We start from the raw sequence: 72,089 nt of genomic DNA, 5'->3' as shown, positions 1-72,089 counted from the left end.
TGAATAACGCTGATAAGCAAACCACGCATAAACCAAAAGTAATAGTACAGGAGCAAGTGTCCTCCAGGGTCGGGCCCTTAGCCTCCAGGGGTACACCGCTTGAAGTTATTCCAGACTCAGAGATGAAATAGCAACCGAGTTTGTATTAATGCATAAGACAGAATTACAGTAGATCAGTTCTCAATGAGACTCCTCGGGCTAACAATGCTGCCCCTTTTTATAATGGTAAAGGCGGAGATGTCTAGGTGAAAAAATAGTTAGAGCAGCGATCCCTCAGGATCAAAGGATCCTGAGGGATTCGCCGAACCGTTAGCCCTCATTTATCTCTTTTCTTTCTTGCACCGAACCGATATCTCCATTTCTTTTCCAGGGCTGATACGCTTTGATTTGGTTTGCCTTGTTTGCATACGGTTCCCCGTCAAAGGGACAGCGGTTAACCCAGCCTTGTTATTTCCTTTGGAACAACAATTTTTCGTTTTTCCTTCTTCTTGCATAAGAAAATGGCAATTGTCAGTGTTTTCGTTTTGCACATTAATCTCATAGGTTTTATTACAATTCCTTATCATTTACCTAGTTCATGATGCAAAAGGTTTGTAAGCTCTAATGAAAAGATGCTGAAATAATTACCAAAAACATACCTTCTTTAGTACTCCACAATCAACGTATACCTTTTTCGTAAATAATCTATCCCAGCCTGAAAAAGGGGTAAATGTATACTGGGTAGATGACGCTTCACAGCCTTTAACGAGTTCAAAGCGACAAGAGCTCGATGACCTTTTCATGTTTCGAGAGTCAAAAAAGAGCTTAAAGATGACTCCAAGAGGGACTTTTTCGTGTTTTTACTAAGTTCGAAAAAGTATAAAATATAACTCGCAAGGTAGTCACCAGGGTTCGCGAAACCTGTTGCTGCACAAAAACAAGCATAAGATCCATCTTTGATATAAAAATACGTGAAATAGACAAAAACCCTAATTTACAAACCCTAATTTGACCAAAAAGGCTTATAAAAGAGTCATTTGGTAAAAATCAAATTACTTTTCACCATTTTACCTCAGAGTGAAAAATTTACCCTTGTGCATTCGAAATTTCAATGGTCGACTGGAGAAAGATCAGCAGCCTGTCAACAAACTCGTCCGGTCAAGGTAGGCTCTAATCTATTTCTTGCATATTTACATAGATAATACAACATTTTTTGATGGTATTAGCTGCCTCCAAGGAAGGATTTACGGCCGGCATATTCGCGATGGTCATCGCGAGTCGCTAGCTCGGGACTACGATGACCCAAAATCTTCCACAGGAGAAAACAGGGTCTTCGCGACTGTACACGGAAACATCGTGAACATCCTGATTTTTCCAAACAATTGATTTTGGCTCGGCACACCTATTTGAAAAACAAGCGCATCGAGTGCTGATTCTTAATATTTCTCAAAATTGAAGCCATTTATTTGGATTTTAAATACAAGCAAAGTACTTATAATCCTTTATGTGTATGTGTAGGAAGAAAAATGGTGATTGAGTGGAAAGAACGAGAGCATAGTGGCGATGATGAATTAGCCATGGGAGACCAAAATTGCCTGGACGTGCTCCAGAACTGTGGCCTGCTGAAATTTTTCATGGTGCCTAGTATGAGGGCACAACTGGACTTACTCCAATATCTGGTTGGATCGTGGGATCCGAATGAGGCTAAGTTCAACATCTGAGGGTAAGAGCTAGAGATTGAGGAAGCAAACATCTACTTCTTGACAGGTTTTTCATGGAGGGGGGAAAGGCCCCACATGATCGGGACTCGTATCACTGGAGAAACTATGGACATGATGATGGGAAGACTATGTCCAGAGGCAAAGAAGTCAGATAAGGGCAGAAAGTTCAAGCTTGCTACTATCAAAGACTTGTCTCTCTGTATCCTCCTCTCGACCATCACTAGAGTAGTTGGCTCACAGGCCCCACATGAGGCCACCAAAACCCAACTTCGGCTGGAAGCCGACTGCATGGATCCCACCGTCTTCAACTGGGCTGAGGCCGTGGTTGATAACATGAAACGATAATTAACAAAGTTCCGTCGAGGGGACGTAAAACAATTTGGGTATGGGTCCATCCTGGTATCATTCATCCTTGAGCGCCTTCCTATCTTTCAAAGACAGGAAGCAGTCGTAGCATGCTCAACTCTGCGGGAGCCGCATATGACTCGGTGGGTGCTACTAATGCCCTGAGGAGGCGGGGGTCAACATATGTCATGGAGACCCGAGTTTTTCCAATGGTTGGATCACCAGCTTGTCGTTGTTGAGGATTGGGCATATGCTGAGATATATTTCAGGGGTGATCCAGAGTTAGTACTCCCCCTTAGGAAACATTGGGACAACAGAGGTAACAAATTTCGGTTTTTAAAGATTTTGTAATTTTTTTTATAATTTTTTATATATGTTTTGATCACTATGTTTCAATCTTGCAGATGTCGGGCTGGAAAGGCCTGCAGGTTTGTCCTCGATTGCTCAGAGAGTTGAGCGGGAGTTTGAGGTTCCTCCTCCTGGTGGAGATGTAGAGGATGAGATCGCTCGTGACTTGGATGGATTGATGGAGGGGATCCCTGACTGTGCGAGATTCGAGGGTGTCCCTCGATAGTACCAATAACACACAGCAAGGGTGTCGGGCAGGATTCATCAACTTCTCAGACGTGTGGTCCGTGCAGTCATCTGCTATAGAGAGCACCATGCAGATTTGACTCCTAGGTTTAATTTCCGCCATTGTTGAAAGACATGTTGCCTTGTGATGTAACCAAACACATATTTTTTGAGTGATGTGCAACACTAATATACATACATACATACATACATATATATATATATATATATATATATATATATATATATATATATATATATAGATATATATAGATATACATATATATATACCTATGTTTTTTGCTATATTGACTTATTATGTCTTTAATGATTTTCTTTCATAAATGTCGCAAATGTCTATCTAATACATGATTTGCCAATGCATCAGTTAATGTATTTAGTCTTCTAGGAATGTGTCGATATGTAATATAATCAAAATTCCTTTCAAGTAAACGAACACATAAATACAACCTTAAAATTTGAGGGTTTCTGATGGAATAACATCTGTTGAGTTGAAGAACAATAAGCTGGGAATCTAGGTTCACGATCAATGCGTGAATATTGAGGACAACAACCTCAGCCAGTAATTCAATGATTGCACTATATTCAACGACATTGTTTGTGGTACATCCTAGAAAAACACCTTGAATATCTACCAACTCACCTTGAGGATCGTAGACAACCCATGCCGCAGAGGAAAGATTCCGGGTATTGCGACAGGCACTATCAGCGAAATCGACATAAGGTGCGATAGACATCTGGATAAGAAGTAAAAAGGACACAATAAGCAGCAAATGCTTACACACCAAGCCAAACATGTAAAAAAATGAAGAAAAAACTTATGTACATAACAATGCACGGAATATTCATGCATAGTATTTCTTAAGATAATGCCCATTCCGGGGCTTATCTAAAGGGTTTCCTTCATAATCAATTAGCTCATAAGCCCCTTTTTGCAACACACATTTGACAATGTAGGGCCCATGCCACATGGGTTCAAATTTTCTTTCCCCTAGCTTGTCATTAGCTTGAGCATACAACAGGACTAAATCTCTCTCCGTGAGGGAACGTGGGTTGACTGTCTGATCGAAGTGAGTTTTGAATCTCTTCTTTTGTGATTCAATGACTAAAGAAGCAAGTCGACGAGTCTCTTCAAGCCGTTCTAGATAAAGAAGGCGTTCTTCCACCAGAGTAGTATTCGTGAGCAATTCAATAGCTAATTTGAGAGAAGGGATTTCACATTCAATCGGAAGGGTAGCTTCTAGACCATAAACAAGTTGAAAAGGTGTGAATCTGGTCGCATCCTTAACCGAGGTATGATAGGCCCATAGGGAAAAAAACAACATCAAATGCCGGTTGGACTTGTGCATTCCAATGGTATACTGAAGCATAGTAACCAACACTTTGTTTACTGCCTTGACTTGGCCATTGGCCCGAGGGTAATAAGGCATCGAACTATCGTGACACAAGCCTAACTGGGTTGTCATCTCAGTCATCATATAACCATGGAAATGGGAACCATGATCAGTGACTATAGCCTGAGGGAATCCGAACCGAGTAATCACATGATTGAATAGGAATTGCATAGTTGTCTTACCATCATTAGACAATGTAGGCATTGCTTTGACCCATTTTGTAAAAATAATCGACGAAAATGATGATATACCCATGCCCACGGACCGAGCGAGGGTTATAGGTCATAAAATCAATGCCCCATTTAACAAAAGGGCTGACGGTAATGACAAAATGCAAAAGGAAAGGGGGCGCACGCATCTTCTGTTGGTAAATTTGACACGTGTGATAGGAGTAGACAGCTAGAATGCAATCCTTGAAGATGGAGGGCCAAAAGTAACTAGCACAAAGCATAGTTTGGGTAGTAGCATAACTAGACATATGACTGCCACAGGCACCAGAGTGGTAGTCATTTAAGACTTTTTCAGCTTCCTCGAAAGTCAGACAACGACGGAGAATTGAATCAACACCGAGATGGTATAAAGTGTCTCCAACAATACGATAGGGTTGAGAATGGTGGTGAATGCATCACCGAGCATCCTTAGACAAATCAAGGCGGAATGAAGATGTCTGGAGGTAAACAATAATGTCACCGTACCAGGGATCAAGGGTACTGATCAAGAAAAGCGTGTCGTCCAGAATGTGGTCCTCTATCCGAGAGGGAGCGGAAGCAGATGGTAATGAGAAAATCAACTCAGTGAAGACCAGTGACTTCTTAGAATTGGCAGTGGTAAACTCCAAATCAAACTCTTAAAGGACAACAATCCATTTTGAGTATTTTCCCCCCAGAAATTGACGTGATAGAATGTATGTCATCGGGTTGCAATCGAGAATCACAGTCGTCGTGCACAACAAAATATAATGACGAAAGTGTTGAACAACCTGAACAGCTACCAAGGCTAGCTTCTCGACATAAGCATAGTGAGACTCAGTGTCAAGAAGGTTGCAGCTAGGATAATATATGATGTGCTTAGGACCATCGTCATCGTCTTGGACCAAAACCATACCAATGGTACTATCAACAGTAGCGAGATAAAGCGAATAATCACAATCATAGTTGGGTGGATGCAACAAGGGAGAAGAAACAAGAAGTGTCTTGAGTTGCTCGAATGACCTTTGGGCGATGTCATCCCAAATAAATGGAATGTCACGCTTAAGGAGACGTGTGTAACCTTTAGCAATCTTGGCATAGTTAGGGATAAAATGACGTAGGAAATTAGCCTTCCCCTGCAAACTCTACAACTGATGCAAAAAAATAGGAGGCAGGAGATTCAGAATATCTTCGACCTTGAGGGGGTTGAGATGAATACCCTCCTTAGAAACGAAAAACCCAAGAAGTCTGCCAGATTCGACGCAGAAGACACACTTATGCAAATTGAGACGAATACGGTAATGTCTACAGTGAAGAAAAATCTGGCGGAGGTGGTTTAGATGGTTTATGCATTTAGCTAAATGAGTCAAAAGATCATCCAGATAAGACTGAACAATGTGTCGGATGTCATGAAAAGCATAGGACATTGCTCGTTGGAAAGTTGCACCGGAATTTTTCAGGCCAAAAGGGAGCTTTTTGTAAGAAAAAGTACCCCACAGACATATGAAGGCAGTTTTGTACTGATCGGTAGGCGAAATATTGATCTGGTTGTAACCAGAAAAGCCATCATTAAAAGAGAATATCTCACTCCCAGAACAGTTGTCGATAAGCTGGTCAATAAAGGGAGTAGGATAGTTATATTTCAAACATGCACGATTGATGTCACGATAATCAACACAAACGCTAATAGTGCCTTGATTTTTGGTCATAGGAACAATGTTAGATACCCAATCTGTCATTGGGATAGGGTAAATAAACCCTGCCTTGAGAAGTTTCTCAACCTCTCCTTTAATGGTAGCGGCCTTTCTCGGGTGCATGGGACGTAAACATTGACGAAAGAGTTTTTCACCAGGATACGTAGGTATCTCATGTACCACAATACTCAGATCAATACCGGGCATTTCCTCATACGACCAGGCGAACACATCGCGAAACTCTCTGAAAAGGTCGGTGTAAAGCTGGATCTCCTCAGGAGAACAAGTAACTCCAATGTGAATATTTTCAACAATCCCTGGTTTAACAAAGATGTCGATGGGCATGGTTTGCGTAATATTCCCCATATTCCCCTCAGAAAAAACCTCATGAGTCAAGATGGGCATCTGAAGCAGCTGAGAAGGAACATAGGAAGCAAACTTATCTAGACAGGCAGTCATGGCCCCATGGCTTGGGAGAAACGAGGAACGATGATGATTATCGAGCCAAGGAGGATCTTCAAAAGACATAGTCTCAAGAATCGCATCATTAGAAGGAAATGTCTCTTGTAACGGATTCGGAGAAGCAATATCTCTAAGCCAAGGGGATTGACATACATGTCGAGAGATCTACATGAAGGAGTAGAATCAGAAGATGAAACCGAAACCGAAACGATTTCAACATACTTGAGCTCTGCAGGGCTCAACGAGATAACCTTACTCCATGAATCCACCTGATAGAAAGGGGGAATCACCTAGGGATCAGGATTGATAGAGATCATATTAACCGAGGCGACATTAGGAGGTGGGAGTGAAAAAACACCCATAAGGGCAGGATCTTTAAAGAGTCCAGCACCCACACTCTCATAGGGAATACTGGTATGCTCCACAAATGGAACATTTCCATCCGAGGAAGAGGAAGCGAAGAAGGACAACTGATTGACCATAAAAATTTTCCCTTGATGAGGAAAACAGAGTACATGGAATAATGACAAAGCCACGGCACGCATAGCGTACGTCCAACTTCGACCCAACAAAAGGTTGTACATCAAATTAGCATCAACAACTTTGACTTCAACGTCGACTGTCTTCCCTTCCAAGGTGATAGGCAAGTGCGAGAGAATACCAAATGGACGAGAATCTCTTCCATCAAAGGCTTCCAAGGTATTAGGAGATTGACTCAAAGATGGGAACCGATGGCCTTCCAACAAGCAATAAACATGATGCAAGTTGAGGCGCCTTCATCAATAACAATACGATGAATATTCTTCGAGTTAATGATGACTTGAATGAGAAAAGCGATTTGATGAGGCAATCGCGGCACATGGTTTTCAAGATCAAATGTAATTAACTCTGAATTGGTCGGATCAATGCCACCAATGGCGGATAGCAGAGACTTCCGTTGGGGGGGACAACTCTGGAGAACTTCCAAGGCAGACATAACCAAAGGAGCTTGGGCTAAGTCTTTGACAATAATATAGTGCTGCACGGCACGAGAATTGGGGTTATAGGAAGATTTCTGGAGAACTCCCTTAGTAGGAGGTCTAATGATAGACTCGGTGCTGGGCCGTTCAATATGAAGAGGGCCAGAACTGGACGAAGGAATGTTAGAAGGTACTTCAGGTTCCTTGCCGGCAGATGGAGCATATTATTTTGATCAAGTACTCACATGAATAGGGATAGTCCCAGCCGTAAAAACTTGGGAGCCAAAAGTGGAAGAGGACTGAAGTTGATCGACCACCATTTGAGTTTTCTGGGAGGGAAAAGGCTCTTTAAGTACATCAGGAGTTCCCGAAGTCCCCTTAAGCAAACGACTAACCTCAGACCATCTAGGATAGTCTTCAGTCTAGTGATCCTTGTCACAAATAAGACAAGGATACTTAGGTTTGTGTTTAGAACCATCATCGGTAGGAGTCTTAGGACTGAGAAACATTTTCACTAGGAGTAGTATGTTTTTGCTTCGTAGGAGTCGTGGAAGACTTTCAAGAAGATTGAGCAACAGAACCAATAACACCATCAACAGGGCTTTAGAAGTTCCAGGTCACGGAGCATCAGGTATGACATCATAAAGTGTGCCAGATTGGGAATAAACCAAATCAAGATACTAAGCACAGGTGATAGCTTGCTCTTCAGTAACACATGCCCCCATAACAATATTTCCAGCTATCAGAACGACAAAATAGGTACTAAACCAGTCAGTCAGAAGCTGATTAGGAATTCATAACTTAATCAAATAGCGCAGCCTTCTCCATTCATGAATATGATCGGAGATGTGGGTAGCCGTGTCCTATTTCAGAGAAGTAAGGAGATTTGTTCCCATTTCATAACGAATCAGTAACTGAAAATGGGCAAGAAATGCCATCACAAGAGAATTGAAGTCTTGGAAAGTTCCACGAGTGAGTTCAATATACCATTTCGTAGCGGAACCAGTAAGAGTCCTTTGAAAAAGACAGAGGTAGATAGAATCGTCAAGCCATGAGTTATATGAGCATCAAAGGTGATAAGTCATAACATGCGCTTAGGGATCCTCTCCAGATTTACTGTCAAATTTAGAACAATCACCGGGTATCTTGGTCAGAACTGTTGGCCAATATGGATTATGAAGTATAGGGTCATTCGTCAGCTTGGACACATCAGGCAGTTCCAAAGTCACAAGAAAACGTAATTGAGGGTTAAAGGACATCATGGGCCTTTGATAAGGGCCAACGTTAGGGTTCCAACTAGAGCCTTGTTGCCTCCATGGGTTTTTTCCATAAGGATTTTGTCCATAAGGGTTATAGTTGGGTAGATGAATGCCATAACCTGGTTGTTGACCTGGATTTTGACCGCCAACAAACCATTGGTTACCAGCTTGACCAACAGGGGTAGCATATGGCTGCTGAAAATTCTGATAAGGATTAACCTGAGGTTGCTGATAATTCTGATACGGAGCACCCTAAGGTTGCCCTTGGGGTTATTGAGGTACTTGGGCCCAGGTTGCATTTGATAAACAGGTTGGGCTTGGAATCCAACCTGAGTTTGGGGACCAGGTTAAGCTTGGAGTCCAGCCTGAGTCCGGAGATCGGGTTGAGCTTGGGAACCAACTTGCATATGAGTGCCCGGTTGATTAATAATTGGATTGACTTGACCATACTGATGTCCTTATTAGAATTGGGGTTGACCCAACTGACCAGAAGGTTTGCCTTGTTGGAACTGAGGTTGACCTATCTTCCCAGAAGGTTGACCTTGCTAGGCGATAGGTTGACCTTGCTGAAACTGAGGCTATCCTACTTGACTAGAGGGTTGTCCTTACTGGGCAACAGGTTGGCCTTGCTGAAACTGAGGCTGACCTAGCTGACCAGAAGGTTGACCTTGCTAGGCAACAGGTTGGCCTTGCTGAAATTGACGCTGACTTGGCTAACCAGAAGGTTGCCCTGAATAAACAAAGGAGGAACCTGTGGAGGCCAAAGGTTGTCCTTGCAAGCCTGAAGATTGTCCTTGAAAAGGTTGCCCTTGCAAACCCGAAGGTTTCCCTTGAAAATGTTGTCCTTTCGGGCCATGGTAGGTAGTGTGATTCCAGGCAACCGAAAGAGGAATATAATTCTCAACTGGGACCCCTGGTGGAAGAGACCCAGTGTAATAGATATGAGCTCCACGGTGATCATAGTAGTGCAGAGGGTTATGCAAAACAGACAGTGGTTGAGAACCTAAAGGGTTATGAGTTGGATTTTGGAGAGCAAACTGGTACTGCAAATATGACAATCCTGCCGAAATGGAATTCGAAGAGATTAGTACATTACTCGTAGGTTGACTGACTCCAGAAACCAAAGGTGATGGATTGCTTCCAGCGGGTCCAGACGATATCCCAGTAACAATAGTAATTACTGAAGATGTGGTAACTGCACTAATAGAAGGGGCTGTGGATGCCACACACATGGTGGGGATTGACGTAACAAATGTAACCTGCATTTGAGGTATGGAAGTCAGGGCCGACTGAGCAAACATGAAAGGTTTGGAAGGCAAAATTGTAGTACAAGACCACATAGAGCTTTGCTGCAGAGATGTAGAACCAAGTAAGTCAGCCAGAGCGCGATAGCAAAGTGGGAATGACACATTTGGAGCAGTGTGGAAAGGAAAACCTTCTAGGGAAAACTGACGTTCCCCGGCTGACACAAGGCTCTCTTGACTGCTAATGGGACTTGACTCATCCATGTCGGAAGTGGCCATCAGAATCGAAGCACCAGGAGGAGTAGACGGGAGTTCCTCGTTTAAAAATTCCCAAATGTTGGGAGGAGTCCAATTGATATCAAAAGGTTCCTCATTCGGCGCTCAAGAATCAAGAGGCTGAACACTCAGGACAATATGAAGAGTACCAGTAACAGATGATACCTCAGAAGAGGTAGGAAAAAGGGGCTCTCTGTCACCTGGCAGGGACGACGGATTCGGTGAGTCTGCCAGGATGGCCTAACTCAAAAGTCTGGGAGAAAAGATATAATCAATAGGGTTGCAAAATTTATTCCAAGATTTGATCACGATGTGGCCAAGATTAATAGGTAAAATGTTATCACGGAAAAATAAATTTTATGACACTGGAATGAAACATTGTCTTTTCATGTTTAAAGAGTTGAGAAAAAGGAAAAAAGATGACTCTAGTCGCCTTCGAAGTTTAATGAGTCTAAAAGGACAAGTGCTCAGATGATCCTTTTACTTTTAAAGTGTCGAAAAGGAACGAAAGTGACTACTCTTGAATTCTAGGGAAGAGGTTTACCAGACAAATCGTAAAACTGCATATACCCCCTGGTAATAAAATGGAAGAGAAATGACCAAGGACTTCCCGTACGATAGTCAATCTTCCCAAAGGCTGTGTTCGGTGCATTACGACTCGTAAAGCGGTAGACTCGGCTTCCTATGGATAATAGGATGATAACCTAGTGGGGTCTCCCAATATATATGCGACAGTACAGGGAGCACAAATCCGTACTAGCATCTATTGTATCGAAAAAGAAGGAATCACCCAACCTTAGTGAAAACAATAGGGACTAGGTTTAACGACGCCGGAATGTAGGAATTTACAAGGTAGGTTCCTCAGACAGAACACCAAAGGACACCGCTCACAAACAGATCGCAGACCAATACACCAGTACTTTTGACGTGGTTAAAACCCTCAAAGAGGGAAACAATCCACGGCCTGAGCCAACGCGGCCACTTCAGGCAATTTATTAATAAAAGAATGAAAATTTACATAAGCTTCTCTCATGGACAGTTAACCTACAAATGACCCTCCATTCTCTTTAAATAGAGATCATGGACCAATCGGGTGTTAAGCCACAGATCAAGTGTCGGTAATACCGAGGAGAGAATGAACCATCGGATCACTACATATCGTGACTGTTAGATTGTAAGTTACAAAATTTACATAGTAAAGAAACACACTTTACCTAACTCTATACTAGACCAAGTTATACTTAACTATTTCCTATGTGTCGGAATATCCTAACATCCCCCCTTAAGAACAACTTGGGATAGGATTGAAGGATTTACAAATATGACACAATAGGAGAAGGAAGGAGGCACTAGAACCTATCCCCCCTTAGTGACAACTTCCTGAACTCCAGCCATAAATCAAAGTTTAGTGAACTTCGCCTCTGTGAGAGCCTTTATAAAGATGTCTGCAACTTGATCATCTGTTGAACAATATTGCACTTCAAGAACATGGTCGTGAATGAGCTTTCTGATGAAGTGCATGTGCAGTTCAATGTGTTTGCTGCGCTGATGTTGGACTGGATCTTTTCATAGTTGAATGGCACTTTGATTATCACACCAAAGTGTAGTCGGATGTTGCTGCTGAAAGCCAAACTCTGACAGGATCTGACGAAGCCACAAGGCTTCCTTACTAGCTTCTACAGCACCACGATACTCTGCTTCTGCTGAAGAAAGAGAAATGGCACCTTGTTTCTTGCAAGCCCATGTAATACGTCCCGAACCAAGAGTGAACACATAACCTGCAGTAGACTTCCGATCGTCAGGGTCACTAGCCCAATTGGAATCAGTGAAACCAACCAATAGAGGAGATGCTTCGGCACTGTAATGAATCCCAAACTGAACTGTACCTCGAACATAACGAAGTATTCTTTTAGCTGCTTTCCAATGACTTTCACGTGGGTTTTGCATAAACCGAGCAACAAGGCCAACAGCAAAGGAAAGGTCAGGACGAGTATGGGTTAGATACAAAAGCTTTCCTACAAGTTGACGGTATAAGGTAGCATCAACTTCAGGAGAAGTACAAGTGACTGAAAGTTTGACTCGAGACTGAAAGGGAGAATGGGCTGGCTTACAGTCTTCCATGTGAAAATGGCGTAGAATATCACAGGCATACTTGGACCGGGAAAGGGAAATGCCTTCCTTGGATTGCAAGACTTGAAGACCAAGAAAATAATGTAAGTGTCCTAAGTCTGTCATTTCAAACTTCCTTTTAAGGCTAGACTTCACATGGTTTATAAGGTTGGGATCACTACCAGTTAGGATAAGATCATCAACATAAAGAACAAGAATGATAAGAGACTTGCCCACTTTCTTGGTGTAGACAGTATTGTTAGAATGACACCTAGAAAAGCCATTTTCTAAAAGAAAGTTATCCATTTTGGCATACCAAGCTCGAGGAGCTTGCTTGACCATAAAGGGATTTCTTAAGCCGACATACAAGGCTGGAGTCTGTTTGTATAAAGCCAATAGGTTGTTCCATATAGATTTCTTCATGCAAGTCCCCATGCAAGAAGGCGGATTTAACATCCATCTGATGGACTTCCCATTTGAAAGAGGTAGCAAGGGAAAGAACAAGGTGGATAGAGTTCATTTTGGCAATAGGGGAGAAGGTTTCAGTATAGTGAATGCCTTCAACTTGTGACAAACCCTTAGCAACAAGACGAGCTTTATGTTTATCAACTTTCCCATCTGGTCCATACTTGGTTCTGTAAACCCATTTGCATCTAACAAGTTTTCATCCCTTTGGTAGAGGAACAAGATCCCATGTATCATTTGCCAATAATGAATGATATTCTTCATTCATAGCTGCTTCCCAATCTGGATGGCTTGAAGCTTCTGCAAAGGTGTCAGGATCATAATTCACTGAAGCTTGAGCCAGTAAAGAAGAGGCTCTATCAAACTGATAACGTGTACGTCGCTGATCTGTAGGATCACTGGCAAGATCACATGCTGCATCCCGAGTAGCACGGACCCATTTTGGAAGCTGAGGAGCTGAAGGAGGATCCTGCGAAGGTGGGGGAGGATTTTCATCCTCGCTTTCATCATCTGAAGAAGAAATATTTTCAAAAGTAGAAGAGATAGGGAGAGGTGGCACATCTGCCGAACTAGGCTCGCAGGCCGATATATTTTAAACAAACTTTACATCTCTTCTAATGATAACATTTTTGGACTTAAGTGGAATAAGTCTATATCCTTTGACATCTTCAGAATATCCAACAAAAATACATTTTTCACTCTTAGGTTCTAAAGCTTTATGTTTCTCATCTGGAATATGGGCCCATGCTTCACTTCCAAAAACATGAAAGTGACTTACATCTGGTTTAATTGAGGTCCATGCTTCTTCTGGAGTGATATTCTTTAAAACCTTAGTAGGAGTGCGATTTATTATGTAATTTGCACAGTTAATTGCTTCTGCCCAATAATTAAGACTAAGTCCTTTAGATTGAAGCATACAATTAGCCATTTCCTTTAAGGTGCGATTCTTCCTTTCAGCTACACCATTTTGTTGTGGAGTATATGGAACAGTATGTTGCATTTGAATTCCATTCTCAGTGCAAAAGTTGATGAATTTGTTGTTAACATATTCTCCGCCATTATCAGATCTTAGCTTAAGAATTTGATGTCCAGATTGTTTTTCAACAAAGGCCTTAAAGGCCAAGAACATGTTAAATACTTCACTCTTGAGTTTTAAGAAGTATACCCAAGTGCGTCTGGAGAAATCATCAATGAAAGTTAAGAAATACTTGCAGCCAGAGAATGAAACAACTGGAAGTGGACCACATAAATCACTATGCACGAGCTGTAAAGGGGCTGAGGCATGCCAAGAGCCACGTTTTTCAAAACTGTCCCGATGATGTTTTCCGAGTACACATCCGGAACAAACACCATCTCTGCAAGATACCATTGGAAGACCTGTCACCATATTTTCTTTACATAGATTTTGAAGAGAGCTATAGTTTAAGTGACCAAATCGCTCATGCCAAAGTTTGCTCACTTCATCGTTATGAGCAACAAATACTGAGGGAAGATTTGATGACCCAAATTTGTGAAACTTATACAACCTTGTAGAATCATTAGCAATGCCAGTAGCTAAAATCTGTCTAGGATCTCTTAGGTCCTTAATTACAACATCATGAGGTGAAAATTCAACGATTTTACCTTCACCTGAATGAGTTATCTGATATACAGATAGAAGGTTGCAGGATAAGGTTGGAACACATAATACATCATTAAACTGACCATTGTCTATATGAACAGTTCCAGTCCCTACAACACTAAGAGATCTATCATCACCAACATGTATATTTTTGGTGTTACAATCATTTAAAGAAGAAAACATGGCTTTGTTTTTGGCCATGTGATAAGAAGCTCCAGAATCAATGAGCCACTCATGAGAATGAGAAGAAGAAGATACATTTAGTGCATAGCCAGACCGAGATGCTTGACAACCACATGCAGAAAGTGCCATTCCTGAAGATGAAGTTGAAGTTGAAGAGTGCTCCAAATGGATGTTATGCTTCTTCATTGCTGCTTCCAAGGCTTCCATCTTCTTAAAGCATTTGGATTCTAAGTGGCCATCTCGATTACAAAAGTTGCAATGTCTATCAGTCTTCTTCCCTTTGTTTTTATTTGTCTTATCATTTTGTTGAAATGATTTTTCATTTTGAGGCTGAGATCGCTTAGGACCCTTGTTTGTTTTAGGACCATTCCTTTTAGGATACAACTTTTTAGGATTCTTTGAATTTGGTTGCTGCTGGGCGGCTAACGCTTTCTTAGAAGAGTTTCCAAGATTAAGAAGACCAAGGTGTAAGAGTTTTTCTTGTTCTCTTATTACAGAATCACAAAAAGAATCAAAGGAAGGGGACTTGTAGTCTTGTCCTTGAGAAATGAAGGCTTCTCTTGTAGAATGGAAGGTGGAAACAAACACAGAGTAGGCTGGTCCCAACTTAGTAAGATTGGAATAGATAAGGTTACTATCTTCTTTCTTAACCTTAACACCTTCCAAGAGAAGTCTAAGGGTCTTGAACTTGGACAAAAAATCTTCAATGCAAGAAAAATTATTGGGGTCCAATGTAAGCAACTCATTTTCAAGTTGATGGGCTCTAAGTTCATTTTTTATTCCAAAAACTTTAGTAATCTGTTTCAATGCTTCATCAGTTGTATCAAGTTCCGCAATATGGAATCTAAGATCTGGAGAAATAGACATCCCTATCAACCCACGTGCTTGATCTTGCCTATTTTCCCATTTAGCTGCCTTATCTTCATCTTTCAGTTTGGTTTCTTGGCCTGTGGCTATTCTGTAGAGACCTTTACTTCTAAGTAAATCCACAAGGTAGGACCACCATTGGAAGTAGTTGGTGCTGTCAAGAATAACTTGGCATGGACTTTCCATTTTAACAGAAACAGAAGCTATAGATGCTGAAACTAAGTGTTCCAATGGAAAGATCTCGAAAAATTAGGCTGTTTAAAAAAAAAACGGTTCTGAAAACGGTTTCCGGATGAAGAAGTTATGGCTTTTTGAAGAAAATTTGATGAAGTCGTCGACGAAGTGTGGGAATGTGCGGAAATGAAAAATCCACCCCCACAAAAAGGAGACTTGAACTCAAGACCTCTACTCTCATAAATTAGCTTTGGACCAAGTGAGCTATACAAAAAGTTTGTGAGAGAGAGAGAGAGAGAGAGAGAGAGAGGGTTGAAGCTTTGGGTTGCGTGCTTGATTTGAGAAAGCTCTTTTTCCCTACAAAACAAAAAACACAAAACCCAACACGGACATACAAAAAAAATGAACCTTGCGGCTCGAAGTTAGCTTTAGCCGGAAACTAAATATTTTCCTCAATGTTTCTGATTTTCCAAGATCACACTAAGGCGCAGCGGAAAAGAGCATACGCATGAGAAAAATCCTTCCTTTCTGTTTCTGATTTTCCCAGATCGCACAGAGTCGCGGGGAAAAGAGCATACGCAGAAATGAAAGGTATAGATCTAGTAATAAAAAAAGCTAAATAAACCGAAACCGAAATAAATAGAGAGAAAATAACTGTAAACTGCAAATAAACACTGTATACCTCTAGATCTTAAAAATGACGCAGCTAGGGCTACCGGAAACCTTTTCGCATGAAACGAAAGGGGTTCCTCACTGGAACAAATGCTCCCAACACAACAGAGTAGTCCTCTCGGCCCGAAAGCAGTCAGAAATAGTAGATCTAGGAAATGGTAGTCGGATGCAGTTCTACCGGCTTCAGATTTGGATCACCAACGGACGCAGCCCTCAAATAGCTCTGATACCATGTAGGAATTTACAGGGTAGGTTCAGACAGAACACCAAATGACACCGCTCACAAACAGATCATAGATCAATACACCAGCACTTTTGACGTGGTTAAAACCCTCAAAGAGGGAAACAGTCCACGGCCTGAGCCAATGCAGCCACTTTAAGCAATTTATTAATAAAAGAATGAAAATTTACATAAGCTTCTCTCATGGATGGTTAACCTACAAATGACCCTCCATGCTCTTTAAATAGAGATCATGGACCAATCGGGTGTTAAGCCACGGATCAAGTGTCGTAATACCGAGGAGAGAATGAACCGTCGGATCACTACATATTGTGACTGTCGGATTGTAAGTTACAGAATGTACATAGTAAAGAAACACACTTTACCTAACTCTATACTAGACCAAGTTATACTTAACTATTTCCTATGTGTCAGAATATACTAACACGGAACACGTCTCTAGCCTAATCCTCTAGATGTGTGAGCATTAGGTTCCAATGCATTTTTAAGTTCATTCAATAAATTTTAACAGTTAATCTTGAATTAAGTCTCGATTTTAAGGCCCTATCAAATGTATCTTTAACACTCCTAGAATGCAACTAAATGAGAAAAAAGACCATTCTCGTTGGATGAACAACTAGCTAAGGAAGAGTGAGAGGTTCAATGCATAACAACTGAATGGAAAACAAGAAAACCAATCAAATAAAAAGGAACACTTCTACCATTTACTCAAACTTGCAAGCAATCTGAACAAGAAAGAATGAGAAACACACTTTTTGCTTTTCAATGTCTTAATCTCAAGAATCTACTAATGCAAAAATCATCTTTCAAACCTTAATACAAGATGAATGCACTTTTTTATTTTTTCAAATAAATGATAAGCAACTACATGCACAAATGAATCAAAGACTCAAAACTAAAGAAATAATCATTTTTTACAAAACTGGAAAACTATCTCATTGACTGGGAAGCAAAGTAATTTATGCCAAGCGAAAGAAGGAGACCGAACGAACAAGACAAGGAAGTTCGATGACCAAATGCCACACACCAATCAAGAAGATGACAAACAGTGAAAAAGAAGAAGCCTCAAACAACGAGAGAGATTATACCAAGCAGAGTCTAAAGATCTCAATGAAGGAGTGACCCAAGCAAACCAAGCAGTGGAGAAACCTTAGGGTATTTAGGTCACACTGTTCAAGAGGGAGGATTTGAAAAGAAATGAAAACCAGAATCAAATATCTTAACGACCAACACTTTTGACACAACAAAGAGGAGAAAAACAAGCTTTGAGGATAGAACACACTGGCTGATTAACCAAACAAACCTCAAAATTTGAGACTTAAGGAATTGTCACATGTAAAACATTAGCAACATGCGCCGAAAACAAATCATCGCATCTCCCTAACCAAGCACTTTGTGACGTCATCGTGAAAGTACATCAGTTAGCTGCGCTGAGTCGACTTCAGGGTTTGGCACGACTGCTAGACACTTTATTCGCACCGTACAGTAAAAGATGCAACCCAGAAGATAATGCAGATGCGTCTACTTCACGACTATTAGGAAATAAACAATGACGACCCAGAATCAAAAGCAAAAAATGAAATTTGGATTGGAGCAGGGCTAGATCTATCACTCAGAAGGGTGGGAAGGCTACAAAAGTAGTATAACAACTTCCAGAATGAAGTATGCTACCCAAACAATAAGGAAGACAATAAACAACAAAACCAATCAACACAAAAGACAAAAGACAAAAGACAAACTCCCCAGTATGGTCGCCAACTTGTGACACAGGTAAGTTCCCTCTGCGGATAGAGGCAACCCCTCTAGCCCTAGAGTGGGTCTAGTCACTGCACAGACAATACCAAAGCAACTTTCCTTAGAAAGTTGGTGTCATGAAAGCCTACCTTCAATCCGATATTTGATGAAGTCCACATCGTGTTGCTCCAGCTCTTGTTCTTCTAGTCGCTCATACCTGAAAACAACATGTAGAGAAACACCACAAACGCAATAGAAAATGACCAAACAATCTACTTGAAGAGTCAAGGAACCTCAAGCTATCAACATACAATTTAATGCATGATATAGGAAACAAGATATTGATTTGTATTAATATAAATCAAAGTAAAACTTACAACCAAGCCTTGACGTCGTAAGCCTCCTTGAAGGGTCCTGTCGGCATGTCTCCGTAAGCATTTACTTGTGAACCGTCTCCCAAGGGAACATATGACTCTCTCTTCTGTCCAAAAGGGTTGATGCTAGAAATCTCTCAAGCCAACTCTACTCAAACATCTCTCAAATCAAAATACAAATGAGGCTACTTCCACACTCCAATAACACTCTCTACCTCTACTCCTCTCTTAGAAACTTGGAACTATCAAATTACATCTAGCTATCATCTAGTTACATCCAAGCTAGCTGATCTCATTCATGGAGGAGATATTTATAGGAGGGAGAGGTCCCATAAGAGAAGGAAGGAAGAGCTTATCTCTTAGGGAGGTTGCACAAAAGGTGGAAAAACTATTCCAGAGGAGAGAGGCAAGCTCAATTGACCCAACAACCAGCCCTAGGACTGCCCATGAAGCAATTTCATCTTGAAGTTTCGACGAGCTGTTGAAAAACTTGCCAAACCTGGCTCGTTGCGGGTGCAACATAGGGATAGAGAGAAGACTTCGCTAGGGCGAGTGTTAACTTGAACATCTTCGCGAGAGGGATAAATTTTGACTCACGACGACCTAGAAACTTAGATAAAAAGGGGTCTTCTTCAGGGATAATGAATTGAGACATCCTTCCTGAGATTGCAAGGAAGGTAATGACACATAATTGGCAACATGACACAGCACAGATGCCAGTAACATGGACCAGCAGTATCTGGGATCAAGGAATTCAGAGTCGGTGACAAATTACTCTGTAAGGTAAGTTCCCTCTGCGGACAGAGGCAACCCCTCTATCCCTAGAGTGGGTCTAGTCACTGCACAAACAATACCAAAGCAAATTTCCTTAGAAAGTTGGTGTTATGAAGGCCTACCTTCAATCCGACATTCGATGAAGTCCTCGTCATGTTGCTCTAGCTCTTGTTCTTCTAGTCACTCATACCTGAAAACAACATGTAGAGAAACACCATAAATGCAATAGAAAATGACCAAACAATCTACTCGAAGAGTCAAGGAACCTCAAGCTATCGACGTACAATTTAACGCATGATTTAGGAAACAAGCTATTGATTTATATTAATATAAATCAAAGTAAAACTTACAACCGAGCCTTGACTTCGTAAGCCTCCTTGAAGGGTATTGTCGGCATGTCTCCGTAAACATTTAATTGTGAACCGTCTCCTAAGGGAACATATGACTCTCTCTTCTTTCCAAAAGGGTTGGTGCTAGAAAGCTCTCAAGCCAACTCTACTCAAACATCTCTCAAATCAAAATACGAATGAGGCTACTTCCACACTCCAATAACACTCTCTACCTCTACTCCTCTCTTAGAAACTTGGAATTATCAAATTACATCTAGCTATCATCCAGTTACATCCAAGCTAGCTAATCTCATCCATGCAGGAGATATTTATAGGAGGGAGAGGTCCCATAAGAGAAGGAAGGAAGAGCTTATCTCTTAGGGAGGTTGCACAAAAGGTGGAACAACTATTCCAGAGGAGAGAGGTGAGCTCAACTAACCCAACAACTAGCCCTAGGACCGCCTATGAAGCAATTTCATCTCGAAGTTTCGACGAGTTGTTGAAAAACTTGCCAAATCTGGCTCGTTGCGGGTGCAACATAGGGACAGAGTGAAGACTTCACTAGGGCTAGTGTTCACTTGACCATCTTCGCGAGAGGGATAACTTCTGATTCGTGACGACCCAGAAACTTAGGTAAAAGCGGTCTTCTTCAGGGATAATGAATTGAGACATCCTTCCTGAGATTGCAAGGAAGGTAATGACACATAATTGGCAACATGACACAACACAGATGCCAGTAACATGGACCGGCAGTATCCGCGATCAGGGAATGTAGAGTCGGTGACAATTACTGTGTAAGGTAAGTTCCCTCTGCGGACAGAGGCAACCCCTCTATCCCTAGAGTGGGTCTAGTCACTGCACAAACAATACCAAAGCAAATTTCCTTAGAAAGTTGGTGTTATGAAGGCCTACCTTCAATCCGACGTTCGATGAAGTCCTCGTCGTGTTGCTCCAGCTCTTGTTCTTCTAGTCACTCATACTTGAAAACAACATGTAGAGAAACACCACAAATGCAATAGAAAATGACCAAACGATCTACTCGAAGAGTCAAGGAACCTCAAGCTATCGACGTACAATTTAATGCACGATATAGGAAACAAGCTATTGATTTGTATTAATATAAGTCAAAGTAAAACTTACAACCGAGCCTTGATGTCGTAAGCCTCCTTAAAGGGTCTTGTCGGCATGTCTCCGTAAGCATTTACTTGTGAACCGTCTCCCGAAGGAACATCTAACTCTCTCTTCTGTCCAAAAGGGTTGATGCTAGAAAGCTCTCAAGCCAACTCTACTCAAACATATCTCAAATCAAAATATGAATGAGTCTACTTCCACACTCCAATAACACTCTCCACCTCTACTCATCTCTTAGAAACTTGGAGCTATCAAATTACATCGAGCTATCATCCAGTTACATCCAAGCTAACTGATCTCATTCATGGAGGAGATATTTATAGGAGGGAGAGGTCCCATAAGAGAAGGAAGGAAGAGCTTATCTCTTAGGGAGGTTTCACAAAAGGTGGAACAACTATTCCAGAGGAGCGAGGCAAGCTCAACTAACCCAACAACCAACCCTAGGACCGCCCATGAAGAAATTTAATCTCGAAGTTTTGACAAGTTGTTGAAAAACTTGCCAAATCTGGCTCGTCGTGGGTGCAACATAGGGACAGAGCGAAGACTTCGCTAGGGCTAGTGTTAACTTGACCATCTTCGCGAGAGGGATAACTTCTGACTCGCGACGACCCAGAAACTTAGGTAAAAAGGGGTCTTCTTCAGGGATAATGAATTGAGACATCCTTCCTGAGATTGCAAGGAGGTTAATGACACATAATTGGCAACATGACATAGCAGAGATGGTAGTAACATGGATTGGAAGTGTCCGGGATCAAGGAATGCAGGGTCGGTGACAAATTACTGTGTAACAATCCTTTTGAGTTAATGATATGTATGGGTTTTCGTTGGGTTTTGTGTACATGTTTGCAGATGGATTTGGAGCATCCTTTGTGGTAAGAAATAAATATATAACTAGCATTTACTCAATCAATTTTAAACCATATTTAAAGGAAGTGGCATGTGCTAAATTTTTGCTCCAACTGTGACATTTGGCCCTTTGTTAGGGAAACATTTTGTACACATTTTGAATAATTTAGACTTATTGATGATGCAACTCTAGAATATTTGAAGGTTGAGGCCACTTATTTAATTTTGTGTTATCCTCTTGGGTTATTTGAGGCATCTACAGTCCTATGAAGTGTTGAAGGTTTGATTTAGAACACCATCTCTCGAAGAGGACCCTTTCGCTCAAAATCTAGAACAAAACCTATTCATTTTATTTTTTGCCCCTAAACTTAAATTCACACTTATATTAAAAATTAGATAAGAGTATGGTTGAGGTATTCTTAAGCAGATGATAGAATTTTTCTAAAGCTGAAATACTTCTATGTTCTGAAGATCAACACAAAATTCGTAGACCTAGTTTGTGGATATTTTCAAAGGTATGTATGAATTATTTATCATAATATGGTGAACTGTTGTGATTAGGAGACATACACTTGATTTTATAGATATATTGGTGATTACTCTAGTTTGAAGCACATCAATGCGATCTATGTTTTTTCTTTGGGTATGAATAAGTGCACAAGAAATGGTCTCACACAGTGACTATTAAGCTAGGTTTAAAGATGGATTTGAAATTTTTCTCTTATATCTGTGACTACATCTTGGTTGGACTGTAAGGTTATATAGAGTAAAACTCAAGTAAGTACTCTCGATCCCTATTCAACAACATAAAAGCAATAATTAATATCTATATAAATTGAGCCTGATTTGAATACATGTAAGGAGGAGGCTGGGTCACATTCTTAAGGTAGCTTCTCTTTAATAATGAGACAATACATTTTGATAAAAAATTTGATCATAATCGTATTTCCTTCATTATCATTAAGATTTTGATTTGAGTAAGGCCTTCATTTTCAAGAGATTGGTTCTATAGTAAGCATCACTGTCAACAATCACATCTTGCAACTGTAATAATTTCATTATTAACAGTTCGAGATTTATTGTATCAATTCAAGTTTGATAGTTTGGAAATTTTGTATTAGTAGTATTTAAGAATTCTGGATGATTGAGTCTCCCTCATGTGGAAATTCTCTCTGTATTGATTGAAGGCAAATCAAAATTCGTAAAGAAGTGACAAAAGTATTTAATGGTGCATCTGTACACCTAGTTGTTAGTCACATATTCAAGATTGAACTGAGGTTAGGTTTGATGCACATGAACCTGGTTGATGATATATATAAATATGTAGGTTTTAACCCCGTACAGAAATTACCTACATATGAATTCTAAAACACAAAAAATAAACAATGCGAGAGCATAACACATAAAACAAATATACATAGAGATTTTCCCCCTGGATCCCAAAACCGAGACTACTAGCTTGGATTTTCATTATGTTCCTTTCATTGTTACAATACATATTTATACATGCCGAAGCATCCAATACCATGGACCGAAAACCATCGCGTCCGAAACCATGTGCGAAAATCATGCACAAAACCATAGGTAGGTCCGCCCAACCTAACATAGGGTCCAAAACCAAATTTTTCCAGGGCATTGCCCCGAACACCATAGAGTGGGGTTACCTGCACCCCTCAAACTCCCTGTGACTCCCCCCGCTATGCAATCAGCGCAATGAAGGGGGGGGGCGGAGCCCCGGTTAACTACGTGGGCTAGTCGTGAAAAGAATATAACACAACCCAACATTCTTCCACTGGTTGTTTTCTTTCCACAGGGGGCCACAAGAGAGCTTAGTCATTTATCCAGCTTGCAACACCCATTGTTTCTCTACACCAAGAGGACTTCTTAGAGCTCATAGATTTTGTCAATGCATCTACAGTATTCTTCAAAGTGTCCACCTTTACCAGCAACACATTTTTGTCTTCTATCATATCCCTCACAAAGTGATACTGAACATCAATGTACTTTGTCTTTGAATGGTAAGCAGGGTTCTTTGCCAAGAAAATTGCACTTTGGCCGTCACAGTCTATCCTTATAGCTCCCTGTACTAACCCAATACTTGAACACAATCTCTACAACCAAACTACTTCCTTGCTTGCATGAGTGGCTGCCATGTATTCTGCCTCTGTAGTTGATAGTGCCACTACAGATTGTTTCTTACTCATCCAACTGACTGCACCTCCAAATAGGTTAAACACATACCCACTTGTAGATCTTCTCTGATCCAGATCTCACGCCCAGTCCACATCAACAAAGCCACGGATATCCAAAACTCTCTCCAATCCTAGTCTTCCTTGGTAGCACAAACCATAATCACTAGTGCCATGCAAATACCCTAAAACTCGCACTGCTGTCCAATGCTCCTTCCCTAGTTTTGACATAAACCTGCTCAATACTCCCACTGCATGTGCAATGTATGGTCTAGTACAGACCATCATATACATCAGGCTACCGATTGCACTTGCATATGGAACACAGGACATATCCTCTTCCTCTTCTTGTGTCTTGGGACACTGTTCAACAAATAACTTTACACCTGCAGGAATAGGAACCTTCACCGGTTTATTATCCTGCATATTAAACCTCTGCAATATTGTCTCGACATACTTCCCCTGGTTTAACCAGAGCTTCCTCTTTGCCCGATCTCTTTTAATTTCCATGCCCAAAATATAGTTTGCAGCACCAAGATCTTTCATGTTGAATTTGGAGGACAATTGGGTCTTCAAATCCTGGATAATTTCTTTGTCATTTCCAACCAGCAACATATCATCCACATACAATATCAGATAAATAACACGGTCACCAATTAATTTAAATTGACACAGTGATCTGGTTTGCTTCTAGTGAAGTCAAGTCCCTGTATAAATGTATCAAATTTCTGATACCACATCTTTGGTGATTGTTTTAACCCATACAGAGACTTCTTTAACTTGCATACCAGTTCTTTCTTACCCTTCACTGCAAAGCCTTCAGGTTGCTTCATGTAAATCTCCTCTTCCAGATCCCCGTGAAGAAATGCTATCTTCACATCCATCTATTCTACCTCAAAATAAAAAGCAACAACAACAGATAAAAGTAATCTAATAGAAGTTACCTTGGCAACAAGAGAAAAAATATCACCAAAATCAATTCTCGACACCCGGGAATAACCTTTTGCTACCAACCGAGCTTTGTATTTATCCACCTTTCCTTCTGCATTTGTCTTCTTCTTGAACACCCATTTGCTGCCAATGGGTTTCCTTCCAGCCGGCAACTCCACCAAATCCCAAGCCTCATTTTTGTGAAAGGATGCCATTTCATTAGCCATGGTCTCTTTCCAAAGTTTTCAATCCTCTGAATCTATTGATTCCTTCACAGTTTTGGGATCATCATCAGTAATAGATAGAGAAAAATTTGAATAGAAAGCAGATAGACTATACCTTTCTAGTTGCCTTCTTTCTCAAATTGATCTTCTTACACCCGAAGATTGTGGCTCTTCATCTTCTGATTCCTCCTCTGCTGTAGAGTCTGATTCTTCCTCCTTTAGCTCAAACTCTATCTTCTCAGGTTCCTTTGGTTGGACTTCATGTTTAATAACATCTTTCACTTCTCTGAACACCACATCTCGGCTGTACACAACCTTCCTTGTTACTGGGTTCCAAAGCTTATAACCCTTTAAACCATCCTTATACTCAATAAAGATGCACTTTTCATATTTACTATCCAACTTGGTTCGTTTCTCCTTTGGAACATGTACATATCCATCACGTCCAAATACCCTCAGATGTGAAAGAGAGGGTTTCTTACCAATCCATACATCTTGTGGAGTCTTATCCTCCAACGCTGATGAAGGTGATCTGTTGACCAGGTAACATGCTGTCTCCACCGCCTCTACCTAGAATTCTTGTCCTAACCCGGCACCACTGAGCATGCTTCTTGCCCTTTCCATCAATGTCTTGTTCATTCTTTCTGCAACTCCATTTTGCTGAGGTGTATATGGAGTAGTCTTCTGTCGTGCTATACCACACTTCTTACATAATTCTTCAAATTCCTTGCTACAAAACTCTCCACCGTTGTCTATCCTGAACACCTTTATCTTATTCTCTATCTGGTTTTCCACTAGAGCCTTAAATTCTTTAAGCCTGTCAAAGACTTCAGATTTCTTCTTAAGGAAATATATCCATGTATTCCTTGAGAAGTCATCTATAAATGATACATAGTACACATACTTAACTAGTGATGGAACCTTCACAGGTCCAAACACATCACTCTGCACAAGTTCTAATATATGTTTCACCCTCTTACCACCAAAGGGGAAACCCACCAGATTCTGCTTCCCATATACACAATTTTCACAAAAATCAAAATCCAGAGAGCTATTACTCATACCTTCTACCATACATTTACCATGAAGTATTCAAAGGCCCTTCTCTCCAATATGTCCAAGCCTTTGATGACACACCATGGTCTTCTCTCCAGAGACCACTAGATTTTATGCTCCACTTTCAGGAACCACAGAACTGTTGCACCCATCAACAACAGTGCTACCTTGCAGCTTGTACAGAGTTCCAATCTAAACTCCCCGCATTAATATCAGTGCTCCCCGAACCATCTTGCAGGTATCCTTCTCGAACATTGTTTTTACACCTGCATCATCCAGCTTGCTTATAGAAATTAGATTTCTGGCCAACGCAGGAATATGTAGAACACCCGGAAGTGTTCCAACCCTTTCACCTTGCAACTTCAACTTTACTTTTCAGCGACCAATGATTCTATCCTTCCTATCATCCCCTAAGAAGACATCACCACCATCGTATTTCTCATAATCACAGAACCACTCTCTATGGGGAGTGAAGTGAAAGGATACACCTGAGTCAATCAACCATGCCTCATGATCTACATGTGTACTTGAAGAAGCCAAGTACACATCCCCACCTTCATCTGAGGTGGTTTTCACCTCTATAGAAGGAGCATGATCAGATCCCTTTCCTTTGTCAAGAGCTTTAGATTTACAATCCCTTTTGTAGTGCCCTTCTTTTCCGCATTTCCAACACACCACCTTTATAGGTTTTCCTAGAGATTTAGATATCCCTCTAGATTTAGATCTCCCACTCGATGGCTTATTTTTGTTTCTGTTCTGGGACCATCCTTGTACAGACAAGGCATCACCATTCTGGCTCTCCATATTTTTCCGTCTCATCTCCTCCATCATCAAGGATGAGACTATTTCATCAAACTGTAAGGCAGTTACATTGCTACCTATTGCAATAACCAGACTATCCCATGAATCTGGTAGAGAACATAACAAACTAATGCACTTAACTTCATCTGAAATTTTGATATCAACAGACAATAACTGACTTACCACAATATTAAATGCATTCATATGCTCTATCACCGAGTCTCCATCTTTCATCCTCAGGTTATACATCTTTTTCCGTAGGAACAGTTTATTCACCAGAGACTTAGATTGGTACAAAGTCCCTAACTTGTCCCACAAAGCATTCACCGTAGCTTCCCTTGATACGTTCAGTGATACTGAATCTGAGACACACAATCATATTGTGCTCTTTGCCTTTCGATCCAACTTCTTCCATTCTTCATCAGACACTCCCTTTGGTTTAGTACCCAGAACTATCGAGATCCACTGATCTTTATCCACCAACAGATCCTCCATCTTGAGTTTCCACAACTCAAAACTCTGACCATTAAATTTCTCTATCTCTATCTTTCCACTGCTTGCCATCTTCTTTCACTACCAGAATCGATCTCGCAGATCTCCCACTGAACAGGGTCTACCACAGGCCCGAGCGAAACCCCTCAGCAACAAAGGCGTCCCCTTGAAGCCAAAACAACTCTGATACTAAATGTAGGTTTTAACCCCGTACAAAAATTACATGCATACGAATTCTAAAGCACAGGAAATAAACAATGCGAGAGCATAACATATAAAACACATATACACAGAGATTTTCCCTTCGATCCCAAAACTGGGACTACCAGCTTGATTTTTCATTATGTTCCTTTCAATGTTACAATACATATTTATACATGCCGAAGCATCCAAGAACATGGACCGAAAACCATTGCGTCCAAAACCATGGACTGAAAACCATCGCATCCAAAATCATGTGCGAAAATCATGCACAAAAGCATAGGTAGGTCCGCCCAACCTAACATAGGGTCCAAAACTAAAATTTTCTGGGTGTTGCCCCAAACCCCATAGAGTGGGGTTACCTGCACCCCTCAAACCCCCTGTGACTCCCCCCGCTACGCAATCGGCGCAATGAAGGGGGGGCTTTGCCCCCCTTCTAACCACTTGGTTAACTACGTGGGCTAGTCGTGGAAAGAATATAACACAACCCAAAAAAATATACAGACTCGTGGTTGCCATGTTTTGATTTTAGAATAAAAACCTTTCCTTAAATTTGATCTTAGGACTACTGCAGAGGTATTTTATTATTTTTCCCTTTTGAAGGATTGATGATACCATCTGAAGTAAGGAGCATCAATAGTATGAGACTTAAGGAAGTTTGAAGTTGGCTTTAGAAATTCCGCAACAGTTGAAGGAATCTATCCAAATTAGCTTTAGGGCAAATTTTCATCTGTACATCAATAGTCACATAGTATATAAGATTGAAAACTGGTCAAGGAATTCATCTACAACAGGAGCATCTAAGTCACAAATTTGTCTTCAAGGACAAAGGAATCACATCATCCTTTTATTGTAGCCATATCAGTGGCAGTACTTCTCCAAGGCATGCCATCAACAAAAGTTGAGGTAGGTTGTAGCTTGTGCATCTTCTAACAGTAAGAAATTTAATTGGTTGTACTGTGTATTCTTCACTCTTATAGGACGTATGGTTTGGTTATCATTGAATATCATTTTTAAGTAGGTCATTGTCCCTGGTATGGAAGCCTACATATATATTTCAAATATAGTTACAATAAAATGGGAAGAGATAGTGTAGTAGAGCATTAACGAAGCAGAAGACACACATTAGACAAAAGCAATAGAGTGTTATGGGGAAGAGTGACTGAGTTGAAGTGAAACAACGGTAGTAGCAGGAGTGGTAGTGGACAATGGTAGTAGTAAAGTGCAACCGTAGTGACAACAATTATGGAGTGACAACAATGAAGTATATTGCAACAACAATGGAAGTAGGAAGTTGTGGAATGACAAAAGTGAAGTATAGCAGTAGTGGCAGCAGGTAATTATGGAGTGACAACAGTAAAGTGTATGGTAGCAACAATGGTTTATTGGTTGATTGGTCATTTTTAAGGGAAATTGAAGGCTCCTACAAACTTGTGTCTATAAACATCTTCATATTTAGGGAGCAACTACTTCCTTCTAGCCTTGCTGGTAAAACCCTTCGGGAGTTTTGTACTTCCTTACAATTTTGCTAGTAAACTTGTATGTAACCATACATAAATAAGATTTGTTGAGTGAAATATCTTGTGTATTGATCATACAATGTGATAATGTTTCATGTTTGGTTTTGATGCTCTAAATAAAGAAACTCTAACCAAATGTAAAATTAAGGAAATATTGATTCACCCCCCTTTCAGTATTTCTAATAAATGACTTAAAATAATTCAATAGTATGTATAAAATTGTATTATGACTTATCAAGTTTTTATTTGAATTTTATCATTAAGGTATTTGATATTCTAGTTTTTTAATTTTGACATGTCGCTGAAAAAAATAAATAAAAATTAATGTCTCTTTTATCTTGTATAATAGTTGGTGTTGGAAATACTAAAAATTGTTGCAAAGCATATACATTCATCTTAAGTTGAATATCATTATTATTTAGTTTATGCTTGAAAAATAATTCTAACAATTTTTTTGTAATAATTGTTGTTTGATGTGATTTTCTAAGTCTACATTTACATTTGAACTTGAAAGAATTTTCCTAGCATTGTGGGTTGATGTGCACTTGTGCGCTTTAAAACTTTTCTTTTCTTGTAGAAAGCCTTAAATTATTTCTAAGCCAATATCATGTTCTTTATATGTGGAATTTTGCTCAAAAAATCATTAATTAAGTTGTAATTTAGTTGAATCCATTTAAGTAGGTTTTAGAGGGTAATTTTTGTTGTTGTTGTTGTAATGTTGGAGTTTAAACTTTCACGGCTAGGAGTGTACCTACACCTTGTAGTTAGCACAAGAGTGGGTGCCCACTATTGTATATACCATAGCATGCATGCATGTCTTATAGGGGCTATTATGGAAGGAAAACTACATAGGTTATTTTCTAGTGAATTCTTTCAAAAGTTCTTGTTCAAGTTTGTTTCTCACATGTTTTCTACTTTTAAAGAATATATTTATATAAAGCGAAGAAGGGAGAAGAAGGAGCTGATTTTTTTTTGGGGAAAATATCTCTCACACGTGTGAGAAGAATTAGTACTATCTGCTACAGAAGAAGTTGAGTTATCACAATCATCAAGTCACTTATCAAGCCAATTACAAAAGAAAGCGACTCTATCCAAGCAAGAAGGGAAGCAAGGGATAAAATAATTGTATATTCCTCTCACGTGTTACATCTAGGGTGTTTGAAGAGGACAAGAATTTCAAACCTGTGACAATGGGCTAAAATCTGAAGAAAAGCTAAGATCTATGGTGAAACAATCAGTTTGACTAGCATTGACTCAAGGAAGAAGAATTGTTTCAAGGAATCTTTGTGATTTGGTCTTGGAGAGGTTAGTAGGTCAAGGGTCTTGGTCTTGGAATTCATTAATTGAATATTCTATAAGAAGAATAATTCATTGGGTTTTCCTCTCAATATTGAAGAGGTTTTGGCCCTAACTGATAGCCTATATCTTGTGTCCTTTGTCTCACCATTCTTTATAGTTTGGTAGCTATTTTATGAAGAAGAACACATAATAATAATCAAGAAAATAAGAACCTAATTAATAAAGGTAAAATTTCATCACAAAAAATTATCATTTCAAGAGAAATCACCTCATCTCTCTGCCCTAGATTTCTCAGCATGGTATCAGAGCTAAGGTAACAATTCAAGGAAGGGAATCTCAATAAGGGACACTCAAGCTCTCAAAGATAAAGCCTCTCAAAGGATATAAAGGGAATCAAAGAATCAAGAAGATCCTCTCATCTCCAAGGCAATTTGAAGAGAAAGGCTACTTCATCATCTTGAAGGAAGTGTCAAAAATTGATCAAAGAAGAAGTTCACAGTTAAAGCATTCTTAATCCTCGCTCAAATCATCATCACAAGGAATTGAATAAATCATCAAGTCAAATCATATTGAAGTATACTCGTCCAAGGGAATCAAGAAGAAAGGAGATATTGGCATAATCAAAAGTCTCAAGGTGATCTCCCTCTCTTTGGAGTCAAGGATCACTTTTGAAGAAAACCATCGTCATCAAGAAGAAGTTTTCTATTATATATATCATCATCAAATTCAAGAAGACAAATAGTTGAAGGAGCATATTCACAAGTAATTATATTTTTGTCTAGATATGATTTGTCAAAATGTCTTTTTGCAAGGAAAGCAACAAATTGGTTGGGGATTCAAACTTTTTTGCATGGAAGAAAAGGACAAATCTGAACCTCATAGAAAATGAGGTTATGGAACATGTTAAGGGGCCAATCACCAAACCTCCAAAGGAATATGCTCAAGCTATTTCAAGGTATATGATAGGGGAAGTAAGGGCTCAAAGGATTCTCATAGAATCCATGAAGAATCCCATCATTCCCTATGTATCAAAATTAGAAACATCAAAAGAAATATATGGAAAACTTGTAGAATTGTTCTCCGTAAGCACTGTAGGAGAAGTAATATTGTTAAGGCAATAACTATACAAGATGAAGATATCAAAATAAGAAGGAATATACTCATACTTTATGAGGATATCTTAAATAAGAGTTCAACTATAGGAATTGGGAGAGATAATGTCTGACAAAGAGATGACTACCATAGTGCTCAATGCACTACCGGAAGGATGGGGAAACTTCACATCAAGTATCTATGGGAAGAAGGAAGTTACTCCATTCAATGATCTGTGGTCACTATGAAAAATTGAAGAAACCAGGTTAAAGGCAAAATCTGATGTAGGATCACATGAACAAACTTAAGCATATGTTTCTATGGAAAAATGAGAAGGGAAGTTTGGGAAATTTGGTCCTCAAAAAAGAAAGAAGAATATGGAAAAGGTTCAATACTATGGATGTCAAGAATATGTGCACTACAAGAGAGATTTTCCTAAGCTCAAGAAGGACAACAAAAAAAGAGGAAGAAAAGAATCCCATATCACTGAAGAAGTAGAAGAAGTTGAAAAGAAGAAATCCAAGAAGGAGGAAGTGAAAGATCTCTACTATGATTGAGATAGTCTTCCTCACCTAGTTATTTTCAAGTTTTCAGTTGTAAAGTATAGATATCATGAATTATATATGCATCATGTTAAGAGATGGCATCATAGAAGCATATGATTAAAATCAATAGCTCGTGACATCATAATGAAGAAACGTTGAAATAGTTGAAATAGAAGTCTATATCAGTAATCTATAGAAGGATGTAGCTCTTGGTAACCTCATTAGAAGCATAAGTAGTACTTATGGGAAAAATAAAGTAATTTAGTATAGAGCTCAACATACATCATTCAAAAGAAGCATTTGCAGGATAAGGATGATCAAGATCCTCCGTTAAAATATTCATTGGAAGGTTCACCTACTGGAAGAAGCAAGTGTCTTGCCATGAATTCCAACTTGAATGGGATTCATGGGATGATGGTATGATGTCAGAAAAAGTGAAGCAAGTCAAGGGATTGAAGTTCTTTCAATCAAGGAAGTTTTTAAAGGAAGTCTATATGAACAAAAGAAAGAGATGAGGTATGTATGATTGTACTTTATAAAATAAGTAATGTCATATGGTTGCAGATATCATGAATACATGCTCTTCCTCAAGAGCATGATCAAAAGAAAGGATCTCCTCTTGTGAAAGGATGCAAGAAGGCATGGTTCACACATTGTCTAGATGAAATTAACATAATATATCCTCATATGAAATAGGAGGTTGTTGACAAAGTTGAAGGAACTATGATTGGAAGTTCTTGGGAGGAAATGTGTGAATAAAGAAAGGAAGATATCGTGAAAAATGAAACTATGGGGAAGGAAATCAACATCCAATGACTAGAATATTTGACTATGATATCTCGATGGGAAACATATGCATATCCTGACAAAGTCTGAAAAAGAAAGAGACACTTGACGTTGTATATATTTTTGGAGATGTGTCAATATATATGTAGGATGTTAATGCAAACAAGGAGATGTCATGATCAAAGACCATCACAAAGGTATTTTTTATTTAATGTTCAATTTCTATTTTTTTGAATAATATCTATATGGGCTAATGTAGGGCTACCAAAGGAAGAGTTGTAGATGTCATCTACAACTGACATTCATGTGGTAGGATGAAAGATCCAGAAGGAAACATGATGTGAAGAAGATAATAAGGCATGAAGGAAAGGCCATATATGGACCAATGGATCACTTTCCAATGAAAGAATTGATGACATGACTGACATGATTCATGAATGAAAGTGATGGATGGTAGATGCCCTACGAAGAAGTCGCAAAAATATGAAGACTCCTGAATAATGAAAAATAAGTTCATGACATTGAAAGGAGGAGCTCTTCAAGTAGCTTATTATCCCATGATCTCCACCTAAAGAGCTGCTGGAAGTAGGTCACTAGTTCAGAGGGAGCTTGGTTAAGTCCCTGATTAAGAGGGAGCTTAAGTACATTCATTTTTATATGAATGGGTACATTCCTTCACTGGAATGGGCATATCCTCCCTAATTGAGAGGGAGAGATAGACACATCATTCTTATCTTCACCCGAGAATATAGAATGGAGGATTGGGTAAGCATCTGACATATGATACTCTTTGAGGATGTGGTAGGGAATCCAAGATAAGAGTAGTTGTAGAGGACCAATATTCTTTGAGGGTTCAAAATCCAAGATAAGAATAGTCTCAGTGGAACATAATTTGAGAGAAACTGGGTGGGGTATGTTCCAAGAGAGACAATGATGAGGTTGTTTATAAATAATTAGTCTCACTAGCATTATGCTCTGATCTTGTGGAGAGATAGAGTTGTTAGTCAAGGTCTTGCTATGTGACAATGCTGGATGATATGATGCTATATAGATGGGTTACCAATCTGACTCTTTTTATGAGAATTATTCAAATTGAGAATGTCCAAGTACCTTATATGGATTATGAATACCACCCTAGTTAGGAGGGAGTGTTGAAATATGTAACTAGGTTCAGTCTTCATAATGACATATGTAATGTTGATTTTATGTATTCAATGAAAAGAGAAAAATAGATTTATTATTATTGTTCTTGATGCATGGGTTTCATGCTCAAGAGAAATTTATTTTTAGGTCAAGATCCCATTGTGATCTCTTAGGATTGGTTATTGAGTTATAAAGTCAAGAATGTAATTCTCATGTATAAGAGACCCTTCTTAGGCATGTTACATATTGTAAGAAAGTCAAATTCAAGTCAAATAACCCTCCAAGACCTTTTCAAATGCTTATGATATAGTTGGCATTCCAAAGAAGCTATGGATAGTTCTAGATGGAGATGTTGGCCTAGACACAAGCACCAGTTAGATTATTTTTCATGGATAGACCACTATATAAAGGAGGACTCACCCTCACTTGGAGAGACAATTTGAAAAGTATATGAAATAGAAGAGGAAGTGCGAGAAACAAAATAATAAGAGCCTCTCATCAAACGATTTTTTTTGGATATTTTTTGGGGGAAAATCTCTCACACGTACGAGAAGGATTAGTACTATATGTTGCAGAAGAAGCTGAGTTATCACAATCATCCTATGAGGCCGAATCAAGGAAGAAATCAAGTCACTTATCAAGCCAATTACAAAAGAAAGAGACTCTATCCAACCAATAAGGGAAGCAAGGGATAAAATTGTTGTTTATTCCTCTCACGTGCTGCACCTAAGGTTTCTTAAGAGGACAAGAATTGCAGGCTTGTGACAATAGGTCGACATCTGAAGAAAAGTTGAGATATCTGGTGAAAAAATCAGTTTGACTAGCATTGACTCAAGGAAGAAGAATTATTTCAAGGAAGCGTTGTGACTTGGTCTTGGAGAAGTTAGTAAGTCAAGGGTCTTGGTCTTGTAATTCAACATTTGAAGATTCTATAAGAAGAAGAATTCGTCGGGTTTTCCTCTCAAGCTTGGAGAGGTTTTGGCCATGGACGATAGCCTATATCTTGTGTCCTTTGTCTCACTGTTATTATAGTTTGGTAGTTGTTTGATGAAGATGAACACATAATAATAATCAAGCAAAGAAGATCCTAATTAATAAAAGTAAAATTGCATCACAAACAATTATCATTGCAAGATAAATCACCTCATCTCTTTGCCCTAGATTTCTTAACACATGTGTGGGTGTTTCTTGCATGTGTAACAGAGAGGGAAATGCTCGCCAACTCACCAACATATAATAGGTGTGGGAAATGATCACTTATCAAGAGACTATATCTCGATTAGTGGAGATGTTTCAACTTTACCACTCAGTGCCAAAAGAGAGAAAGATCATATTTTCATAGATTTGTGAATAGGAAGTTGGGTAGCTTGGTATTCACTCACCTATTTAAAAGTACTTATATTGTGGTATGTGTCATACCTAAACCAATTCCGTAGTGTAATCAAGTGCCAAGATTGCTACCCACTTTTGAGGGAGCTTCTTTAGAAATTAATATCATAATATAATTGAAAACAAGTAATTTTTAAAATATATATTAAGAAGAATTTCATTAGAATGCCACGCGTTGGGGGAGGGAATGTTCAAGTGATTAATAAATTGAAATAAATGAAAAATGGAGAGATAGACACCTTGGGGTGGACTATAATAGATAAAATAAAAATAAAATAAGAATTTTGCATGGTACGAGATCGTGAACCACTTTATTCCTACAAATGGAATATGTTTTCATTAGTTTTGTGATAGACCAATTTTTATTTGGTTTTAGCTAGATCTTATAAGGGATGGAATAGCATGGTGAGTTCAATTCAGAAAATAGCTACATTGTGAGTGTGACCATTTCCTTTTTAGAGGCGTTACTAATTTCCTAACAAGTTTAGTGGTGGAAAAGAACCACAGTTAGAACATATTTTCAAAGAAAAGACCTTTAAGTTTTGGTACTAGTTGTTTTTGGATGTAGTTTTCTAACTCTACATTTACCTTTGAATTTGAAGGATTTATCATAGTGCTATGGATTGATCCCACTTAGGAAAATCTTTTTTTTTTCCTTGGAAAAATTCCGAAATTATTTCTGAGTCAATAATGTATATTTTATATGTAGAATTTGGATAGTTAAATCACGAATTAAGTTTTAATTCACTATAAAGGCCATTTGGGTAGGTTTTAAAGAGAATTTAATGTTCTTCTGGCATGTTGAGTTTAAATTTTCATGGCTAGGAGTGTGCATGTGCCTTGTAGGTAGCACAAGAGGAGGTTCATGCTTCTTTCTAGATGATAACACGTGAGTATGTCTTGTAGGGGATATTTTGGAAGAAAACCCACATAGGTTATTTTCTAGTGAATTATGTTAAAGGCTTCTGGGTTTGCTCTAAAGGGAGACTAGAAAATACCAATAATCTTTACCTCTAATTTTATTGTCATTATAATGTGAATTTAAAGAATGATGGTGCAATTGATAGTTTTATACAATTATAATTATTTCCTCAATAAGTTTGAAGGAAGAGATATAATAGTAATTAGTACTAACTATAGATTTTTGCATGAATCTCTCATGTTGCTTAACACATAAACACAAATGATTTAAGCCTTCAAATCCATGTAGTGTTGTAAATGTTCTTTGCACTTTGTTTGGATAACTCTTCAACCAATATTGTTTTTTGAAGGGTTCTCTCCTGGGCTTATATAGCAATTATTGGTAGCAATGATTAATAACTACAATTTATAGGTGTAGTTCCAAGACCCAAAACGTATATTAGATAATGAAAGGACTAAACAATACACAATGTTTGTTTCTAAATGCTTATATTCTCAATGACTTGTGGTATTAACTCTTTCACTACCTTAGATATATGTAAGTGCAAAAGAAACTATGGTTAAATTCTCCTGAGTAAACAATGTGGGTGAACACATTTTAGAAAATTGCTTGCGTTTTTATTATTATTTTCATCCCTAAATAATAAAAAAAACTTATTCTTGATATGATCACTTGGTAAATGCTAGCTCTATAATTTTATTGAATAGGTTGAACTTAAAGGATTGAGGAAGGATAAGCATGCAACACAAAGTGAAACCCTTATTCCCTAGGCAACTATAAGCTTAGTTGAATTAAGTAACTCCCTAATGGAATTAAGTGATAAACACACTTTGGAGGAGACTTATTAATAAATTAATATTATGATATAAAATGAATATTTAATAATTTAGAAATAGAAATAAAATAGAATTTCCATAGAATGCCATATGTGGGATGAATAATCGAGTGATTAACAAATTGAAATAAATGAAAAATGGGGTGGGAAACTCATGTGGAATATTATTAGTAAAATAAAAATAAATGTGAATTTTGCATAGTGTGGGATTTCAAACCTCCTCATACCTACACATAGAATATTTTCTAGTGAGTTTTGGGAGAGACCAAGAAATTATAGGGAAATGTTGTTGGGTTTTAGCTAAAACCTAGAAGGGATGGAATGCATTGATAAGCTAAACTTAGAAGATGGCTAAATTTATGAATGTAACCATTCCCTTATTAATCTGATACTGCTTTCTTGACAAGTTTAGTTGTAAAAAATAACCACCATTTAAAACATATGCATTGTTATGCTTTAATAAACCCTTGTTTCGATACCACAACTTGGGAGATTTCAAGGAAAGAAAAGTAAATTTCCCTCAATATGGTTAGATGACAATCCGTTGGAGATTTATGAATTGGTAAGGCAAAGAATTAGGAGAATTCAACACTCAAATATCCATTGAATTTGGTAACTTTTGTAGATATAAAATTGTATTTTGATTATTAAATTTTCTTTTAAATTTTATTTTGATGTTAGTTATTGGATATAGTTTTCAAATTGTGAATTTTTTTTTGGAAAAATAAAGAGTTCATGCATCTTTTATCCTCTCTAAAATTAGTGTTTTAGGTACTGACAATTGTTGCTGCAAAGGGATAATATTGTTAAGATAAAAATAGTTATGATTTAAATAATGCTTCACAATTTAAATGGGGGAATTGCAGTATTCTAGCTTGATTAATATTTAGAGAGAAAAGGCTTGGAAGTTCTAGTATTAGTTTTTGTTTGATGTGGTTTTCTAATTCTAAAACTACCTTTGATTTTGAAAGAATTTTCCGAGCACTATGGATTGATGTTCACTTGTGCATTTGAAATCTTTTATTTCCTAGGAGCAAGTCCTAAATTATTTTTGGGTTGATAATGTGCATTTGATTTTTGGAATTTGTCTAGGTAAATCATCAACTAAGTTGTAATCCACTAGAGAGCCCACCTAGGTAGAATTTAGAGGAAAATTTATGTTTTTCTTTTAAAGCATTGGAGTTTAAATTTTCATGTTTACGAGTGCACCCATGCCCTATAGTTAGCAGAGGGGTAGGTGGCTACTCCTTTTATCCCATAGTCCATAGGCATGTCCTATAAGAACTATTTAGGAAGGAATTCTACATGGGTTGTTTTCAAATCATTTCTTTCAAAACATTTATGAGTTTTGCTCTAAATGGAGACTAGAAAACACTACTAATATCGAGCCCTAATCCCTATTACTATTATAAAGTATTGGATTTTGGCATTAATCTCATATATATATATATAATCAAAACTAGATAGTATTGTAGAGGTTGTTTGCATTAAAGAATTCTTCAACCAATTTAAATTTGTTAAGATTTGTCTTCTTAATTTATATAGGAATTTTTGGTAAGTACAACAGATGACAACTACAAGTCTTAGTTGTGATTTCAATATGTTGACTTCTAGTTACCTTATCTAAGATGTATTTACTAATTGATATTATAAATAATGTTTTTTAATGCTTATTTGTGAAGTATTTCACAAAAAATTCCATTGGAGAGAGTCTTTATATCACTTATTGGCAACATATTTGATATAGTGCAAAAACCAAAAAATGATAGTTTCTAATGAAAGAATAAGTAATATGATGTTTTATTTTCTATATGCTTATATTCTTAATGACTTGTGGTATTGAATCCTTCACTACCTTAGATATATGTATGTCTAAACAAAGCTATGTGGGAGATGACATTTTAGACAACTAGTAGTGTTTTGATTAATCTATTCACCCTTAAATAAGAAAATATTATTCTAGATATTATCAATCAATAGTGACTGTTATGTCCATAATTAAGTTGGATTGGCTCAACTTATAGAGTTGTATGGATTCCAAGGTGATGCTTTCATAAGCAAGAGTCATCTATTTTGTTGTTGCACGGAAGTAAATATTTGAATGTACAATCAATATAAGTATAATGTATGGAATGGTTTTGTGAGATAAGAATAAACTTTTACTAAAAATTTATGGCTATAAATTTATATTGTTTCCTTCAAAAGCTACAACAATAATTTTGGTTAATATTCTTAGTATTCAATCCTTGAATACTCTATGTATCCTTTGATATATAAACCCATCTCTAACCAACATGGATTTTCTTAAAATTAAATGTGTTTTTGGTACCTTAATTATATATAAATCTTTTCTTTTCATAATGACAAGAAAGCTTTCTTTCTTGATGTAACTTACACAAATAACTAGTGAATGATGCCCAGGACAAAGTGATACTTGTAATATCTACTTACCAATAATATAAAGTGATACTTATCCTATATACTAACTAATAACAAATTTGTTATTTAATTAAAAATCAAATTAAATAAAAAAACTAATAAACTTTTCCGAATAAATTATCATTAAATGATCTTCATCTCCATCTTATCTTATCTTCCCTGAGAACATTATCCATCCTTACCTGTTCACATTCATACCAACATTACTACAACAATAAAGGAATAAAGGAGATTGAAAAATATTCTTAGGCCACCAAAAGAAGATCATTTGATTGTCCTTTATTGTCATTCACACATCATGGTTCTTCCCCAGACAAATCTCACTAGAGCACAATATGTTTGTTCATAAAGGAGAGACATGAAATGGATTTCATACGCTATTCTGTTTGTATTCCATGCGTTGGAGAATATATACTGACAAGAATATCATCTTAAAAATGTATGGTTGGAGAAATTTATACACTGACAGGAATGTTATCTTAAAAATGTATGGTTGTAGAATATTATACACAGACAGGAATATCACCTTAACAATGTTTTAAGGTATGGAATCCAATTTGGAATGCTCAGGCTGAGACCCCATGTAAGGCGCTCAGACTAAGGTAGCAAATTGGCATAAACGCGGCGCGCAGATAGATTGAGTGCCCAAACGATCTGAGGAAGGAATAAACTGGTGAATGCAAAGGATTGAGTACCCAGTCTGTTTATTTACAGTGGTGTTCCAATGGGCTGGATTTATTGATATTTTGTTTTATTTATTAAATTAATAACGGGGATAATTATTATTGGTTGTTATTAATCAATTTAAGTTAACACTATATTTATTATTATTATTATTCAGAGAAAATTTTGTTATCTGAAATTATAGGTTTACTTATTTCTTATATAGAAAGAAAACAAATTCTTAACCAAACAAAAACAATTTAAAAACATATTCTAGACATAAATATTTATTTTTCATATAATTAATATTGTGTAGTTTTTTCGTGTTTAATTGTAAATTTTATTTTTTATAATAAAATTTTCAACATCAATTCATATTTATTGTGGATATACTTTGGATCATCTTTTCAAATTGAAAATAGGTAAATCTTATAATATTGTATTATGAGAATGATATGGTAGAGAATGATTGTGAATAGCATTATTAAACTTATTAAAGTGAAAATGTGAATTTCATCATTAAACAAGTGTTGTAGGGCAATGTAGTCCCTGCTACTTCAATGGATGTTTATGTTTTTAGAAAAATTGCAAATTGATATATGAAGTAGAAAAGTTAATTGCTTACTAAGGGATGTGGACTTGCATAAATTTTGGTGAGTAATAATCACTATAAGTTGACGCATTTACACTTTTACTCTTGCATGTTAAAGCATTGAAGAAAACATAAATAATAGTAGGTAGTAACTCGGTGTAGGTATATTTATTTTCTTCTTGTTTCTAGTTATTTTTGGGGTGTTGTAACCAATAGTAAATATGTTATTTATGTGAGTATGAGTTATAAATCAAGGATTTTAATTATGAAGCTTAACAAAGAAAAACCATTGCACAAATATTTTAAAATCATGGCATAAATAAATTATGGCAAAAAGATATGGAACAATTATCACATGGCACAAAGGCTGCAATAAGACAAAATTATGGTACAATTAAATGTTTGAAAAATATTTTTTTCAATAATATTAAAAAATAAAATATTTTTTTAAAAGTAAAATAAAAAGCCTCCCACCAGATTTTATTTCAATGCTTAATTTTGTGAATTTACTATATTTTCTTTACTATTTGGGTTTGTGGAATTAGATATTTGATCGTTTTTTATTTTGAATTCGATAAACCACAAATGAGTGTGTAATTTATTTTTAATACACTAAATAGGTTATAAATTTATGTTTCCTTTAATTTCATAATTTCTAATTTTGAAACCGCCACCTCTTCTACTCATCAAAAACTTTTGAAAATATCAATTTTTTCTCCTTCTAAATTCCAAACATAAAATTATGACCCTTGCAAAATAAATGACATGCCTTTAGATCTACATGGCAAAAAATTACACTGAATATATTGACCAATAATGTAGATTGTATTAATTTTTATTATTATTTTAATTTAATTTAATTTTGTTTTGTTTTATCATCTTATTATAATTTTTTTATTTTTTAGTTTCATTTTTATTTTTATTATGAACATTAGAAAGTAGATGACATGCCTGTGGCAAAAAATTACACAGAATATATTGACAAATGATATAGATTATATTAATTTTTATTTTTTATTTTATTTTATTTTATTATATTATCTTATTATCATTTTTTTATTTTTTAGTTTCATTCTTTTATTTCTATCCATCAATATTAGTATAGAGAATGTTTTATTTTTATCCATCAATATTAATATAACAGAATGTTAGTAAAAGCTGATATTTTTCATTTTTATTGACCAATTTTAATAGAAAATTTTCACATCTATTAAATATGAGAATGTTTTATTTTTATCCATCAATATTAATATCAGTATAAAGAATGTTTTATTTTATCCATCAATATTAATATAAATATAAAGAATGTTTTATTTTATTCATCAATATTAATATAAATATAAAGAATCTCAATAGAAGCTGATATTTTTTCTTTTTTATTGACCAATTTTGATGGAAAATTTTCACATCTATTAACAAAATTTCCTAGATGCCTGAATTTTAGGATGTTAGGGACTGTTAATGAAACATGATTAATGGGAATTCAGAATAATCTGATATCTATTAACAAAATTTCCAAGATGCCTGAATTTTAGGATGTTAGGGGCTGTTAATGAAACATGATTAATGGGAATCCAGCATAATCTGATATTTTTTTCACATCTATTGATAGAACACAATTAATGGGAATTTTAGGACGTTGGGAGTTAGAAAATGAAACCTGATTAATGGGAAATTTTCATGTAGGTTGATAAAACCCGATTAACAAGAATTTTTTTGTAATATTAAGAGATATTTTGGGCATTGGGAATCTGGAATATCGAGATTTTGGGTTTTAAACATTTTTATTTTCAATGTTCTGAATTTTTTTTTGATGTCCGATCATGTTGGAACCCAATGGTTTTTTTATTAGTTTATTTTTATGGCATTTGGATAAAGCATTTATATGAACAAAATAATTTATATTTTTAAACGTTTTACAACAGGCGGTTGGCTTTCGCACCCCCCAGCCGTGATCGAGTCCTGCGGCTGCCCTTCACTGGGCGATTTCGAATGGCTATGCCGTATTCTGCTGGCTTCGGCCATATTCTGCTGGCTTCGGCCATATTATAAAAATATCTGTAGGCTTCGGCCATATGTGGATTTTCTCTCTGAAAATTAAATGAAGCCACAAATACAATATAAACACCTCATAGTGTAATTTCACACTGATGTAAGATAAAAAAAATTAACATGTAGATGAATAATCAGAAATTAATCTAACCGTGAAATTGATAGCCGTTGAATGATACTTTTTAGGAGTAATATTGAGTTTTAGAAGGCCCAATCAAGTAAGAAATGGCTGGTTGGAAAGTGGGGATTCCAAGGAATATTTTCGAGAAAAATATCTTTTCCTAATATAAAGTGAAAATGTTTTGAGGAATATCTTTTCCAAATATAAAGTGAAAATGTTTTGAAAAATTAGTTAAGAAAAGTGAAAAAAAACTAAAATGTTATTACAAAATGAAGAGAATGTTAAAACTTAATAGCTCAGATTTATTATTTGAATATATCTGGTATGTTTTATTTATAAATAGATGCTGAAATTTTTATTTAATTAGATTTATTATAAATTTTTAATAATGTTATATTTTTAAATTTATAGTATTTAGAATAAGTTTATATGTTAAATATTATAAATAAAATATAATAATAATCATAATTTATTTTAGATATTAGGATTTTGTTAATGATTTATTTCTATATTAATGATTTTTCAATTATTTTAAGAAAATAAAAAACTATAATCTCAAATAAAGGATTGAGTTGACACTAATTTTAATTAATATTCCTTTTATTATTATTATTTTTTTGGTTCTAGAAACCTTCATTTTAATGATAATATTAATTAATATATTTTTAAATATGTAAATATCAATAATTACATTTAAATTATTTTGTACAGTGGAAAAAAAGAGAATTTGGAAAATGAAGAAATTTGGGATCATACAATGGCTTAGAAATATATTATTTTTTATTAGTAATACTTTTTATAAAATAATATTGAATGATGAATAGAAAGAGGAAAATAGTTTTAATTAAAGAAGAGGAAAAAATCAATTATAAAAAGGCTATTTTTTCTATGTAGAAGGGGATTGGAAATCTTGTAATAATATTTTGTCTGAGATTGTTTTGATTACTCATGGGTTTGAAAATCTGAAGAAGAATCACAAAGCCATTAACCATATGCACAACAAATTAACACACAAAAATTAAACTGGCAGAAAAAGCAGAGAGCCATCATGCGGTCTCTCATGCTCATGTAATTCACATTATTCAAAGAAATTAATAATACTTTTAAATACATGAGTAAGTGGTCTTAAGATAGTGCGTCTATATTAGACTCACTTGGTTGAGACAATTTTCAACTTACACACTAATTTAGAAGAGCTAGTTGGAGAGAATCTCTTATTCAAACTAGACTTTTGAGGAATTCTCATGATTTTATTTATTTAATTTAATAATTGGATTTATTATTGATTTTTAAGAGAGTGAGGCTAACATTCCCCCCCTCAATGTTAAATCCAAAATGAACAAGGAACCATCTTCCAAGTTCTCAAGTTGATCCTCAAAAAAAATTTGCCTGAAAAACCGCCAAAGCTAGATGTTGAAGAAACTACAATATGAAGAAACCATGAGTCAGCTGCATGATTGATTCATCTTTGAATGTCGCTTGACAACTCCATCATGTGCCAAGCCATAAAAAGATCCAATTTTCCTTTGCTTGAAAACAACATCCAGTGTCCACTGACACAATTTGATGAACGCCCACTGGCGCATTTGCTGATGATGATCACCCACTGGCTGCTTCACTGATGTTGTCGAGACTTTCAGTCTGACAACCACTTGTCAATTTCATTGACATTTTACCCCCTTTGTCAGCTGAAAGGAGAGGCAATATTCTCCAAAATATATCTGAACTCCCCCCCATAGGTGGAGGAGTATTTCACTGGTGTACTCCCCCGTTCAACTGCACGAGAATACCATCTTCATTTGACTGTTCGCTGCAATATGTGTGAGTGAATCCGATTGTAAAACTTGGACAATCTTCTAGTTGTGGATGACCATTCCAAGGGATCAATCCATGAATAATTTATCTTCAATCTGGCTGACTGTCGTTGGTTGCAACATTTCTCTAATGTATGATTTGACTTGCCACAATGGCTACAAGGATGGAGATCAAAACATTGATTTTCCAGATGACCGGTTCTTTGACAATGAGAACATTTCAGTTTGTCTGTAACTTGAGTTTGTGTGCATTTATGTTTGTCTGCAACTTCAGTTCGTGTGCATTGACGTCGGTCTGCAAGTTGCTGAGGTGATTTGTTCAGGTAATCCGGCACTGACGAACTGAATGGGCTTTGAATAATCAGGGATATGTAAGTTGCCGTTATCTTTGACATATCCTAAGCCGTGTTGATTTCGATTACTTTGAATTTCTTCCTATGGCTTGATGATGGGTTTGGAAGACTTGAAGCTGGTTGGATGAATGAAGTCGAATGATCAACTATCTCTAGATTGGTCAAAGACTTGGAAGCAACACGCTTCTCTTGCAACTCATTTCTCTGCAGTTGCGACTCCAGTTGAAGGAACTCAATCGTTTCATGTGCATGTTGAATATGCACTTGAAGGTGAGCAAGAGTGGTTTTGCTGATGTGCACCATGTCACCGACTGATGATAACATTAAATTGTTAATAGTTTGGGACAACTGAATGTGTGTTGCCATGTTTCCTTGCTTACTTTGAAGTCAAGTTTGCTTGTCATAGAAGTCGTGCTTGAAAAAATTCCTCACTTGAGTCGATCACTAAAATGACACGCTTGCTTGTACTAGTTGTTGATTGTTGATGCTTTTAAACACTTGCTTGAACTGCTGATTGTACGCTCGCTTGACGATGATCGCTTTGCTTGAATGAAACGTTATGAATTCTTAATGAACTTTACATAGGCTCGCTTGTTGTGCGTTGAACTATTGTACTTGATTTGGTTACTTGACACGCTCACTTGACTTAGGGTGATTGTTGTAGACACATGCTTATTTTGATGCTTACTTGAAGATTAGAGTCCACACTCGTTTGAAGATGATTGCTTGCTTGATTATGTGCTTGAACTTGCTTCATTGTTTTATGCGTACTTGAATGAAATACTCATGCTTCCTTGCTTGATTGTTTTATGAGCACATTCGCTTGCTTGATTGTTGTTATGAACATGCTCACCTTCTTGATTGTACTTGCTTGAAATACTTGTTGTCTTGAACTCTTGTGTGATTAATGCACTTAGTGATGCACTGAATGTGCTAAAAAAAATGATGGGTGTCGAGCACTATCGAAAATGCACCCAAATGATAAATGTTCAAGTGACAACTGACTTGACTTAATGTATGCACTGTAACAAATCAAATGAGGGTGTCGGTTACAACCGAAAATGCACCCGGACAATTAAGTTTAAAACAGGTTTATTTGCAAGTGAAACAAAAGTGTTGTTGATGTCGTTAGGCTTGAAGTGCTTGATTTGTAGTGTCCTTAACTTGATGGCGTGAATTAGCTGTTGTGAAATGTTGTTGCAGAATATTACTTTTATCAAGTCGATGATGTGATGCTTTGTGCTTATGAACTTAATTGATTATGGGAGCTTTGATTTCAGGAGCTTGATCGATGACTTGTATATGTAAACTTTCTTATGTGCATGTAGTTGTTTTGTTTAAGCATAATAAAGAGAGTGTTTTACAAATTCGACTCAAATCATGCAAGCACATTCACGACACAGAGTGTACCTATGATCCCCTTATTCAATTTCGGGCGGATCTAGGACACGATCACCACAAAAAGAGATGTTTTTATTAACCTTCAATATACATCATCATGACAATGTCTTCAGTGAGGCGTCTCAAGCACAGACTGAGAACTCCTTGGCGTCAAATTGTCTTAAAAAACTGACTCTAAAACAATGATAATGCCAAGCTCTAGCGTCAAAGTTAACTTTAATATTTGTTTTACCTCTCTTTCACATCAACCCTCACTTTTCTCACTTGTCATTGTGACTTCTCAATTACAATTTAACTTTGACTTTGACTTTGAAATGAATTTAAGCTACCTCAAAGTAAAATACTACTTTTGGATTTCAACAATAAGCTGCCCTTAAGAAAAAAAATCACTGATTTGAATTTTACTATTGATATGCTGCCTCCTGAGGTTGTTGCCGATCTTAACTGAATTGTCAAGTTCATGGTGGGTTGAAACCCTCCTTCGTAGAATTTGCGGATACGAGGAGTTGGGGGGTGGGCTTTGAAAGCTTGCCAGGCCTGAATGTTGTATCTGCTTGTCAATGCAGCTGCGACAATTCTTGTCCCTACAATCAATGGCATTGCCTGCAATCGAAAATAAGGCCAACGTATATGAAATTTCTGGTTACCCTCTTCATTCCCCTTCGTTGACGCTTCTTGTTCAGGGCCTCGTGAAAACTTAGCTATTTCGTCCTTATTGGCGTCCCTTTCCAAGCCTTTTTAACTGGAATTTGACAAGCTTTTGCTTTGTGAAATTGATCTATTCACTGCACCAGTTTTTGAGGCCTTTGAATCCATCTGCGGCATTGACAATGTCCATTATTATGTGTTTTAACGCAGAAAAATCAAAGTGGCGGATGCAAAGCCGTCAGATCCGTTCTCCATCACAACATAGACGAGAGGTTGAGTAAGCTCAGGACATGAATCTTGATAAACCCCAGATTTGGACCAATCCAGAATTGTTTTAGGCTACTAATGCAGAGCAAACAATTACGATGCTAGAAGATAACCAAAACAAAAAATCCTTTTTAGAATAAAAGATGAGGATTCCAGAACTTCATACGAAAACCTAATTTACAAATTCTGGGTCGATCGGAACCGTTTGACCTATGTCTTCAACAGAATGAAAGCTCGTGGTTTAATAAAGCCATGAAATAAGAAATTACAGGACTTAACGAAAACAAAGTTGCTGCCTCCAATGCCCGATTCGTAACCCTAAACTCAATTTCATGAATATTGTTTTGGTATCGCTTGAATCTGGGTCTTTCTGGCACAAGATGATAGATTTTACTATATGTAATACAGAAATGACCGATCTCTGCCTTTTTGTCACTAGGTCTGACTGAAAAATCTATTCCTCGCAATGGAATACTGTAAAGATAGGAAAAACAAAAGCTCAAAATGGTTTGAATGAGAGTACCATGGTTTGATGGATTAGACTTCTGCTATGAGCACAAAACCTTACAAGAAATCATGATGGTATTGATGCAATGCGAGCTTGCGATTACACAGTTTCTGCAACCCATGGTGACATGGATCAAAACACAAGAAATTATGAAAGAATTCAGGAAATTTGGTGCACACCAAGAGGACTTTAATTCCTTTATGCAGACTTCACATTTTATGACTGACTTAAACCGACTTCCACATTCGACGGACTTCCCAGGTGTTATCTCAAAATCAGACCCTGATGGGCTGCTGGTCAGGTTGACTCTAAGTAACTATTTCAGACCTACTTTAGGCTGAGGCTTAGCCCCCTCAACCTGAGAGGGCTCTCTCTTAAAGGATTAATGATTTTGATTAAAGATAAGATGGCTAACTCTTGTAGAACAACTGTGACAAATATGAATGCTGGAAATACATTAAACAAGTATCCATTGGGCCTATGGAGTCAAAACACCTCAAAATAACAAAGATCTTGACCTTACATGGAAGTCAGGGCATTCAGCATTTGAATATTCAGAACATACACTCATATGGAACCACACAGTTTACAGATGCATACAGGAAATCAGAGCACATTTAGTGAATTCTGAGTGATTATACATCCATACCACTGTAAACAAAACTAAGAAAAGGAAAACATCACACATTCTGAATATAAGAAATCCTTCATGAATCCTGAGAAGTAAAATCAAAATTATATTACTGAAAGTGAGTCTTTACATAAGCCAAATACTATGCTCTGTTATAAAGTTTTCCAACCCTCTTTACATTGCTGTTTCAGCTATATATAGAGCTCTTATTCTAACTGATCAAGATTCCTCCTCCAGCATGAGGGGAATTCGAAAACTACTTCTATTACTGACAACTCTTAAACTCTAACTACTTAATAAATACAACAAAGTGTTGACTGGAGTTTTTAGAGATCTAAATCAAGTAGGATTCTAACACCGTGTTATGCTAATAATAGTCTTGATTACAATGGTTCTCGTTCTTTGACATCTGCTCCCCTTTAGTTTGGCTGTAATGGATGTTCAAGGCTCCATGTTTGATCTTTAATAACACATCTTTTCCATTGCCCTGAAACATAGGAAACTACCCCTGTTTGTCGGTCCTTGGTTTGCCTCAAAATGTTCGAATCCAAAGAAGCATGCCTTTTATCTTTGATTACCCAAATAGAACAGATTGCCACGTCCATGATGTGCTGTAAGCCTTTCCCATGTACCTGTGTGCTGCCAAAAACTTTTAATGCTGATTGAAAAGTCCTTCAAAATTTGGTTGACTGAACGTTAATTATGCAGCTTCAGCAGTTTCGTAGCGCGCCACGAAACTGCTGTGCATTATGCTTCTTTACCAGCAGTTTAACATCAAAGTCTGACTGTCTTGAGCCTCATTTATCTTGACATATCCGTTTCAACTGTCTTGAAGCTATTCAAAATTGTTGTATGATTTCCTTAAGGAAGACTTTCCTGCTGGCTTAGCTGCATCTGCAAATCTGCCATTTGTCTTTTCATAATTTGTGATTCAAACTCTAACACCTTTGAACATGGTTTGACTGCTTTCTTGAAGTCTTTGCTTTGGGCGCGGAATTGCATTTCCCCAATCTGGACTTACCCTTTGCCTTCGAAGTTTACTTCTGTAATAAAAAAGGCTCTCTCTCATTTGGGAAAAACCATTTGGCACGGCTAGCATTTCTTCATAATCTGTATCACCAGTTTCTCCCACGAAAACATGCATATTTGCTACGTCCATACCATGGGGGCCATATATTCCACTTCAAAGTTCTGCAAGCTCTTGACATGGTTTTGGCTCATCTACTTTAAACTTTGCATAAATAGACTTGTTGATCCTCGCACTGCTTGACAAGTTTTTCACCTGCATAAAAGATTGCATCTACAGTTGCTGGAAGACTATACTTCTTAGTCACCTCATTTCTGAGATTTTTTATCATCACTTGGTTATGAATCTTGTCAAGGACTGCAAATCGATTGCGAGCAACAAAAACAGCGGATCCTCCAAGTCCTCTCTTTGCTTCCTGTGTTGTATCACTTCTGCCAACACTATCCTTTGGAACAAGATAAAGTTCATATGATCCACCATCAACATCTGAACATACCAGGACAACATTCTCCTAGGGACTGTAAGACAATGATCTTGGTCCTTGATTCATTCCCGTGGATCCAGGCCTTCTTATTGGTATAAGTTGAGTGTCTTTTTGAGTTGCAAATTCATAAGCCCGCAGAAAACGATCTTTGATGTAGTATAGGTTACCCTCATAAACAACAAAGGCAGGTCTTTCTCTTTCTAACTTGAAAACAATCATACAACTTATCCATATTGCCTGTAATAAGATACAAAAATGAAAGTCTTTCAAAATTCTTTGTTCTCTGGTAAGCATATTCAACAATGCCAGCATTCCCTTGCCGAAGGGCCTCAATTCCAAGTCTATACCAGTGATCCTTATCATCTATCTCCTTTGCAGAAGCAACAGCAATTTCAATATTTCCACTCTCCACTGCTAAGTTGAAACGTGTCTTCTCATCTTTGACAAAGTGAAGAGCCACTTCCGGGAATCCCTTCTGCTGTAGGTAAGCAATCATTGCTTGTCCACAAAGTTGAGAGTTCTTGATCATGCTCATAACATGGTCATACTTCTTTTTTATTAGTGCCAGCTTGAATACATATTCAGTGGCATCAATCTGTATGACACGGTTCTTTCCATCCCGATCCAGGCAACTGACAGAATTCCCTGATACCTTGGTTATATAAACAGGAACATCAAGTGTTCTAATGATGCCACTATCTCCATTCGGAAGGCAATACTTAATGTGATTCAAGGTTGTATAAATAAAAACACCATTTTCATCCCAAGCACCACTCTTAACACGAATAGTCTCATGTAGAGTGCACCTGTGTACGAGTTTCTTGCTTGCAATGATGATAGCATGTTTGCTCAGCAAGGCTACATTTTCCATATCATTTGACCAGACAATGTATTTCACAAATGGAGTATGGAGGTCTCCAAGTACAATCCTCTGTTGCAGATCAAAGAGGATTATTCTATCTTCTGACCTACAAAGAAAGTTTCCCGTTTCACTGGAATTATGTTTGTTAATGCATATGACAACCTGAAATTTTGTAGGGCTTGATGCACAAAATGCTCTCCTTGTATCCATTCAGGATTACTGGTTGATTCTTGTTCCTGAGCTGCTATTTGCTGATTGTCATGAAAGCGAAGAAACCTGTGTAGAAGTTGGTCTTGGCTTAAATGGACATTTTCATCAAGTATTTCATCACGAGGACCAAAGACACGACGATCTGGTGCAAGAGATTTCACTATATTTTCCAAGTGGCATGTTTGAAACATTTCTGGAGCTTCATAGGAAACATTCGAACTTGATTCATCAGCATTCACCCTGTCTCTTATATGCGCCACACAAGAAGCTTCACCAGGTTGGCATAACTTGAGCTCAAACTCTGTTTCTTCACGGGATAACCATGCTAATTTGGCAGTGATAGCCTCAGGATCTTTCAGTACCCGTTCTCGTTCTTCTGCTATCTTCGTAACCAAAATGTCAATTTCTGTTGTGTAAAACACAAAACATGTCCATGCTGAAAATACATACGCCATTAATAGATGAGCCCAAAACCTTTGAGAACCACTCTGGACATTTGATATTGAAAGTTTGTCAATGTCACTAAAGACCAGCTTTTCTTTAAGTTTACTAAAGTTCCTCCCGTGGCATTTTCTGGAACCGTGGCATTTACTGGAACAAGGATTGCACAAGCAAGAATTGCCAAAGCGTATTTTCAAATGTTGAGGACTTCCAAGACAACAGAGCCGCCCCCCAACCATAATTCCAATGCATGTACAAAGGGCCTATGCTTCATTCATGCTATGTGTTGTCAGGATAACTGCTGTTATTCAATTTGCATTATAATCATGGGCAAAGACATATGGCACACAGAGTGCTGTCAAAAGCTTCATGAATATTGATAACAGAATTTGGCGAAGCACCCATGATCCACGTAAGCAAGAAAACCCATCTGCTTTGACCTGCTCGAACTTTATTCGTCAGCTGTCATATGTAAGGAGTGCCATTTGACCCAGCAATATCAATTTTGTCCATATCTTGAGAAAGATAAGCCTAAAAGCCTAATCCTGATAGAGAAGAAAAACGTGACTTTCATTCGCAGGAACCTGCAAAGGGACTAACACCAAACCTTTATAACAAAAAAAAATTGATGTTCAGAATTTAAAATATTTTCCTTGAGTGATAACACCAGGCTCAATCCGCGCACAGGCTCTGCTGAACACTCCTTACACAGGTTCCCTTGAAAAGCTCTAATACCACTTGAAGAAGAATCACAAAGCCATATAACCATATGAACAACAAATTAACACACAAAAATTAAATTGGCAGAAAAGGTAGAGAGCCATAATGTGGTCTCTCATGCTCATGTAATTCACATTAGTCAAAAAATTTAATAATACATTTAAATACATGAGTAAGTGGTCTTAAGATAGTGCATCTATCTTAGACTCATTTAGTTGAGACAATTTCTCAACTTACACACTAATTTAGGAGAGCTAGTTGGAGAGAATCTCTCATCCAAACTAGACTCCTTAGTTTGAGGAATTCTCATGATTTTATTTATTTAATTTAATAACTGGATTTATTATTGATTTTTAAGAGAGCGAGGCTAACAAAATCTAGATTTCAACCTATACATTTTTGTCAAGGTTTAAAGAAGAATTAAAGACTCTATGACTAGAAAATTTGTAATTTAATCTTGTACGTTTTTATCAAGTCAATTTTGGATTGAAGGCTAATGGATTTTACTTGAATATTATAGTGAAGAATTATTTCTCAAAATTAAATACACGTAAAAGCTAATTCATGATCAGTTTTCCTTATTGCCCATTTATGTCAATCATTTTATTGAGTTTTATTCATTATTGAGATTGCTTGATTAAATATAATAATCTAGTTATGAATTTGATTGGAGGGACACATTCTAATATCATTTATATGTGGAATTTCTTCTCATTCAGAATATTTAATGTGATTTACACTAGAAGAGTAATGACTATCTTCTTATTTTCTAGTAATGAGTGACATCCATGTGATTAATCTCTTTATCACTGTTAGTTGGGGATTAGATATAGGATCACATTTGCATAACTAAATAGGACTTCATTTAGAATGTATAAGAACTTCAATGAGAAAGTATCTTTTTGATGGGAAATTTGTTTTGGGGCAATCAAGCCCACACACCGGTGGAAATCGCTACATCAAATGAGAGCAAGTTTAATTGGAACTTGTCATCGAAATATTTTCTATTTGTTGATAGAGGAATGTTTTCGACTATTAATAAGGGCTCATATATTGATTCATTCAAAGGTTTTAGGGCATCCACTATAAGTAAAACATTTCCATTATAGACCCTATAAAGAATCTCAAGTCAAAGGGGAAATGCTTTGATTTATTTAGAGATTTTTTAAACTATGTTTTATAATTATACTACAAATTTTTCAAGGCCTCAATAAACAAAATGATTGAAGCATTTGATCACACAACATAGTGAATTAATATATATTGGAAACCTTTACCTTATGTCACATGACATAAAATTTGAATATGTAGATGTAAAGGAATTAAAAGAAAATAGTTTAAATAAGTACTTTAGAGGGATTGGTGAGCAACAATTCTCATCCATTCACATATATAAAATATAAATGACATCAATCATTTAATAATGAATTTAATAAATCAAACACATACCATAAAGGGAAACCAATCATTATGATCCAGACTTATGCAGGAACGCAACATAATACATATATAAACATAAAAACAAAAATGCAGCAGAAATAAATCTTCATTTCATTAATATCAAAGAACTGAAATATGCTTACAAGAAGAATAGAAATAAACTAGTTGGGTGATGGTAGCTTATCTCTGAGAAGAGATGTAGTAGCTACATACCTATGAATTGTGTTACAATGAGGCTCAAGGGCCTTTTTAATATTGAACAACAAAGGGAAATCGTAAACAACCAAAACCCTAACCCCAAGAGATGGAACACCAAGAGTTTGTGGGCCTTGTTGGGGTTAGTTGGGCAACCAAATTCTCGGGGTCGTAACTTGGTCATATGATCTTTGTTTGGCATGTACAAGACCTTGTTGGAAAGATCTTTCTAAGTACTACAGGATTTGCAACAAGCCCCTTTTAGGGGCTTGTTGCGGACCTCAAAAAAATGTCGTTTAGGGGGTCAAAACAACTCTGAAAGTTCAAGACCCGAAAAACTACTAAAATTAGCAAATGCTGCTATAATCAAGGAAATTGATGAAACTGACTGGAGGTCTAGGTAGAATAAGCGGGTGGCCACCAATATCCACATGGATCACATTATATGAAAATATAACATGCATGTATCCATAACTAATAATATTGAATCAAAGCAAAAAAAAAGTGTTTAGTAAAAAATGTTCTCTATAGCTTGAAGAAAACAAATATACATGGAATTAGTGATTTTAGGCACAAAACCACAATGTTCTACCACTTTTATCTAGGATTATTACTGTAACCACCCCAAGTTAAAATTTCATGTAATAAAGGAAATTAAAGGCAAAAATAAGACCAAGATCATGGGATATGTATTCCAAGTTGAATGGAGGCGGAAAACATTATAGTGGGTATTGCTTGTGGTTAAGTATTGGCTATGGAAATTAGCATTGGCATTGGCAAAGGAAAAAGGAAATAAAAGACAATTAATTAAAAGAATAAAGGAAAATAGGAGAAAAAATAAGATGATGAGACAAGAATATGAATGCAAGGGAAATTAGAGAGAAAATGAAGGAAAATGAAAGAAAAAGGAAAAAGGAAAGGAAGAGACATTAGACATCAAGGATAAAAAGGCATCAAAGAAACAATTGACAACTTTTGTCAGTTTAACTTTTTATCACTTTTATAAGTAGAGCTCTAAGAGAAAGAGAGAGAAAGCACTTGGACACAAGGAGGAGTCAAGCAAGCAAGCAAAATGAAAATAAAAGGAAAAGAAGGGAGTGCAAGGAGAAGATCAAAGGAGCATCTATAGTAGGAGTACTTTGCAGGTAACAAGTTGCATGTGTAATTTCCTTACTAGGGTTTGAATGCATGGTGCTGCATTTGTTTATTTGGTTACTTTGTTGTCATTGGCATGGGATTTTCCTAGATTGACAATGGTTTCAACCTTGATTTTCAATTTCTTGGATAGCCATGGTGTGATGGGATTCATTATTGTTTGATATTTGGATTCGGCTGAGGTGGTCTCATGAAAATCCCATGGGTTGGGGGTGGAGATGATTTTCTCTGGGAAGCCCTTGACAGGTGCGTGGAGACAGAAAATTCCTCTGGGTATGGTGAAGAAATTTTTAGGCATCCAGGCTTGTGTTGGTTTGGTGATTTCGGGATTGGTTTAGTGGTGGTTGAGGGTTGAGGTGCTTTAGCCTTTGGATGCCCTGGTTGGTTTTGTTTTGGTTTATCCCATGAGATTCTACATTTATTGATCTAGGTGGATATTGGTGGCCACTTGCCTATTCCACCTAGACCCCCTAGTCAGTTTCATTTGTTTCCTTGTTCATTTCAGCATTTACTATTTTTAGCATTTTTTCGGGTCCTGAACTTCCGAAGAAGTTTATACAGAGTTTAGTGCAGCTAACAGTAGACTAACTAAATCTATGTGAAGACATTATCAGAGAGCACAAAGACTATTGGAGAGTCTGTGTGGACAGTATGGAGAGTTGTAAAGACTTCTCCACAAGGAGATTGGTTGCCATTGATGTTGTAGCATGGAGACTACAGTGAAGCTGTAAACAGACAGAACTCAGTAGAGAAGAGTTCTGAGAGCAGAATGTTATTACCAAAAGTGTCTTGACAAGATTGGATTGGAGTCCTTGGGGCTGGTGCCTCAGAAGTGAGAAGGGTTGGAGTTCTTGGGCTGGTGCCTCAGAAGTAAGTAGGATTGGAGTCGTTGGGGTTGATGCCTCAGAAGTAGGAAGGATTGAAGTCCTTGGGAGTTTGTGCTCCTAAGTCCAAGATTGGTGTCTAGGCGAAATAGAGTTAGTGCTCTAGAGGTTGGAACCTCACCAAAGTCCAACTTGGAGCTTGGAAACTAATTGTAACCATCTATATATTTTATCTATTTTACTGCACAGTTTATATTAATAAAAAGCATTTATTCTTGCTGTTCATCTTGTGTTCTGAATATATATGTTTTAACTGGTAAAACAATAGCGGGAAAAAGAAATATTGATTCACCCCCCATCTCAGTATTTCCAACAGTATTAAAAAAGTTTCCATCATGATCAGGTAGAAAGGGAGGGCTCAACCACTGTGGCTCACGAAAACTAGCCGACAAGGGGCTTGAATCAACCGAACCATTTCCAGAAAAATTGCTTTGATGGTTCGTATGACGAAAGCTCGCATCTCGACTTCCTCTGCTGCTCGATGAAAGGGTCCTTTGAAATTGCATGCAATTTCCCAGGCCTGTGACATCTTCGACCTACGATTTATACTCATGGTGAGATGAAAGAATCTCTGGTAGTGTAGCCAACTGTCCATCCTTATCCAACCTTGAACCCCGTGGCCTTGTAGTCACACAACAAGAAGACCCCATCTTTGCAAATTTTATATATCCAACTAAGGGCCACGTTGGATATGCTTACCGATTAAGAAAAATCAGGACTAAAGCCAAGCCAGCACCACGACCGCCTCGTAAATCTGAACAACAGATCTTTTCATTGCAAAGTCGGTTCTACGACCCTTATGGACTATAGAACGATGCTCCTGCCACGGACTTGAACTCGCTCGGATCGACCTCGAGGTCTCTGACTCAGCTCATTCCACTTAGTTTATCTATTCAAGGAGGATAACGATTTTATTTTTATAGATAAGTTGCTGGCTCCTTCTGAGCATTGAAATAAATAGTGGCCACTAGCAAACCAAGGTTGTTAGAGCATGTGAAATTTCTGGTATTGAAATTGAGGCGAGAACCTAGAAGGTAAACTATTTGTTGGCCCATCTGTAGGTTTTGTGATCCATGCTATATACCTAACCTTGATACTCTCCCTTTAAGAGGTGTGACGATCCTACAAAAAAAAAAAAACTGGATCCGCCTTAGCTATAAAGAGGTTCTATGTAGCCACCTCATCAATGGCAACATGCTTGAGAACTATGAAATAATGGGTATTACTTGGCTATCAGCTACAACAATCTTTCAGTGTGGTGCTCTTCATGCGATGCTTATTTAGTTGCACAAGTGATTGCATAATTATGTCCAGCATTGGGGCTGTTTATATTCTTTAAAGTTGCGGCTATTTGGCATTGTGTGAGATATCCATGCAACATTGTCATGAAATGGAGCAAATTGATGATGCATTACAGTTATTGAATAGTCTAATCTATTCCACTATTGATGGGATGGTAAAAGTCAGTAAGGAAACTCTTTTTAATATTCAAACTTGCTTGCAAAATGTATAAGACAAAATTGAATTTTTACAGCTTGAATCATAGCTACATCAAAATAGACATCATTCTGAACCTGTTTTTGTTCAGAACATTGAAACAACCACCCATCAGCGGCAAGTCAATATTTTTGAAGTTCATTCATATCCAGTGCCCAATAAAGCAGCAGAGTTACATGCAGATGCAGAAGTTCAGTTTTCACTTCCCAAGCCTATCATCAGACATTGGGAAGATCTTGTCCATAACAAGCACAGAACTGGTCTTGGATATGACAAGGACGTGTCCTTTAAAATTCCAGATTACTCAAAGCCCATTCAGTTTCAGAGTTTGGATTCCTTCATGACAGTTCAACTTCAGCTGTTCCAGATTTTGCTCCTCTTCCACAACAACAACAACAGATTGTGAAATGCCGACACTGTGACCGAGTTGGCCATCTGAAAGATCACTTTTTTGATCTTCATCCATGTAAGCACTGTCATAAAACCAGTCATTCTTCAAACAGATGCTTCAAAACCAAACCTCCTGCAAGAATAAAGATTCATCTTGGATGGATCGCTTCTTGGCAATGGGCATCAACAGCCAAGAAGATATTCCAGTCATATGTCAGAACTTGTTCTCGAGTATTGAAAAGTCTTGCACTTGAGTTTTCTCCATCATCTCACCTTGTATCTGACAAGGGGGGAAATGATGGTCATCTACAAGATTTAAAGCCACATCAAGTGAGCCTAAGCCATAACCTGCCATACCAGATTCAGAGTTGTATCCAAAGACAAAGATGCCCCTGAGCATGCCTTCAGTTGGTGCTACCTCTTCAAAGAATTGTAGACACTTCCTCTAGCAGAAGACTTCAGCTTCTTTCCAGTTTTGGAAGAGTTCCAAGAATCGCATTAAGCATTCCAGAGTTGTTGGTCATCCTTAAACCATCACAGGTTGAGACCTCCCTTTTCAGGTTGAGGTTCTCCCTTTTATGGGGGTGAGACCTCCCTTTCATGGTTGAAATTTTACTTGTTCAAAACATCAGGAGCACTTCCTCTAGCAAAAGACCTGAGCTTCATGCCAGACTTGGAAGAGTTCTGGGAACTGCACTAAGCGTTCCAGTGTTGGTGGTCATCCTTAAACCGCTGCCCCGTATACCAACATTTCAGAGAGCACATTCAGCCTAGTGCTTCCATGCTTTTTTGCACATTTTGTTTTACAGCTCTCTTCTTGGACTCATACATAACCATTCAAATTAAGGGGGGGAATGTTGGACACCTAATCCTCTATGGGTTGGTGTATAATGTGAACAGCCATGAGAGTCCAAGAGACCTTGGGATGTGGAACCCAACGGTCACAAGAATGTACTATAAATGTATATCATTGTCAATAATAAATACAATCTCATGTTTATCTTTCCTATTTTGTCTCTGCCATGTGTGTGTTTAACACTTTCCAGAGCAATTTATGGTTCCTTCACTTGCAACCATCATTTGACACTCTAGTGTTAGATATAGGAAGCAATTCAATTCCTTGGCTATCTTACAATGAATAAAATTATGGGTACTTCCCGAATCAATCAACACTATTACCTTTTTCTTCTTGATATGTCCTTCTATCTTGATAGTTTAAGGATTGGTAATTCTAGCCAATGCATTACAAGATATGGTTAGATTCATTTCTTCTTTATCTAGGGTTTGTTCCTGGAGTATATCCTCTTCTTTTGACATTTCTTGTTCCTTTTCTTCCTCCTCTTCACAATCTGTGTAGAATAATTTCTTCTCGACACACTTATGACCTTTCGTGTATTTGCCATCGCAACTGTAACAAAGCCCTTTTGCTCTTTTTTCTTCCAATTATTGTGGTGTCAACCTTGTAGGTTGTGGAAGGCTAGGGGCAACAACACTTCCATCTTTATAGTTGTGAGTGGTAGGCTTCCTGGTTGCCATAATTTTGCTTTCCATTTTTCTTGCTAACCTGAATGCCTTCTCCAATGAATCAGGTTCCCAAAGGCAAACCTCATGTTGGATATTATCCTTTAAAGCCCCTATGAACACATCAACCCTATGCTCCTCTGGAATATCTTTTACCCTTATGTTCAATTTTTGGAAGTCCTCAATGTGCTCCATCATTGAACCCTTTTGTTTGAGATTTATCAATTGGCTAAAAAAGGTGTTGCTTTTTGTATCCTCATAATGTGCTATCATTTCTTCCGTAAAAATTGCCCAAGTGACAATTTGTTTATGAGAGAAAAGCCATCGATACATACAAACTAATTTGGTTCCAAATATAAAGTTGCAATACGTATCTTTTATGTGTTTTGCACATTATGGAGATTGAAAAATTGTTCCATCTGTAGTATCCATGTTCCAGGATCCTTGGCATCAAACTTCCTCATATCAATTTTGGAACATGGTGGGTCTTCAATCCAACATTAGAGTCTATGAAATCATGATTAACATTTTTTGTGTTCTCATCATGAGTTTCCTTTACTACCCTTTCACCATTAGTAACCATTTCTTGTAGCAACTTATTCAAATTTATCTTCGCTTCTTCCATCTTAGTGTCCATGCCATTCATCTTAGCTTCCATGCCATCCATCTTAGCTTCCACACCATCCATCTTAACTTGCACACCATTCATATTAGCTTCCACGCCATTTATCTTGGCTTCAATTACCTTTTGTGAGAGTGAAATTTGTTGTACTTGGTCTTGTAATTTTGATATATCATGTTGCATTTCTTCCTCTTCTTCACGAGTCATGCTAGAGCTTTCAGGTTGCTTACTGATGAGCCCCAAAAATGGATAATTATTTGGGCTCATTCAACCTCCTAATTTGACTTAATCCACCATTCTCATTAGTTTATTGCATGTTTTTGATTATATTTATCCTAATAGAGTGAATTTGGTTAGTCATTATGCCAACAAGTCTAATGGGTGCTTTGTGTAGCCTTTTTGGTCAATTTGGAGACAAAATTGAAGGTCTTAATGAGCACTTGGCAACCAAATTCGTGGGAGAACAAGGGAGAGGATTTGTAGGAAGGTGTCCCCTTCATTTATGGGCCCTTACCTCGAATTCTCCACCATCAGCTCGGAGTTCAAAGGCCACCAAATCAATTAGCACAAGGGCAGCCAAGCAAGTCAAGTAGGACTGCTGTTAACTACAAGTTTTGGGCAGCCGAGTCCCTAAATTTTAGGAGGACTGTTGGGGTCCTCAATTTGTATAAATAAGAAGGCTTAGGGCCTCATTTTGGTTAGCTAGTGGTTAGTCATTTTGTAGCTAGTAGTTAGTCATTTCATGGTCTTGTTGTAGTCATTTTGTAGTTCGATTTTTAGGCAGTAGATTAGCTTTGCTTTCAGCTCATTTTCAAGTTCTCCTTGTGGACAGTTTTGATGTAACTCTTCATTTCTTGATCAATAAAGATGAATCCAGCTTTGCACCAGCTCTAAATCTCTCTTAGGAGGCTGTAGCTCTTGGGGTTGGGCCCATCTCAAGCGCCCAGTACCTCCTTTGTTTACTTTCATGTGTCTTTGCTGCATTCTTAGAGTAAAATCTGCTATTTAGATTTAAAACTTGTTGTGTTATTTAGGTTGCTTTTGATGATTAAAGTAGATTTTCATGTTCAGATTTATTTGGATAGATTAATAACATAAAGGATCCTTGGAAAAAGGGGCTCAAGCACCTCTGATCTTACCTCTCCCTCAGTGGGATCGTGAGTTGGGACAAAGGTGACCTTGCTGCCCACAAAAACGTTGTTTTGCTTCACCATGCAAGTATTAATGTTGGATTCTTAGTTGTCAAACTTGATATCAATTTTGACTGCATGCTTAGGGTTATGATTGCTTAACTGCATAGTTAGTTCATCTGATTTTGTGCAAATAAACTTCTGTTCCATTTCTTTTGCTATTGTCTAGGTCAGATTAGGTCAAGGTAATTAGGTTCTTGATTTTCCAAGTCTTCATTTGTTAAATTCGAAAAAGAACTTGCAGAGCACCTGTTATCCTTCTCTATCTACCCATAATCCATTAGATAATCTGCTCCAACCCTTAGTCCATGATTCGTACCCTTCATTTGCCATACTTTCCCCACCTTGCCCTAATTCCTACATTCTTGTGCATCATCGCTTCCTCCATCCTTGAACAAATCCAATCGCTCCTTAGCCTCATCCACCAAGTCCTAGACCTCTTCACACCCCTATTTCACCTCCATACTCATTCCTCCATCTTTTTCCCTCCATCCATGCTCCAAAATCCCATTTCGAAACATCCTGTAGAAGAATTACAGAACATCCTGTAGAACCCCTGCAGACTTCCTGTAGAAGCTCATAAACACGGTTTCTTGGCAGCCAAACTTTGTGAGACTCTCTGGAAGGGTGTTAGGGACCCCTTAGACCCTCTCTGAACCTTCCCAACCTTTCCCAAGCATTTCTCCTCCTTGATCCACCTCTGCACAGTCAAAAATAGTTAGAAGCACATGCATGATAATTCCAACAACTTAAACAAAAATACAAAAAGATGTTTTCTTCAGATAGAGGTAGTCTAGACACATGTATTTTACCTTCATAGAAGTAATGGCATCTCTTTTAATAGTTTTCATGCTCTCCTTTGCGTCAGTAGGACTAGCTGGTAGAATTAGGGTTTGCTAGGGTTTGCGTTTCTTTTTGGCTTTCAGTTTCTTTCCGCAAGTAGATCAACTTCCTTTGAGTTAGCTTTCATCCATCAATTAACAAGCTTCTTCTAAGAGCTCATAGAAGTTGGCTTAAGCCCCTAGCGGACTTGTGCCAGCTGACCAAGTGACAGCTGCGGCAAGAGCTAGTACTTGTGCATACAGCACCGTCGCTTCCAAGTTTGTTACGAACTACCGGGTTGATAAAATTAAAGAAGGGAGTTCCAGGAGTTGTAGCATTATTGCTACAATACTGGAGCCCACCACTTACTAGGTGTTTCCATTTTCTTTATTCAAGGCATCAATTAATGCTAATAATTCTTCACTGTTCCCTTTGAATTCCTTCAAACTAATTTTTCAAACCAATCTTATGAAAAATTAAAAAAAAAAATACACACCTTGTTTTTCACTTTATAAGAGCTCGATATTGAATCTGTTGTATCTATGTAACTGCAGATCTTGAATATCTGAAATCACAACCTGCAGTAGCCATTTGAGTCTTCTTTCTAACCCCACAATTCTGATCAAGATTGGATTCTCCAAGGAAGATTTATGCCAAACCTCCCATGGTGACCTGATTATAGACTAGTTCAGTAGAGTGAACTTGTACGAAGTGCCACGTGTTACTTTTTTTACCTTTGTACCTAAAACTTCTATACAGAAAACTACAAGCCATCCTCTTTCTGAAACTTCTTACAAAATTTGAATCTGATGCTCAGAACAAAAGTTATGACGATTTTCCTTAGGTCACCTTTTTGGAATGTAATTCGGCAGTTTTCAAAAAACCTAACTTCCTCAGATCATATCTCTGAAAATATAGCGAGAAAAGCTCTGAAATTTGGACCCGAAGTTCAGAATGATTTCAGCTCAAATGGTTTTTTTTTAGCTTCTAAAACATCGCAAAAAAAAAAGTTATAGCGAAAATTCCACGATGACCTGTTTGGAGCAGCGAAACCCTAGAATCCAAAGCTCTGATACCAAATGTTATGAAACCAGCTCATAAAAAGATAGATCAACACCTTAGAAATAAGCCTCTTTGAGGGGGAAACTTCCTTTACATTACACATATGAACAATTCTTGGATGATACAAATGACAAGACCTCCTTTCTATATATAGGAGTTTAAGGGGTCATAATATAATCAGAGCCGACATAACAATAATAATGTAAGGGCACAATAATAACAATAGTGGGCTTCTATGGGGCACAATAATAACAATATGGGGACTACATGGGAACAACAATATAATAAAGGGGTTGTACTAATAACAATAAGGTGTTACACTAGTAGTATAGGGACCTAACAGAAAGGGCACATCAGGCCAATCTCATCACCTTGTGGGAGCCCAATTGTATTATTATAGAAGAAGGATGGGACCTAGAGGCTTTGTATTGACTATCAGGCATTGAGCAATATCATTGTCCGGAATAAGTACCCAATCCCATGGATTCATGACCTTTTGGACTAGCTCAAGGGGGCCAAATATTTCAGCAAGATTGACTTGAAGTCAAGTTATCACCAAGTGCCTATCGAACCCTCCGATGTGTGGAAGACTACCTTTAAATCCAAGGAGGGCCTTTTTGAATGGTTGGTCATGTCGTTCGAATTGACGAACACCCCTGCAACCTTCATGAGACTGATGGACGAAATCTTGTGACCCTCCACCAATTCATTCATGGTGGTGTACTCATAGGACATCTTGATCTTCAACTAGAGTTGGGAAGAATGCCTCCACCATATTCAACAGGTCCTTCAAACCCTGCACCAACACAAGTTGTTCGCTAACTTTGAGAAATGCACCTTTGGCTTGACCCAGGTTCAATATCTAGGGTACATCATTGATGATAAGGGTGTACAGGTAGACCCATCCAAGATACAAGTCATTCAGGATTGGTCAGCCCAAACCACTCTAATAGAGCTCCGCATATTTTTGGGTCTTTCCAATTTCTACCGTAGGTTCGTGTTTGGGTTCTCTCATATCACTTGGCCTTTAAGTCAAGTCACCAAGGGTAGAGCTAAAGAAAAGTTTTTTTGGTTGGAAACCCAACAACAAGCATTCTCTGATTTGAAGAATCGCCTTTGTTCTGCACCAGTGCTCACATTACCAAACCTGCAACAACCATTTGAGATTGACACAGATGCCTCAGGCTATGCTATTGGTGCAGTTCTTACTCAACATGGGCATCCAGTGGCTTACCACAGTGAGACACTTTCAGACACATTCTAAAATTACCCCACTTATGACAAAGAAATGTATTCCATTGTGCAGACTAGCCGTCAATGGAAGCATTACATTCTAGGGAAGGAAATGGTCATCCACAGAGACCATCGACCTCTACATTTCATACATACAGAAGGGAAGTTACAGAACGATCTCCGTCAGAAATGGTCCACCTATTTGCAACAGTTACATTTGAACATTAAGTATAAGAAGGGAAGCACCAATAATGTTGTTGATTTCCTCAGCTGACCACTGGTCATGGCGCTCATCACTATACTCGACTGCTGTGGAAATGAAACATCGAGGTGGTCGCAAATTTACAAGAGCGATCCATAATTTGACAACATAAAACAAGCACTCCTAGAAGGGAAGAAAGTTCCAAATTTTCACCTTCAGGATGCACCGTTATGCCACGTGGAACACATCTGTGTTCCTTCAAGTGAGCATGCCAAGATGATTTGGGAGGTGCACTACAGTCGGGTCATTGGACATTTCAGAATAGAGAAAACAATGGTGGTATTGCAGAAGTATTTTTATTGGCTGAAACTTCATCAGGATGTTGGGACATACATTAGATCCTGTAATGCCTGCATCGTTGCCAAACCAACCATCAAGAAGCAAGGCATGTATACTCCTCTACCTACTCCTAGCCAGCCTTGGGAATCTATATCCATGGATTACATGTCGGGCCTTCCTTCTACTAAGCATGGCAATGATTGTATTTTCATGGTCATCGACAAATTCTCTATGATGGCCATCATGGGGGCTTGGAAGAAGAGTATCACAGCAGAGGCCACTACTAATCTCTTCTTTGAGAAAGTGCGTGTACACTTTGGGATCCCACAGTCCATTGTCTTAGATCGGGACAACAAATTCTTGAGTTCATTTTGGTCAAGTATCTGGTCGATGCTGGATACAAAACTTACTGAGGCCACAACTTTCCATCCCCAAACTGATGGCCAAACAGAGGTTGTCAACACGATGATCGTACACATTCTGTGCATGTACAACTCGAAGCATCCATGCACGTGGGATGAAATTATCCCCTATGTACAACACTGTTACAGGGAAAAGTTTCTACACAGAACTGCTTATCCCACTAAGCTGTGATAGCTACCTTAGAAACAAACAAAGTAAAGCTACTTTCATTTTTCCTTTATGAAGTATAGATGAGAGAAGAACAAAGAAGACCAACCTCTGTCTTGCGCTAATCTCCTAGTTCGATTCCTCTCTCTCTTGATAGTCTTTCTCTACTCTTCCCTTGCACGCCCAGCTTCACAGAGTATCTGTAAGATCACAGTAGCATAGCACTATACAAGAACATGGATCTATAATCATAAACAATCTAGGATCAGATGTAGATTGACCACACAAATGCAGCAAACATAAATGACACAAGAGTATGGAGGAAAACTTGAATAGCTTTTATTGATAAACAAGAAAGAGCCAAGGGAGTTACAACCAGTTGTTCTGACCCAACATCGTCCCCTCAGCAAGGAAGCCCCTCTTCACCTCATACAAAGCTTAGATCACCCAACAATCTGATGTTGTCTCAAGAAACCAACAGCAATTCCTTACAATATGCAAAATTCCAGCCTCTGGATCTCTGGGATGAGGGATCCATATATAGATATCTGTAAGGGAGATGAGTCAGCTTGTGATTTGATTAGTGTCTTCCCTCTGATAGTTCTTGCTTCCACTTGGAGATTGATGATCTCTTACTCATCCTTGGTCGAATTCAGAGAGGCAAGTGTCACAGGAGAAGTTTCTGGAAGTTTCCATTCCTCTCCACCTCGCGGAATGACACTGCCATTTGTCACTTCTCACCCATCGCACCCCATAGAAGGGTTTTTTGAAATGAAACACACCCATACGGTGTATTTAGGTGAGATGCAACGCACTTTGCCTATGGAGCAGCTGAAATGATCCTGTTTTGACCAGTTCTGAGTAGTTTTTCATGGAGAACTTCTGGGAGAAGCTGTAATCAGTTGACCTTGTTCCTTTAAGGGTTAGAACAACACTTTTAGGGACTTAGGAGCCCTTTTTTATGGACATTTCATGCTTGGGGTTGTAGTGCCCAAAAATGTCTATAACAGTTGCCCCCTAAAGCATGAGGTCGTTAATCTTTTGATGTCGGGTGAAATGCTTTATTATGAGGATCCGAAGTTCTTTCAAGCTGGGGGGAGACCTGTAATAAGATACAATACAATACATTATCTTCATAATATTTTCATGATCTAGCTGAGGCGGGCATTCCCATGCTCAGCTTTATAAATTCATTTTCATGTACATAGGACAGACAATCGTCTGAGTGTAGACTGATGATTCTGGTAGAGCCATCATCCCTTTGATTGGATGATTATCTGTGCAACAATGATGTACATCTGATGTCTTTATTTCCCTGAATATATATTCGCAGCCTGGATGGATGAAACTAGATCCGGGGTCTTCAATCTCGTTCGATCTTTACTCGAAGTACAAGTCTATCCATGTGAAAGATGTTCTGGAGTCGAACACGGAAAGACATCGCCTGATTACCAGCCAATGATGTAAGCTGTTAACAGGCGTGAGAGGAATCACCGATAATGATAATGACCCTCAAGGTACTGCAGTACAATTCACGTGGTGTGAATAAAGTACTTGGCGTAGAACACCACGCAAAATCTTTTGGTTGGAGGCCATTGATGTAAACCTGTCGCCGGAAGTGAGAAACTTGCCATTGAGGCATGCAAGCTTCAAAGTACTGAACGGGGTGTTCCTAGATCGACTTCTTGGATAATGAGCTGATGTCGACAAGAAGCGATCCGTCACAGGAGGGCCTTAATGAATCCCACATGAATGACACGGAACGGAGCAAATGATTTTAATGGAGGTGAAAACGATCTGATGACATACAGTTCAGGGTGGCGGTCATGAAAGAATGGAGTGTAAATGTATTGTAGCGGGTGAGACACAGGTGAATTCTCTGAATGACTTCTCTTGAACATATTGGCGACACTGACATGATGGATTGGTAGCATTACCCCAAATGTGGATGGTGTGATTGGACCATGATGATGTGACCGGTGATTGAAACAACCCAACCCGACTTGGATGCGGAGTGAAAGTGTCATGTTCAAGAGCGACTTGCTACCAACAAAGTTTCTTCACGTTTTTTTCCCAATTTTCCCCAGTCATTGCTGACCAGTACCTCTTTATTTTTGTCAATCTTGAGGAGGATAACATATGCTTGTTCTATAATTTTCCCTTCGGGAAAACCCATCGCCATGTTTTAACGAGCGTAGCGATAGTGAAACTCGTTCTTGTCTGCTATGGACAAGTTTGTCGCTATTAAGTTTTAACGAGTTTAACGATAAAGATAACTCGGTCCTTTTCAATTTTAGAGAGTCTGAAAAGGAACGTAAAGGAAACTCCAAAATTCCTTTTTCGTCATCTAATCCCTTAAGTCCGAAAAAGTATAAAACAATATAGAAGGGATGAATTTTCGATAATTTTAACGAGCCGAACAAAACAAGCGCTCGATCTTTTTGTGTAATAATCTTTCAGGTCCAAAAAGATTAAAATTTAGAGGGATAGCACTTCCGGTCCCTTTAACGAGCTAGAGAGGCCAATGGCTTGGCAATATTTTCATATTTTACGAGTCAGTTGAAAAGAGCTTAAAGGAGACTCGTCTTTTGAGGAACGAGTGATAAAATTGGGTAGCAGCTGATTCCAGGTAAGGTTTGGAATGTTCCAATCACAGCAATGTTACAAGGATGGCTAGTGAGATCACTCTTCGCAGCTGTTCCTCAAAAGGGGTAAACAATCAAATGGAGGTGAATGATCGGCCAATACAGAGTGGAGGTGATGATGAGAACACGACCAAGGCTTTTAAAGGCTGAAGTACTACATTCACGATGGTTATTTACCGGGAAATAGTTCATTTTTTAGTGAGCTTAAATGCGGGGGGAAACATTTGCTCATGGCTTATGTTTATTTTTTAACGAGCTTGAACTATGCGCTAAAACTGCTAGATTAATCCAGTCATATAATAAGAATGTCCCATTTAAAAACGACAATTTTTAGAGTTTTGCCCCACATCCTTTCTTTATGCAAGTTAGGAAACGACCAATCCTACGAGTTTAAAGGGTTAGAGGACCTACAAATTTAAAAAATAAATAGTCGCTCTTCGCTTGCATGCCAAAAGGTTTGCATGCGCCCAGGTATAAAATAAAATTTCAAGGCCACCTTTTGTTCTACCGACAAAACATTTGTTTTATCAGGAAAGGTAATCCTCTTTCAGGTTACCAAAGATTGTTCTATTCGCAGCGCAAACAAAACATTTCTTCGGCGATGTCTACCGAAATAGACAAAGGTGGGACAATCCACTCACATAACTTTGACGAGAGAATCTTGTTCCAGTCTAACCCCCTCTTCCAATCACGGACGGGAGTACAGTCTAGTCATATATCTCTCGCGGAAACCTACCCTATACCCAAAGTTTTCCTGGCAAAGCAGACCAGGGTGCATGCCCCCTGGGTTTCAGTCATGCCTCCCGAATCACTCGCGCTCATCAGGTGGACGGACTAGAAATTGATGAGACAGTCCTTATGTGAAGAGACCATTCAGGGATGGTATATGAATATTTGCTATGCATGATCCAGGAAATGAAAGCTGGTCTACGAGCTTGACCACTCTTCCTTCGTGCGAAAAACACATTACTCTAAAGAGTGATGAGACAATTTCTCCCATGCAATAAATATAGTCTCGTCCAAGGAGTAGATTATAATCCAAGGGTCCTTGGATGACCATTACGTTCATGTGAACGGTTTTCCCTCTCAATGTTATGGGCACATTGGGAAGGATCCCTAATGGTCGACTGGTTCCTTTGTCAAAGCCTGTTAGATTTCTCATCTCAGGCAAAAGCGATGGCGAACCAAGCGCTTTCCAAGCAGTCGAGGAAAGGATACTCACAGAAGCCCCTTCATCTATGATGGTACCAGCCATAACCATTCTATATACTTGAGCAATAATTCGGAATGGTACACTAGCCGGTAAACGGGGTCTGCCTAGTTGATTCCAGTCGAAGGAGACAACTAGGTTGCTTGGAGGTGGGACCGAATAGACGGCCAGGTACGACTCTGACGAACTTCCTTCCTGTGGTAAAGGAATGGGTAAATTGCCCCCATGTTCATCAGAGTCTGTGCTTACGAAAAGAATTTGGATGGTGTCATCCTTATTCTCTTCTGTGGTTGTATCATCTAAAGACGGAACCTCTGAAGGCAAGACCGGGTCAACTGCCACCTCGACCTTTTGACTTTCGTCTGGTATGGGTTCAGATGGTTTGTCTTCAATGATAGATGCTTCAGCCGACCATCTGGGTGGGTCAGCCGGTTTTTCAACTAGTGACGGACTCGGCAAGAGTTTTTTATATCCAAGAGGAAGTCGTAACGGTGAAACCAGACGATCGTCCAAAACTCTTTTAGACTCGTCTAAGAAGGGACAACGGTGGACAACATGATCGCCTTCGCACAGTTTACAAGGAAATCTGTATTTTCCTTTTTGTCTTGGGGCTTCACTTTCACTAGTCGACGGTGTGTTTTCAACATGATCATCAGAGGTTGACGACACCGGGTTGTGCAAACGAGGAGACCAGTCCCTTAAGATCTGAGGGATGCAAGGACAATATCTATGATAGTGGTCTCCTTTGCAAATGACACATGGCGATTTAGGCCTGGTCGGTTCAGTGTGTGGATTTTCGCTAAACGACGCTTGGTTGCCCCCTTTCGCTTTTGGCTCCTTCTTCTTCTTCTCTTTCTTCTTCTTTTCCTTCTTCTTCTCAAGTACTTGATTTTTGGCTTTACCAACCCCATCAAGCGAAGAAGAAGGAGGAGAGGAAGAATTGGAGGAAGTAGAAGGTTGGTGGGTAACTCTGGATTCGTCTAGTTGCTGACTCGTTTGTTCAGGAATTGCGGTGTTTTGAATGACAGAGGTTGAGAAGAGCCATACGGGCCAGCCGATTGTCAATCCTGGAAGCAACAATGTGGCCATATGGGGTGCACCAACATCTCCCCAAGAGGAGAAGGGACTAGGATTTCCTCCAAGGGGAATTCCTTGGTTGGTGGGTTCCATTTTCTCAACCTAAGATCAACGTAGGAAAGGGTGATGATTATTCCGTTTAAAATAAATTTTAGACGCTTTGACACAACTTGTTTTTTCAATTTTTAAGAGTCGAGAAAAAACAAAAGATGACTCTAGTCGCCTTCGATTTTTAATGAGCCTGAAGTGACAAGTGCTCAGATGGACCTTTTCCGTTAAGGAGTCTGAAAAGGAACGAAAGGGACTGCTCTGGAAATCTAGGTAGAGGGATTACTAAACCAATCACAAAACTGTAGAATACTTTTTACGGTAAGACAATCAATCTTCCCGAATGCTGTGTTTAGTGCATTGCGATCGATAGGGCGGCAGACATGGCTTCCTATGGATAAAGGATTAAGCCTATTGTGGTCTCCCAAAATATACTCGACGGTACGTGGGAGCACAAGTCCGTACTGGCATTTATCGTCTCAAAGTGGAGGAATCACCCAACCATCAGTGAGAACAACAGTTACCAGGCTTTATGACGCCGGAATATGTCTCTAGCCTAGACTTCTAAATGTTGTGCGTTAGGTTCCAAAGCATTGTTAGATTCATTGAATTTATTTTATAGTTGATCTTGTTTATGAAGTTTGCCTTTCAGGTTCACCGCGAGATGTAGATGTGTAATTCCTAAAATGCAATCTAAGATGATAAACAGTCTTTTACCTTCTTTGTGCAATGAAAATCCTAGCTACTAAGGAAAGAGAGACAATATTCTTTCACAAAGAGCAAAGAGCACACTCTAGATGCACTTTCCTAAATCAAACCAATCAAACAGTCTAAATGCAAATGCACATGCATGTATTTTTTTTCGGCTTTCTTAGTATGTGAATGGAGAAAAGAAAGCTAATTCACAAATCTGAATTACTTTTCAAGCAACAATTACCAACAAGTTTCTTTTCGAAATAAAAAATGGAGACAATCACAACACTTTACGATTTGGAAATGAATACTTGCTTTAGACACTAGAAAATTACAAATTCAGACCAAATACAATAGTAACAGGATAATCGACTATCTACAGCAACCAAACTCTTTCCTATGCCTAAAAACGACACTTGTGACGCTTTCAACTCAAAGGACGACAGTACGATTAGGTTACTTTTGCAAAGGAGAACTGAAAATGACTCAACAAATACACAAAAACATTTACAGTTCTTTTGTACAAAGGAGGTAGAATAACAGCAAGGAAAAGGGGTTTCAAACAGAGATATACTGATCACAGGCAACAAAATTCATGAATAGAACTGGAAAGAATGAATCACAGAAACCAAAACTGAACAATGCCTAGTCTGATCAACGCACCTGTAACACAGGGAATTTGAAATGCAGCGCACCTACTACACTCGGGAAGTGCGCTGAATTTCAGATTCACATAACAGTACCTGCGCTGGGCCAGAGATGAGACTTTGCTTGGGTTCCTGGTCATAGTTTGCAGTTCAGTTCATGGGTTTTGGCCGAGCAAATGGTAATCAGTAATGCAACAATCAGGGGTAGATCTAAGGAGGATCTAAGAGCTATCACAAGGGGCAATCAGAGAGTTTGTAAATCAGTTGTTTAATTTATAAACAAATCCCGGAGATTGACTGAAGCGACATTTATCTACTTTGCATTTGCATAGAAAATGCAGTTCGAAAGCTACCT

This window comes from Pinus tabuliformis, chromosome 2_2, assembly GCF_031772625.1.
Source record: "Pinus tabuliformis cultivar Carrire ecotype Pingquan chromosome 2_2, CPIR1, whole genome shotgun sequence".
Taxonomy (NCBI): Eukaryota; Viridiplantae; Streptophyta; class Pinopsida; order Pinales; family Pinaceae; genus Pinus; species Pinus tabuliformis.
This window is presented reverse-complemented; position numbering follows the sequence as displayed.